The sequence below is a fragment of the Moschus berezovskii genome, chromosome 22, assembly GCF_049115385.1.
Source record: "Moschus berezovskii isolate FMDL1 chromosome 22, NW_MosBer_1.0, whole genome shotgun sequence".
Classification (NCBI taxonomy): Eukaryota; Metazoa; Chordata; class Mammalia; order Artiodactyla; family Moschidae; genus Moschus; species Moschus berezovskii.
In genome coordinates, this window is record NC_142481.1 from 1,166,915 (window position 1) to 1,235,307 (window position 68,393).

The 68,393-nt window shown below is 44.4% G+C and overlaps 3 protein-coding genes and 1 pseudogene across 3 annotated transcripts; 3 read left to right on the plus strand and 1 right to left on the minus strand.

The window, feature by feature from the left end:
* Positions 1 to 3,668: 3,668 nt before the first annotated feature.
* LOC129546389 (zinc finger protein 550-like) lies at positions 3,669 to 20,195 on the plus strand. Its single transcript, XM_055411296.2, has 4 exons — positions 3,669 to 3,888; positions 6,652 to 6,778; positions 7,549 to 7,644; positions 13,861 to 20,195. Exons 1-4 carry the CDS (start codon positions 3,862 to 3,864, stop codon positions 14,856 to 14,858), a joined length of 1,248 nt encoding a protein of 415 aa, XP_055267271.1. The 5' UTR covers positions 3,669 to 3,861; the 3' UTR covers positions 14,859 to 20,195.
* Positions 20,196 to 21,134: 939 nt separating this feature from the next.
* On the minus strand, positions 21,135 to 22,400 carry LOC129546391 (outer mitochondrial transmembrane helix translocase pseudogene; annotated as a pseudogene).
* A 7,091-nt stretch (positions 22,401 to 29,491) lies between these two features.
* LOC129546386 (uncharacterized) lies at positions 29,492 to 34,882 on the plus strand. Its single transcript, XM_055411289.2, has 3 exons — positions 29,492 to 29,635; positions 30,590 to 30,716; positions 32,989 to 34,882. Exons 1-3 carry the CDS (start codon positions 29,603 to 29,605, stop codon positions 34,206 to 34,208), a joined length of 1,380 nt encoding a protein of 459 aa, XP_055267264.2. The 5' UTR covers positions 29,492 to 29,602; the 3' UTR covers positions 34,209 to 34,882.
* Positions 34,883 to 44,908: 10,026 nt separating this feature from the next.
* On the plus strand, positions 44,909 to 51,375 carry LOC129546289 (uncharacterized). Its single transcript, XM_088830684.1, has 2 exons — positions 44,909 to 45,059; positions 50,089 to 51,375. The coding sequence occupies exons 1-2, from the start codon at positions 44,909 to 44,911 to the stop codon at positions 51,120 to 51,122; spliced, it is 1,185 nt and encodes a 394-aa protein (XP_088686810.1). The 3' UTR covers positions 51,123 to 51,375.
* Positions 51,376 to 68,393: the final 17,018 nt, after the last annotated feature.

A 68,393-nucleotide genomic window follows, 5' to 3' on the forward strand; every position in this document is an offset into this window, starting at 1 on the left:
TGAATGTTGAGCTTTAAGCCAACTTTTTCACTCTCCTCTTTCACTTCCATCAAGAGGCTCTTTACTTCTTCACTTTCTGCCATAACGGTAGTGTCATCTGCATATCTGAGGTTATTGATATTTCTCCAGGCAATCTTGATTCCAGCTTGTGCTTCATCCATCCCAGAGTTTATCATGATGTACTCTGCATAGAAGTTAAATAAGCAGGGTGACAATATACAACCTTGATGTACTCCTTTTCCTATTTGGAACCAGTCTGTTTTTTCATGTCCATTTCTACCTGTTGCTTTTAATCTCATATAAAACCTCAAGATCAACTGGCTGCCTCTGGCTCTCAAGTCATTGATGACCTTAAAGAACATGACTGGGTTGTGATGGAAGACTCTAAACTCCTAGTCTTACTTGGTAAGAACCTCTATGCCATGTGGACAACCCAAAGCTCTCTCCTCGGCTGCACCTTTTCCCTCATTCCTCGCTGATGTCAACCACAAATTGGCACTTGCCAAGAGCATTTGCCAGAGATGGAACAGCAACAACAAAAAACGCATTTACCATCTGCCTTCCCTGGTGATTCAGATAGTAAAGAATCTGCCTGCAATGCAGGATACCCAGGTTTAATCCCTGGGTGAGGAAGATCCCCTGGAGAAAATGGCAACCCAGTTCAGTATTCTTGCCTAGAGAATTCCATGGACAGAGGAGCCTGATGGGCTACAGTCTCAGTTGAGTTCAGTCACTCAGTCATATCCAACTCTTTGCAACCCCATGGACTACAGCACACCAGTCTTCCCCGTCCAGCATCAGCTCCCAGAGCTTGCTCAAACTCATATCCATCGAGTCGGTGATGCTATCCAACTGTAACAGGAGGGAAAGGGGCAGGCATGGCACAAATTTTTAAAGAATGACATAGCCCAAGGACTCTACATAAACCAATTAGAATCAAATGGGACCAAGATTTCAGACAAGACTAGACCTTGATTCTCAATCAGCAAGTGAAATGACACACCCAGAGGTGCCATGAGTGTTCCAAGTCACTGTCAAAAGACCAAGGAGTGAGTGGTGGCCCAAATCCTGGAAATCTCCACCCCTTCCCAAAAATAGTTGGAATAATCCTCCTACTCATTAGCATATGAAATTATCAAGCCTATAAAAACTAACCACGCCACATTTCAGGGCCACACTCGCTCTCTGCTATGCCCACACTCTGTCTGTGGAGTGTGCTTCTCTCTGAATCTGAATAAATCCACTTCTTCCTTATCACTTTGTCGTCACTGAATTCTTTCTGTGATGAGACATCAAGAACCTGAGCTTCACTGGGTCCTGAAACCAGGTACTGTGGGTTTTGACTGGGTTTGAGTCCCAGCCACATGGGTTTGAATCTCAAGTAAGGTTTTGGCTGGGTTTGAGTCCATGGGTTCAAGTCCCAATCTGAGGTAAACAGATTCACAACCATCTCATCCTCTGTTGTCCCCTTCTCCTGCCTTCAGTCTGTCCCAGTACCAGGATCTTTTCCAGTGAGTCAGTTCTTTGCATCAGTGGCCAAAGTATTGGTGTTTCAGCTTCAGCAGCAGTCCTTCCAATGAATATTCAGAACTGATTTCCTTTATGATGGACTGATTGGATATCCTTTCTGTCCAAGGGACTCTCAAGAGTCTTCTCCAGCACCACAGTTCAAAAGCATCAATTCTCGAGCACTTAGCCTTCTTTATGGTCCAACTCTCACATCCATACATGACTACTGGAGAAACCACAGCTTTGGCTATACCGGAGCTTTGTCAGCAAAGTAATGTCTCTGTTTTATAATATGCTGTCTAGTTTGAGCATAGCTTTTCTTCCAAGGAGCAAGTGTCTTTTAATTTCATGGCTGCAGTCACTATCTGCAGTGATTTTGGAGACCAAGAAAATAAAGTCTCTCACTGTTTCCATTGTTTCCCCATCTATTTGCCATGAAGTGATGGGACCGGATGCCATGATCTTAGCTTTTTGAATGTCGAGTTTTAAGCCAGTTTTTTCACCCTCCTCTTAGTGAAAGCACAGGTGGAGCACAGGTTCTAGGCACTTCCTTCAGTAACTGCAGCTCGAGGGCTCTAGAGCCCAGGCTCAGTAGTTGTGGTGCACGGGCTTAGTTGCCTTGCGCATGTGGAATTTTCTCAGACTAGGGATTGCACCCATATCCCCTGCATTGACAAGTGGATTCTTAAATACTGGATCACCAGGGAAGTGGGGATAAGTTGCCCCCTTTTCACACATGCTCAGACTGTGATCATGGCAGCCAATAGCATTTAGTAAGTTGCTCTTCCTTTCAGATGTCTCGTTGCTTGTTTTTAATTGTATCTGTCTCAATCCATTTGGAACTACTATAAGGAAACACCATTGATTGGGTGGCTTATAAGCACCCAATGTTTATTGGTTTAGGTGGTCTGCCCACCCCCTTGGTGGCACTTTCAGCAGGGCTCATGCATAGTGCCCTGTTTTTGCTCCAGACACCTCAGAAGTGATACCTCGGTGTTTGGTTTTTTGGCACCTTACTGTTTATAACTTGTCCTAACTTCACATGTACACAGTTATTTTTAGTCCCCTATATTTTCTTTGTGGGATTCCCTGATGGTTTAGTGGGTAAGGAATCTGCCTGCAATTCAGGAGACAACAGGAGACTCAGGTTGGAACCCTGGATGGGAAAGATCTTCTGGAGAAAAAAATGGTAACCCACTCCAGTAGTCTATCTGGAGAATTCCATGGACAGAGGCGCCTGATGGGCTACAGTCCATTGGGTCACAAGAGTCAGACATGGCCGAAGCAACTGAGCTCTCACACACATGATATCCTGGGAGCCCGCTCAACTTAGTAGGAGGGAAACCCAGAGACAAAGAGGGCCTCTAGACAACAACCATGATTGTTGTACCCAGAGGGACTACAGGCAAATGTCATGATGGGACTTCATTGGTGCACTGGAATGTCACTAGGTCACAAGGGAGGACAAGAAGGGAAGCTAGTTCTGGGAGCCACAGCCTCATCACTCTGGTGTACCCTGAATGATGATGTATCCTGAGTGGTGTACCCTGAGCTCAGTCATCACTTGAGCGGGGTGCTCACAGACTGTGGGAATGGTGAGGCAGCAGAACACAAAGTTTAAAAAATTTACGATACAGTACGTCCACTTGCTTAGAAACATGCAACGCCTCGTCTCCTTGGTTGGAGCCTCTGTAGACCCTTTGCCTGCTTCAGTCTCCAGGCCTCTGGGCCATTAGCTCCCAGAAGGAGTGGATTCCCTTTCCCAGCGGAGAAAGCAATGGCGCCCCACTCCAGTGCTCTTGCCTGGAAAATCCCATGGACGGAGGAGGCTGGTAGGCTGCAGTCCATGGGGTCGGGAAGAGTCGGACACGACGGCGCGACTTCACTTTCAATTTTCACTTTCACGCATTGGAGAAGGAAATGGCAGCCCACTCCATTGTTCTTGCCTGGAGAATCCCAGGGACTGGGGAGCCTGGTGGGCTCCCGTCTATGGGGTTGCACGGAGTCGGATACGACTCAAGAGACTTAGCAGCAGACCCTTCCAGGACGGACGCAGGACTACATTACCCAGAAGGCTATGCCCTACGGGTGCTGGGAGGGACGGGATGATAACGTCACAGAAGGGGGCGTTGCCGGTCCGCGTTTTCAGGGGCGGGACTTCCTGAGTCGCCCGGGAGGCTTGTTGATGGGGAGATTTTGTCTGTTTTTGGTGACTGTTTCCCGGGGTTTGGGGACGGAGCGGCGAGGATAGGCCCACGTACGCCTCTGTGCGTCCTGGGGGAGGGTCAGCTAAGCCGTCTGGACCCGCCGCTCGCCGGCGTCGTCGCGTGATCCTGCACTCCCGGCGGTGCGATGGCGGCGCTCTTGACCCCGGCGCGGGTGAGTGGACGATGCGCACCCGCTCCGACCCACCCACGTGGCCCGGGCGCACTGCGGTGCTGGACAGCGGTGTCCTGTGGCTCGTCGCCTTGTCCTCTACAGGACACTGTCTCGGAGCCTCAGGAGGGGGTCGCTTGTGCTCCGTGTTGGAGCCCAGGTTAGGGGCTCCGTACGGTGGATCCTATTTCTGTCAGTCACTGGGACACCGTGTAAAAAGGAGAGACGTGCCGTCTAGAATTCCTCCCCCCAAGCCCACACCAGTGTAGTGGAAGGACCCGCAGGGCGGAGCGCAGGCCGCACAGTTCCGAGACCTTTCTGCGTGTTGAGGCCGCGCCCCTTCCCGAGTCTAGGACCTTGAGTAACTTTCAGTGCTGCCCTTGACTTTTTTTTTTTTTTTTTGGCTGAGTCGTGAGGCATGTGAGATCCTAGTTTCTCGAGCAGGGATCGAACTGGTGTCCCCTGAATAGGGGATTATTAACCACTGGCCCGCCAGGATAGTTCCTGTGCTTGGCTTTTATATTACAGTTCCTCCACCTGGGTTTAGGGAACTAGAAAAGGCACATGGGTGACGTATTTCCAAGTGTCCAGCATGGTCCAGGGAGCATCACTCTGCCTCTCTTTTCACGGAATTGCCTCCTGAGCCCACGTTGATGGCAGAGGCACATCCCTGGGGGAATCTGATCCTTGGCTTCCCTGTCCTGTTTCCTCTATACGGGCTGGGGTGGGGAAGAGGCAGCAGTAACCTGCAGCAGTTTGGGGATTGCTGCTCTGCTAGGAGAGAAAAGATGTCAGGAGCAGCTGGGAGCCCAAAAGGCCAAGGAATTTACCTTTAAGTTTCCCGGGTGGCTCTAGAACCAGTCTGCTAGTGCAGGAGATGTAAGAGATGTAGGTTCAATCCCCAGGTCGGGAAGAGCCCTTGGATGAGGGCATGGCAACCCACTCCAGTATTCTGGCCTGGAGAATCCCATGGACAGAAGAGCCTGGTGGGCTACAGTCCACAGGGTCTCACAGAGTCGTGCTAAGCCTGACATAGGACACACACACTTCAGAAGTGACAGTTGGGTTTTGGTTGGTTTACAGCCAGAGTGAGTCCGTTCAAATGGTCAGGTATGATGGTGTACAGGAATGTGGGGTCCCTTTGGACACAAAAACACAAGAGGTCCTGGGTAACTGCATAGCCATTACCCTGAGTGCCCTCATCACAGTCCTGATCACTGTCAGGACTTGTCCTGTTTATTGATTTCCCATCCACTTGGTTCCCTTCTTTACTTTATTTCAGACTCACTCCCATTGGCTCTCCTGAGAGAGGCTTTCCCTGGTGCCCAATTGCAAGCAGACAGTCACCTCCTCAGCTTTCTGGCTCGTTTTTCTTGAGTTTGGAACCTTTTGGTCCCTCTGACATTGTCCTGTTCATTTATTTAGTTGTTCATTTAGCATCTGTTTCCAGCCCTAGAACTTGAGCGCCTGTAGTGCTCTCTGCCAAGACCTGGAATGGTCCGGGCTTATAAAAGGTGCTCAGGAAATGGTGGAATGAATGAGCCTCCCACTCAGGTGCTCTAAATACAGTCTCCTGCACTGTGGCCCACAGGGCTGTACTGGTTCTGCCCTGTGAGTTCCTCTGTGCTTCTCCCCCTTCCATTCTTCCCTTGCTCACTGCACTCATTTCTGCCCGGTGTGCAGCTTTTGCCCTTGCGTTTCCCTTTGTCTGGGGCCCTGATCCCAGATCTCTGCAGGGCTGTCTCTCTCCCCATCCCTGTGCCTCAGTGTCTCCTCTTAGGATAGTCTTTTCCTGACCATTTTCCTTCTGACTGAGGTACCCCTGGCTCCCACCTGCCCATCTTCTGGTAACTCTCTGCTGTCTTTTGCTGGATGGATGTTCAGTTCCCAGTTCTGTTCCTTTTTTTTACCACGCAACATGGCTTGTGGGATCTTAGTTCCGCAACCAATGATCGAACCCTGGACTTTGGCAGTGAAAGCATGGAGTCCTAACCACTGGGCCACCAGGGCATTTCCCTACTTCTGTAACTTAAATCTGAGGTTATGGGAGACTTTCTAGGGCTCCCTGGACCTAGAGCTCTGGCTGAGACAAGGGAGACGATGATGGCCTTTCCCTCGAAGGCTGTGGGGAATTAGTAAATGTCACAGAGGACATGGAGCACTTCCCTGTGCTGGTCCTCCCACATCTGCCCTGTGAATGTGTTATTTTCTCTTTAGTTCTCAGAATCATGGCACGTTGGGAATGAGCGTAGTATTGATGGTGACACTGATGCTTGAAGAAATGATGAGATGTTGTGCCTACGGTCACACTGCCACAGTGTCAGACTTCAGACTCTTCATTTGAACCCCGGATCTCTGGCCCAGAGCAAGGGATCTGCAGTCACTTGAACGTCAGCGTGTGAAGCCCTCAGCCTGGGCAGGCGCTCAGACAGGGTGAGGGCAGCTCAGGTGCTGTCGCTGCTGTGGCCGGTGTTGGAATTACATCTGGAGCATTTTTCCCAGAGCCCTTACCTCTGCCGCCCAGACCTCGTGGAACACCACTGTCTGTGTCATCTCCCGTGGCCTCCTTCACCGGAGGCTTTCCTCTCAGCCACAGTTGCTTTATGTCCCAAGGCTGCCTCTGCTTCCCCCTTGAACCCGGCACAGAACTTGGCCATCGGCAGGCCTCATGGTTCAGGCCTGGGTCTCTGCAGCTTCACCAGCAACAGAGTGACAGGCTTGATCCCACCCAAGTGCGCATCACTGCTGCTGTGCTTGACTCGCCAGGTGCTGGTGACCTTCAGGGATGTGGCCGTGACCTTTACCCGGGAGGAGTGGGGACAGCTTGACCTGGACCAGAGGACCCTGTTCCGGGAGGTGATGCTGGAGACCTGCGGGCTCCTGGTCTCCCTGGGTACGTGCTCAGCTCTTAGACCTGTGCGGCCCCCATCCTCCTCCTGGTGTCCGGCTGATCAGAAGGTCATGGGAGTCACCTTTCCTGCTCCCCACGGGCCCTGCAGTTTGCTGGCCCCTCCTCCTCCTGCCTGATCTGTGTCTGGGATGGAAACAGAACACCAGCACTCATCCCGGCGCCCAGTACCCTTGAGCATCAGTCTGAGGTCCCTGTTTTTGACTCCTCTGCCGGGACACTGACTGACCCAACCTGGTGGGGTCACACGTCCCCACAGCCAGTTAGCAGGGCTGTTCTCTGAAGAGAAGGTGAGTCAGGCAGGCCTTCCATAGCATTTGTCATCACTGTCACCAGGGACTTGAGAACTATTGATGCCTCGATGTGACCCTGAACAATTTTGTTTCTTTTGGTTTGCAGTTGGGCTTAGGCATCCTTGGGTGGTTCTGAAGCACACGGTGACTTAGAGGGATCATCAAAGACATTCCAGAAGGAGGGTCCCCTTCCTAGGGTCCTGTCCTGTGCCCCTGCACGGGGCCGGCTTCCAGTGATGACGTTCAAGGGCACAGGTGTTGTGCAGACAGACAACCCCACCCTCTACAGCAGCCCTGGAGTGGTGTGTGCGTCCTTGGTTCCAGGTCACGAATCAGCACTTACTTACCTTGGGAGTAGCTTCATTCATGGTCTTCCTCTTCCTGTCACAGAGTCCCAGACAGGGTGGAGGGTTTCATTCTTCTCATCAAACACCTGTATCCTGTTTCTTGCTCCATCCGCAGGCCATCCAATTCCCAAACCAGAGCTGATCCACCTGCTGGAGCACGGGCAGAAACTGTGGACAGGAACCAGAGGCCTCCCGCATAGCACCGGCCCAGGTAGGAACTGGTAACTGCTGGCCAGTTGGGCTCACGGCAGCCTTCAGAACGTGCGGGGACTGCACATGGCCGTGACCGCTGAGCTGCCATGTGAAGCCCTTCGTGGGGTCTGGAGGTTTCGCTCGCATTGAGCTTTAGTGTGCATCAGCTGACCAGCTCCGGACCACACCATTGTTTCGAGATCCAGATACCACCTCTTCCTTGTTGTTGTTTTTTTTAAATTTTCTCTATTAAATTGAAGTACAGTTGATTTCCAGTGTTGTGCCAGTTATGCTGTACAGCGAAGTGACTCAGTTATGCACATCTGTATATTCTTTCTTTATAGTCTTTTCCACTGTGGTTTATCCCAGAACATCTGATCTAGTTCCCGGTGCTACAGTAGGGCTGGTTGCTTATCCACCCTATATGTAATAGTTTGCGTCTGCTGATCCCAAACTCCCAGTCCTTCCGCCTCATCACTGCCCTGCTTGGCAACGACAAATCTGTTCTCCACATCTGTGAATCTGTTTCTGTTTCTTAGACAAGTTCTTTTGTGTCGTATAGTTAGATTTCACATATAAGTGATACCATATGGCATTTGGTTTTCTCTGATTTATTTCACTAAAGCATAATATCCTCTAGTTCCATCTGTGTTGCTGCAAATGGCATAACTTCATTCTTTTTATGGCTGAGTAATATTCTGTATGTAAGCACCACATCGTCATCCATTCATCTGTCGATGGACATTTAGGTTGCTTCCGTGTCTTGGCTGTTGTGAACAGTGCTGCTGTGAATCCGGGGTGCGTGTATCTGACAGCCTACAGTGAACAATGTCAGATTCATGCTCTTCAAAGATTTAGCTTTGGGACCAGGGACCAGCCTTGATCACTCAAAAGCTTTTGTGTAGCACAGTTTTATTAAAATGAAAAACGGACAGAGACAGCTTCTGACATAGACATCAGAAGAGGGACGGTGAGTGCCCCACTTGCTAGTCTTAGCAAGAGAGCTATATACTTTTTAAATTGGTTATAACAGTGAATCAAAAGAATGTCTCATTTCATTCAAAATCAGTGGAGCAATCAAAAGCTTTTCAGACAAGCAAAAGTTAGAATTCAGTGCCACCAAACCAGCTTTACAACAAATATTAAAGGGACTTATATAGTAAGAACTACAAGAGAAAAAAAAGATCTGCAAAAGAATGTCTCAACGTTGTAAAGATCTTACTAGACCCACTCCCACAATTTGCATTTTAAGATGACAGGATTAGAACTAACAATAGAAAGATGTTCAGTTCAGTTCAGTCGCTCAATCGTGTCCTACTCTTTGCGACCCCATGAATCACAGCACGCCAGGCTTCCCTGTCCATCACCAACTCCCAGAGTTCACTCAGACTCACATCCATCCAGTTGGTGATGCCATCCAGCCATCTCATTCTCTGTCGTCCCCTTCTCCTCCCGCCCCCAATCCCTCCCAGCATCAGAGTCTTTTCCCGTGGGTCAACTCTTCGCATGAGGTGACTAAAGTATTGGAGTTTCAGGTTTAGCATCAGTCCTTTCAATGAACACCCAGGACTGATCTCCTTTAGAATGGACTTGTTGGATCTCCTTGCAGTCCAAGGGACTCTCGAGAGTCTTCTCCAACACCACAGTTCAAAAGCATCAATTCTTCAGCGATCATCTTTCTTCACAGTACAACTCTCACATCCATACATGACCACTGGAAAAACCATAGCCTTGACTAGATGGACCTTGGTTGGCAAAGTAATGTCTCTGCTTTTTAATATACTATCTAGGTTGGTCATAACTTTGCTTCCAAGGAGTAAGCATCTTTTAATTTCATGGCTGCAATCAGCATCTGCAGTGATTTTGGAGCCCCCAAAAATAAAATCAGCCACTATTTCCACTGTTTCCCCATCTATTTCCCATGAAGTGATGGGACCAGATGTCATGATCTGTGTTTTCTGAATGTTGAGCTTTAAGCCAACTTTTTCACTCTCCTCTTTCACTTTCATCAAGAGGCTTTGGAGTTCCTCATCACTTTCTGCCATAAGGGTGGTGTCATCTGCATATCTGAGGTTATTGATTATTTCTCCTGGCAATCTTGATTCCAACTTGTGCTTCATCGAGCCCAGCATTCCTCCTGATGTAGTCTGCATATAAATTAAATAAGCAGGGTGACAATAGACAGCCTTGACGTACTCCTTTTCCTATTTGGAACCAGTCTGTTGTTCCATGTCCAGTTCTAACTGTTGCTTCCTGACCTGCATATAGGTTTCTCAAGAGGCAGGTCAGGTGGTCTGGTATTCCCATCTCTTTCAGAATTTTCCACAGTTTATTGTGATGCACACAGTCAAAGGCTTTGGCATAGTCAGTAAAGCAGAAATAGATGTTTTTCTGTAACTCTCTTGCTTCTTCGATGATCCAGCAGATGTTGGCAATTTGATCTCTGGTTCCTCTGCCTTTTCTAAAACAAGCTTGAACATCTGGAAGTTCACGGTTCACATATTGCTGAAGCCTGGCTTGGAGAATTTTGAGCATGACTTTACTAGCATGTGAGATGAGTGCGATTGTGAGGTAGTTTGAGCATTCTTTGGCATTGCCTTTCTTTGGGATTGGAATGAAAACTGACCTTTTCCAATCCTGTGGCGACTGTTGAGTTTTCCAAATTTGCTGGCATATTGAGTGCAGCACTTTCACAGCATCATCTTTCAGGATCTTTCAGAAGGATCTTACAACCCATAATATACATTTTAAGATAACAGGATTAGTCAGAAAGTTTTCAAGAAGGAGAAACTGTCCTCAAGCAGAATACATTGTTGTTATATAATTCTTAGTACAGAGTTGAAGCTGAGTTGTTTAGTTGTATTAAAGAAAAAAACAATTTTATGTGACTAAGACTAAGGAATGTAGGAAAAAAAAGTTTGTCCTTTTCTTCTCCTTGAGAACTCCAGACCCTATCTCCTCCTCGGGGACCCCAGAGTTCTTATCAGCCTACCTAGAAATTGACTCTCTCATGTCTTTTCAAATTAGAGTTTTGCCTGGATATATGCCCAGGAGTGGGATTTCAGCTTCACTTTTTAATATAAACCGAAGCACCCTTTACCCCACCTAAAAGGTAGACTATTCCCAGGACCGTGGCAGGTCCCCGGCCCCGTCCTTGTCAGTCGTTGCTCCTAGAACGGCCCCGCTGTCGACACTGTCATCGTGGACAGATTTTCTCTTTCTTTCTGAGGATGGGCGTGGTGCCTTGAATAGCAGTTTCAGTTCTCGAGGCTGGGTGTCACCACGGGTGGTTTCTTCTGAGGCCTCTTTCTTTGGCATGTGGAACAAGATGGCTTGTCCTGGATGGTGGAGTTGCTGTCATCCTGACTGCCCTCTAAAGCAGTGAGGATACTGACATTAGACTGCTTCAGAGAATCAGAGCCAAAAGAGATATGTGTCCATTGAGATCTATTCTATTGAGCTGGCTTCGTATGATTGTGAGAGCTAAGAGATTTTGAAATCTTCAGGGCAGGCCAGCAAGCTGGGAGAGTAGATGCTTGCTGCCTTGAGTCTAGAGGCAGAATTCCTTCCCTTCTAGGGCATCTCAGTCTTTTCTCTCTCTTTTTTTTTTTAAGTTATGTGTTTTTAATTGGAGGATAATTGCTTTACAATGTTATGTTGGTTTCCGCCATACATTAACATGTATCAGCCATTGGAATACATACGTCTCCTTCCTCTTGGCCTTCCCTCCCACCTCCCACCCCTGTCTTTGCTCTTAAGGCTACTAGTTGATTGAATTTGGCCCAGCATATGAAGGGGAACCTGCTTTTCTAAAAGTCTGAGAATTTTACTGTCATTAGTACCTAAAAAGTGCCTTCACAGCAGCATGCCGAATGGTATTTGGACAAAGAGCTCGACACAACCACCAAGCCAACTTGATGCCCAAAATTAACCGCCATAAGTGCTCACACGGCGCCGAGAACTGTGCCAGGAGCTTTGCAGGCATTTTCTCATTTAACCTTCATGACAGCTGGAGAAACAGTCTTCTCAGCTCTCGGTGAGGAAATTATGACTTAGAGAAGAGAGATAGAACTTCCCTGGCAGGCCAGTGGTGAGGCCTGCATGCTTCCACTGCAGGGGCCAGGGTTTGATCCCTGGTCAGGGAACTAAGATCCCACAAACCACGCCTGGAACTGAGGCATTCTGACTCCAGAGCCCTTCCTGCTGACACCACATTAACACCCCTCAGCAATGGAAACTTGTTTCCTAGCGTTTGGCCTGGTGTGTCCCTCTGCCCCTTCTCTTCTGAGATTTTCACTGTCTGCTTCCTGTCGCCACCCCTGTGGTATTGCCTTCACCAGGCTTCTCATGCTGTTTTCTTTTTCTAACTCTTTTTTTCCTTTTTGTCCACATCACAAAGGCTTGCAGGATCTCCAGAGATTGAACCCAGTCCTTAGCAGTGAGAACATGGAGTGGTAATCACTGGACCGCCAGGGAATTCTTTCTCTTTGTTTAGGCACTGTTTTCAGTGTTTTGTGTATCAACCACTTGTTTTAGTTTTCATTAACTCGATAAGTCATGTCTAACTCTTTGTAACCCCATGGACTGTAGCCCGCTGGGCTCCTCTGTCCATGGGATCCTCCAGGCAAGAGTACTGGAGTGGGTTTCCATTTCCTTCTCCAGGGGATCTTCCCAACCCAGGGATCGAACCCATTTCTCTTGCATTGGAAGATGGATTCTTTACCACTGAGCCACCAGGGAAGCATCAACCACTTAGATAACACTTATTACCTCCCAGGTCATCTTCTGGGCACCTTTTTTAAAAAATTGGAGTAGAGTTGATTTACACTGTTGTGTTAAGTTTCATGTGTACAGCAAAGTGATTCAGTTATACACACGTATATATATTCTTTTTCAGATTCTTTTCCTGTATCGGTTATTGCAAGATATTGAGTATAATCCCTGTGTTATACAAGAGGTCTTTTGTCGTTTATCTGTTTCATATATAATAGTGTGTATCAAGTAATCCCAAACTCCTATTTATCTTTCCCTCCTCACCCTTTCCCCTTTGGTAACCATAAGTTTGTTTTCTGTCTGTGGGTCTGTTTCTGTTTTGTAAATAAGTTGAATTTGTATCTTTTTGCATTTTTTTAGGTTCCACATATAAGTGATATGATATTTATTTTTCTCTGTCTGACTTACTTCACTTAGTATGATCATCTTTTGGTTCATCCATGTTGCTGTAAACACTTTTATTCTTTATTATGACTGAGTAACATTCCATTTTGCAAAGCGTTGACTCACTGGAAAAGACTCTGATGCTGGGAAAGGTTGGGGGCAGGAGGAGAAGGGGACAACAGAGAATGAGATGGCTGGATGGCATCACCGACTCGATGGACATGAGTTTGAGTGAACTCCGGGAGTTGGTGATGGACAGGGAGGCCTGGCATGCTATGGTTCATGGGGTCTCAAAGAGTTGGACATGACTGAGCGACTGAACTGAACTGAACGGAACATTCCATTTTCTTATAATTCTTAAGCAGTCTGCAGGGTTGAATCTACTCACGCTTACTCTTCTATTTCAGCCGAGTACCCCATCCTTCCTTCTTTCTGGCAACTCCAGTGTCTGCATTAGGACCCAGCTTATGGGCTTCCCAGGTGGCACAGTGGTAAAGAATCTGCCTGCCAATATAGGAGACACGGGAGTTGTAGGTTCGATCCCTGAGCCAGGAAGATCCCCTGGAGAAGGAAATGGCAACTCACTTCAGTATTCTTGCCTGGGAAATCCCATGGACAGAGGAGCCTGTTGCGCTATAGTCCATGGGGGTCATAAAGAGTCAGCCATGACCAAGCACACGTGCGTGCGTGTGCGCGCACACACACACACACGGCACATCTCAGGGAAGATGGGCTATTTCTTCCCAGTGTTGCAAGGTGGCACATTCCTGCACTCTCACAGAACCAAGGCATCAGTCCTCAGGGCAAATGCTCTCCAGACAGTATTACTGAAACTGTCCTCCCTCCCCTGCTCCAGGTCCTCTGTCTTCTGGCCCAGCTTGCCCTTGGATCATCCCTTTCATGCTGTCAGGGTACAAGGATCATACAAAGTAACTGGAAGTCTAGCTTATGTTGGTGTAAAGCCACAGCACGTGTCAGAGGTGCTGCTCTCATGCTCGTTTGTCCACTGAAGTGTTGCTTTGGTTCCTTCCCTTTTGCATCACTAAAAATCCCCCTTCATGTATTGGCTTCTTTCCAGGTGACGGACCAAAATGTCAGACCAGAGAGCCAAGCAATTCTCAGCCAGTTTTATCTGAGGAAGCCTTGCTCCAGGGAAGCCTGACTCTGGGATCTTCCTGGGACTCCAGGTTGGGGCGAGCTGGCGCACCACAAGGGCTCTTGGAAATGTGGAGAGGGCCAGAGATGGACGCTGGCAAGGAGGCCCATCCTGGGAAGACGAGCCTTGAGGATGACGGTTTAGAGGCAGGTGATGGTCTGCACTCAGGGGCTTTCCAGGAGAGAGTCTCTCGGGGGAATGTTCTCCACGAACGTGACCCACAGCGACCTGGAAAAGGCTTCCCCATTCATCACCTCTACAAGTGCAAGCAGTGCGGGAAGGCTTTCAGTAGGAAGTGGTACCTCGTGCGCCACCAGCGGATTCACACAGGCATGAAGCCCTACGAGTGCAACGCGTGTGGGAAAGCCTTCAGCCAGAGCTCCACGCTGATCCGCCACTACCTCATCCACACCGGGGAGAAGCCGTACAAGTGCGCCGAGTGCGGCAAGGCCTTCAAGCGCAGGTCCTACCTCCTGCAGCACCAGCCAGTGCACACCGGGGAGAAGCCGTACGAGTGCAGCCAGTGTCGCAAGGCCTTCACCCACCGCTCCACCTTCATCCGCCACCATCGGACCCACTCCGGTGAAAAACCCTTCGAATGCAAGGAGTGTGAGAAGTCGTTCAGCAACCGAGCGCACCTCATCCAGCACTACGTCATCCACACCGGGGAGAAGCCCTACGAGTGCGCCGAGTGCGCCAAGGCCTTCCGCTGCTGCTCGGAGCTGCTGCAGCACCAGCGGGTCCACACCGGCGAGAAGCCCTACGCCTGCACCCAGTGCGGGAAGGCCTTCCACCGGAGCACCTACCTCCTGCAGCACTCGGTCATCCATACCGCGGAGACGCCATTTAAGTGCTCCCAGTGCAGCAAGGCCTTCAAGCGCAGGTCCCACCTCCTGCAGCACCAGCGGGTTCACACTTGAGAAGGCAGCCTTCACCCACTGCTCGCCCTTGGTCTTCAAGGAGGAGATCCAGGCTGGAGGGGAAAAGTTCTTCCCAGCAAAGAACGCTGGAGAAGGCTTTTTTGGTCCCCTCTTCAAACCCACAGGTGGTCATATGGGAGAGACGCCTGTGAATGCAGTAAATATCCGGAGCCTTCAACCCCCCATCATGGGAGGATTCAGGCTGTAGAGAGACTCAGTGAGAAGCCTCTTCACCCGTGGGTCCACCTCTGTCAACGTCAGAGCACACACTGGGAAGAGACAGCCTGCAGATAACCTGAGCTAGAAGAGACGGGTCTTGCTGCCACCTGAGATGGTGTAGTGAAGAGGAGCCACGTGATTATCGTCTTGAGAAAACCTTTTGTGTCAGGTCATCCACCCATTGTCACGCTAGAGCCACATCAGAACCTCACGGAGCTCGGGCTTTTCCTCTGAGGAAGCATAGAGGGGACAAACTCAGGGGCGTTTTCACTTACAGCAGCCTCTGGCCCCGGGGCTCCCTTGGGTTTGCACTTAAGAGGCCATCTCAGCATTATGTTTAAAAGGAAGATAACAAGGGAAGTCCCATGTGGTCCAGGAGTTAGGATTCTGTGCTCTCACTGCTCAGGGCCTGGGTTCCATCCCTGGTCAGGGAACTAAGATCCTGCAAGCCCCACAGTGCGGCGAAAAAGAAAAATAGCAAGGAGGTGGAGGGGATGAAGAGGAAGACTATAAACATGAAAAGTGAAAGTGTTCGTCACTTAGTCATGTCAGACTCTTTGTGACCTCATGGACTGTAGCCCGCCAGGCTTCTCTGTCCATAGAATTCTCCAGACAAGAATACTGGAGTAGATAGCCATTCCCTTCTCCAGGGGATCTTCCTGACCCAGGGATTGAACCCAGATCTCCTGCACTGCAGGCAGATTCTTTCCCATCTGAGCCACTAGGGAAGCACAAACAAACAACGAAAGTGCTTTTGCAAGCTCTTTCAGACTTCCCTGCCAAGACTGCTGCTGTTTTGGATCAGTGCTATTTTTGAGGGGCAGTATTGGAAAGAGAAAAAGGTTGCAGCCCTTTATTTTTATATGTTCACTGCTGTCCCCAGCCATTAGGCACTTAATTATTTATGAGAAATATGAAGGCTTGAGTCATGAACTACTTCAACTAATAAGAAATTGGAATACTAAAAATAACATTACACAGTGTTTATATTATATATTTAAGGAGAGAATGGTCCACATAAGGATCACCACTTTAAATCTGCATCCCAAAGACTGTTGAATTTTTTTTTTAATAAGTAAACTTGTCTGGCTTTAAACGCCCAATACTCTCTCTTCTTCTGTTTTTAAGTTTAAAAAGAAGTATGTTTATTAACATATGCACACATTTTGCAAAAATAGCAACAGTTAGGATATTTAGGGAAATTCACTCCAAAATTCAACAAACCTCAGTAAAAAGAAGTTGCATGCAAATCAATTACTCAAGGCTATTAATTGACTGCATTTTCAGTCTTCAACAGGGTATTTTTAAAGATGTTTAGCAATGTGGAAGATAAATCGGTCCACATCACTTAGGGGCTTTATTTTTATTGGAATATAGTTGATTTTCAGTGTTGTATTTCAGATGTACAGCAAAGTGATTTAGTTATACATACATTCATTCTTTTTCAGATTATTTTTCCTTGCAGGTTATTACAAAATATTGAGTATAGCTCCTTGTTCTGTACAGTAGGTCGTTCTTGGTTATCTATTTTATATATAGTAGTTTGTGTATCTTAGTCCTAATCTCCCAATTTATCTTCCCTCCCCCAACTCTTTTTAAAAAAATTATTTATTTATTTATTTTTGATTGGAGGATAATTGCTTTACAATATTGTGTTTGTTTCTTCCGTGCATCAACATGAATTAGCCATAGGTATACATATGTCCCCTCCCTCTTGAACGTCTTTCCCACTCCTACCTCATTGCTCTTTCTTGATTCCATTCTTAGGTGGATTTTTTCTTAATCATTCATTTTTCACTTAGTTGCCTGAATCACTGTTCTGGGCACTTGAAAGGCATCATTGAACAAAAAAGTTGAAAAAAGAAAAAAAATCTTGCCCTGCAGAGTTAACATAAACAGCATAATAAATAAACTGTATAAAAAAACTAGATGATCATAAGTATTACTGAAGGGAAAAACTGGAGCACGGTAAGTTGAATCATACACACCAAGCTATGAGGGGATAAGGACAGGTCATAAGTGTAAATCAAATAAAGTTGGGACATCTTCAAGAAGGTAACTTATACAAAGATTTGGAAGAGAAGGCACAGGCTCTGTGGGTATCAGGAGAAATTCTCTCCACATTGAGGGAATGTCTAGTTTAAGGGCTTTATGGCTGGAGTATATCCTGGAACGTTTGAGGCATATCAAGGAGGTCATGGAGCTGAATCAAGTGATGAAGAGGGAATAACAGGAGATTATTTCAGAGAGGATTGGGGTTCTGTTTGCAGGCAAACACTGCATGATACTATGAGGGTCTTGGCTTTGACTCTAAATGAAGTGGGGAGACATTGCAGGATTTGAAACAGAAATGGCTTCATCCACAAAGTCTTTGAAGGGCCACACTCGCTGATGTATTAAATGTGGTTTGTCGGCGTGTTCATTTTCTTTATTGTCTCTTGACATCAAGGTGATCGTCCTGTACAGGTGTGGCCTTCTGAGGTGAGTACTAGTGTTTTCCTCTTTCTGCTGTTTCAAGCTCTCTTATCCTGAGGAGAGGACTGGACATTTCCAAGTCCCCCGTCTGCAGCTTTCTAGGGAAAGAGTGAAAAAGTTAGTCTCTCCGTCATGTCTGACTCTTTGCAAGCCCATGGACTGTAGTCCACCAGGCTCCTCTGTCCATGGGATTCTCCAGGCAAGAATACTGAAGTGGGTAGCCATTCCCTTCTCTGGGGGATCTTCCTGACCCAGGGATCAAATCCAGGTCTCCTGCACTGCAGTCAGATTCTATACCATCTGAGCCATTCAGTAAAAACACATCTGAGTTAAGATGACTATAAAGGGGAAGGAGTCTCCTTGTCCAGGCTTGTTTGTGTGAAGTTTTTGTTTTGTTTTTTTAATAGAATACAGTGCCAGGGATGTTAGGTGAGTCCAGATGTAAACATATAGGTATGTTTATGTGGGTTTCACAGTTGTAACTGTGGACTTACTCCTTTGCTCTGACATTGGATGTGAGTGCTTAAAATTTGTCCTGAAGTTTTTTTTTAATCAGTACTAACTTAAAAAATGAGCCGTACGAGGACTTCCCTGGTGGTCCAGTGGTTAAGGTTCTGTGCTTCCACTGCAGGGGGCACAGACAACTTCCAACATCTGTAGACTCTTCACACTAGGACTGAGCTGGATGGTAACATTCTAGTGCATGTTTCAAGGTGAGAGAAGACAGTTTATTTCTTCCTTTCTAATGCACATATGTGTATATATATATATATGTATTCTCGTATAGAATTAAGTAGTTCACATGGAGTACTGCTGAAGGACAAAAGATACCAATTATATTTCTTTAGTCTCTGATCTTAGGAGAAATATAACATCATATATATGAAGATCCCCTGGAGAAGGAAATGGTAACCCACTCCAGTATTCTTGCCTGGAGAATCCCATGGACGGAGAAGCCTGGTAGGCTACAGTCCACGGGGTCACAAAGAGTCGGATATGACTGAGCGACTGAATGGAACGGAATGGAAGGAAATCCATTCTAAACTTTGCTTTAAAAAAATGGGTGAATTAGCATCAAATTATGCTTTATGCATCTTTTGAATTGATATGATATTTTTGTGTTTTTAAATTTTTCATATAGCTTCAAACTTACAGAGAAGTTGCAGGAATAGCAAAAGACATTCTTGCATAAATTTTACCCAGGTTAAACAATTGTCTGTTTTGCACTTTTTTCTTGATCATTGTCTCCATATACATACTATTGTGTATTTCTGAGCAATTTGAGTTTAATTTGGAAGTATTTTGCCTCTGTACAAGTGAATACTTCAATGTATGTTATACCTAAGAGCACATTTTATGTTAGAGTAGTATCATAATCAGGAAGTTCAATACTGGTAAAATACTAATAAAATTTTGGGGGGCCATGTTACATGGCTTGTAGGATCCTAGTTACCCAACCAGGGCTCAAACCTGTACCCCCTGCAGTGGAGTCACAGAGTCCTAACCACTGGACCACCAGGGACTTAGAATACTATTCTGTTCTGTTCTGTTCAGTCGCACAGTCATGTCCGACTCTCTGCGACCCCGTGGACTGTAGCCTACCAGGCTTCTCCATCCATGGGATTCTCCAGGCAAGAATACTAGAGTGGGTTACCATTTCCTTCTCCAGGGGATCTTCCCGACCCAGGGATTGAACCCGGGTCTCCCACATTGGAGGCAGACGCGTTAACCTCTGAGCCACCAGGGAAGCCCTTATAGTAATAGAATACTATTATTTAATCCATAGTCCATATTCAAATGTTGTCATTCATCCCAATATTTTCCCTTGGCCTTTTTCCTGGTCTGTGCCCAAATTCAGAATTGCATGTTACGTTTAGTTATCATTTACCCTCTGCACTCCTTTAATGAAAGTTCATCAGTGTTTCATTGAGTTCCTTAGACTCGACTATCTGGACAAATATAGGTCATTTATTTTGTAAAATTTCTTTTTATTTTTCTGATATTCCCTAATGATTGTATTTCACCTCTGTATTATTTAACAGAAACCACAGGAGTGATATTTTATATTTCACAATATTTCTTATCAGGAGGCATGTGGTATCCATGCTTCTCAATGTTTATATTCATTTTAGGCACTTATTTAAGTTTGTGTTCTTGACTTTAGAATTACTATTTTCCTTTCCAATAAATATTCAGAAGATATTTTGAAACTGTGTAAATATACTGATCCATATCAATATTTCATCCCTTAGTTTTAACCACCACTGATGATTTTCAAATTCCATCAATTTTCTTATTTATTTATTTGTGGTCTTAGTTGTGGCATGCAGCATATGGAATCTAGTTCCTTGACTAGGGATTGAACCCAGACACCCTGCATTGGAAGTGCAGATTATTAGCCACTGGATCACCAGGGAAGTCTTCCTTCAATTTTCCATATTAGTTGGCATTCTACTTTGAAATTCAGCTTCCCAAGTGAGTTCTCCATTAATCAATATCAGTGGATTTTTAAATATTTAAGTCATTATTAAGCAGGTTAAAGTCCAGTACTGTCATTTGTTTTTTTTTTAAGAGGGACCTCTTTATTGTATATTTATAAAATAATAGTATAATTGTTATTAAAAATGGAGATGAAATATTTTATTTTTGGTATCTTGTGTTTTGCATCAATTTTTCAATCACCTTCACAATTTTTCAAAACTTGAACCTCTGCCCCACCCACCATTCAAAGAACAAATGATGAACAAACTATCCAATGGGTTCTTGTGAGAGACTTATTATCAAAGGAATTAATTAATAACTCATAAATAACAACAACCCACGGTTGAAAACCCACGGTTACAACAGAACTGTTACATTAAACGAAGAAAGGAAAGGTTGGCGCTGAGGTTTTTCAAAGCCATTCTTTTGCGAGGCTTTCAGCCCACCTTTACATATATCGGTAAAAAAAAGTCTTTACTCAGCATGCTTGCAGCAAGAGGTGAAACAGGTTTGATCACACAACTGCCTGACAACCATTCAGTGCTGATCACTGAACAAGCATTTTTATTTAATTATCCCGACAACCATAATTGAGCCACATCTAAGTTTCTGATGTCACTAACTTCAACTATTCAACTCCAGAGAAACACTCAACTTAGAAAAAACCTGAAATAACTGACAACTAGAAATGGCTGAATCATTGTACATTTTAGACACAACCATTAATCTTAGTCTTGCTATATGCTATTTGGTACTTTTTGATTCAGTAGTTGAGATAAAAAAAAGTTTCTATATTCAAACCTATCTACAGAATGTCAATATAAAATGTGTGAATATATACATTTAATAGACACACACACTGTCTCTCACATATCTAGAAACCAGCACTTAACCACATCTCCAATTCTCACTAATGACTCAGTAAATCATTTGTTACCTTAAGACCAGCTTAGACGCTATAAGGCTGCAACATATGGCTAAAGAGGTCAAACACAAGCACCCACAGTCAGGCTGATTAAATTGTTCCTCCTCATGATTTTTCACACGTAGTAATACCATTTATATAACAACTATGTCTCGATAACTTAGAATTCAGAGTATAAAACCAGTGTCATGAACATAAAACTCTCTCAGTGTTGAAAGAACACTCCTCCTCCAGTTATTTCCGCTAATGATAAGAGGGCACACCAAACTAGATCATGTTGAACTGTACAAACGATGTTTACTCTTAATCTAAACAAACATGTGTTAAAACATTCTGAAATGCTGCATCCTTTGACTTCATCTTTTCAATTGCCCGATGCAGGTCCTGTTGTTGCACAGGTCGAATTTCATCTTCATCATGGCTTTCTTCCGATGTAGAATTAACATATTCTCTGACACAGAGGAGGGCAGCATCTCAACACATTTCTTTTAGGTCACTGCCGGAAAATCCATCAGTTTCCTGGGCAACTTCGAGCAGGTCCACATGCCTATCCACATTTTCATTTTTCAAGATGAGTTTCAGGATTGCTTCTCTTTGTTTCAGAGCAGGCTGGTTGATAGGGAATCTCGTGGGCATTCTCCTCATTATAGCTGAATCCAGATCCTGAGGATGATTAGCTCCCATCACTATGACCTGGCAGCTATGATCAGTATCCAATCCATCCCAGAGACTCATAAACTGAGCTTTCATCATGGCTGTAGCTTCATGGTCAGAACTGGAACGGTTTCGTAGAAAGGAGTCTATTTCATCTATAAAGATGATGGAAGGCTGTAGCTTTATGGCAAGGGAGAAAACAGCAGCAGCCAGTTTCTGAGATTCTCCATACCACTTATCCGTCAGTGTTAAAGGCTGACGACAGCCTGCTTCTTTGGCTGTGGCCTTGTCAATCAACGTTTTACCACAGCCTGGAGGCCCATAGAGAAGCACACCTTTTGGAGGCTGTAGAAGCCTGAAATTTTTAAACAAATGCTTCTTTTTGATTGGTAAGATGACTGTGTCTTTCAGATCTGTAATGACATCATCCAAACCTGCTATATCACTCCAAGTAACATGCATGTTAAGAGGGTCTACTAGATGAGCAGCAATACTCATTTCATATTCTGAAAGCTTCACATTTTTCACACCAATTTGTTTAATTAATTTTTCTGCCTGTTTCTGGGCTTCTACTTTTTGCTTTCTGGTTGGATCAATTGCATCTACCATCCATTTAATTGTAAAATATGTTGCTGCACCAAATATTGTCAAAGGGAAAATTAAACCAACAACTTCATTCCGACTCAAGGGACGAGAAAAGGTTTCAGCATGTACCATCTTGATTGTTAACCTGCTGGGTTGAAACAGCGGCCGCAGGAGCCCTTCCCAGCCTCACACAGGAAGGAAACGCCACCTGGGAAAGCTGTCATTTGTTTTGAAACTCAAAATTTCCCAGATTTATGTCCATTGGGGTTTCCTTCATGCTGGCTGGTTTGTCCCATTTTCATGTCCATATCGTATTTTGTGCACTTAGCTGTGGTACAAAAGATATTAACGGTTTTATCCTGCAAATTTCCTTTCCCCGCAAGGAATCTATTTGTGTAGATTTATATGGTCTGAGTTTTGAGACTTAAGTTTTACATTCCATTCTTGAAATTTTTCCTTCTTTGCTTTTTTTATGCTTTTGAGAGGTGTAGCAATGCTACTTAGAAATATCTGACATGTTTTCTGATTGACACACGGGTTTATGCAGTGCATATATCAATAGAAGTTTTTGCACAGAGGAACAAAGGTAACTGTAGTGAAAGTCGCCTCTGACTCTTTGAGACCCCATGGACTATACAGTCCCTGAAATTCTCCAGGCCAGAATACTGGAATGGGTAGCCATTCCCTTCGCCAGGGGATCTTTCTAACCCAAAGATCGAACCCAGGTCTCCCACATTGCGGATGGATTCTTTACTAGCTGAGCCACAAGGGAAGCCTAAGAATACTGGAGTAGGTAGACTATCCCTTCTCCAGGGGATCTTCCCGACCCAGGAATCAAACCGGGGTCTCCGCATTGCAGGCGGATTCTTTACCACCTGAGCTATGTAGTACCAAATGCTTTTGCAAAATAATTTTAATAGATAACCTAATGAAGGTTTATGATATTTATTAATTTCTCTAGTGTTACTGACATTAGATAATGTCAGACTTAACTTAGGTCTCATCAGTCTGATTGGTTGCCTTTTCCTTTTCCTAATGAAAAATAAAATAACTTTTTTAAAATGTTTACGCATTTTGTAATTCTGATCTCAAGTTGCATACAAGAATTTTGCTTTTTGAAGATTTTCAGTCTTCTCCTAAATTTGTAGTACTTATTGAATTTACTTATTATTTATATATTAACTTTAAAAATTTATAGATAGCTCAGTATCCTAAGTGTTTTCTTGTTTCAAAATTTTTGTTTTTTTTAAAAGCCTGCTATTTTTGTATAGTTTGTGTATATACTGTGAAAACATTTATATTTGCTTTGAAAACTCCTGTAAGGCATGACAAATCAGTAATGTTCGGAAATGTGAAATAAAGTGGAGTCATTTATGTCAAGGGGTTTTTAACCTGGAGTTAGGAGGCTTTTTTTTTTTTTTTAAGTTCTACCAGTTTATTGCTACCAATCCATCTCCCTCCACCCTCATGCATGTGTTCTCAGTCATGTAACCCCATGAACTGCAGCCTGCCAGGCTCCTCTGTCCATGGACTTTTCCAGGCAAGAATACTGGAGTGGGTTGCCATTTCCTTCTCCATCAGTTCAGTTCAGTTCAGTCGCTCAGTCGTGTCCGACTCTCCGCGACCCCATGAATCACAGCACGCCAGGCCTCCCTGTCCATCACCAACTCCCGGAGTACACTCAAACTCATGTCCACAGAGTCGGTGATGCCATCCAGCCATCTCATTCTCCGTCGTCCCCTTCTCCTCCCGCCCCCAACCTTTCCCTGCATCAGAGTCTTTTCCAGTGAGTCAACTCGTCGCATGAGGTGGCCAAAGTATTGCAGTTTCAGCTTTAGCATCAGTCCCTCCAATGAACATCCAGGATTGATCTCCTTTAGAATGGACTGGTTGGATCTCCTTGCAGTCCAAGGGACTCTCAAGAGTCTTCTCCAACACCACAGTTCAAAAGCATCGATTCTTCGGCGATCAGCTTTCTTCACAGTCCAACTCTCACATCCATACATGACCACGGGAAAAACCATTGCCTTGACTAGACGGACCTTGGTTGGCAAAGTAATGTCTCTGCTTTTTAATATACTATCAAGGTTGGTCATAACTTTCCTTCCAAGGAGCAAGCGTCTTTTAATTTCATGGCTGCAATCAGCATCTGCAGTGATTTTGGAGCCCCCCAAAATAAAGTCTGACACTGTTTCCACTGTTTTTCCATCTATTTCCCATGAAGTGATGGGACCAGATGCCATGATCTTTGCTTTCTGAATGTTGAGCTTCAAGCCAACCTTTTCACTCTCCTCTTTCACTTTCATAGGAGGCTTTTAATTGTGGGTCTCCTGTACCTCCCCATCTTGTGAAACCACGAACTTTTGATCTGTACCAACCTGCAAATATTCCAAGGACTCTGCAAGAATGTCTGCAACTTATCACACAGGTTAGCTCCCTCTAGTGATGGCCATAGCACTCAATCCTGTTCTTCCAAGACTAGCTTTTGCCTCCAACTCCAATTAAAATCCTTTGGAATGAGGACCTCTTTTTGTCTTTAAAAGCTCCTTTTATTCCCTAGACAACATCTTTTTTTTATTGCTATTGATGCTTTAATGTGCCTGCATGCTCAGTCCCCTCCACTCTTTGGGACCCCAGGGACTGTAGCCCACCAGGCTCCTTTTTCTATGGGATTTCCCTGATGGGATTTCCCACTAGTGGGTGGCCATGTCCTCCTCCAGGGAATCTTCCCGACCCAGGGATCAAACCCGAGTCTCTTGAATCTCCTTCACTGGTAGGCAGATTCTTTATCACTGCACCACCTGGGAAGCCATGATACTTTAATGTGCACCGAGTTGCAATTCTTTGATCCCAAGTAAATGTGTTGTGGTTCGTTATTACCCCTTAGGTTTGTTTAGGCAGACAGTATCCACTGTAGAGTTCTGTTATCTAGTTTCATGTATTTTTTTTTAGACAATAATACAGAATTGCCTTTTTTATTCCAAAATCTTATTTCCTTTCTTGCAAATGCTTCCAGGATTTTCATAAAAAACAAAAACAACGACTCTGACTACTCAGTCTTTACACAACTGGAATGCATTTTTTCTAATCTTGTATCATATTTTATGTTGAGAAATGAGAGTTAGACCAGAATTTTTAAAATATTATACATACAGGATTTGCTGGGTCTATTTTGATGTGTTTTTAAGTGGTTCTTCCGGCGGACTTGGCCCATTAGTGCCCTGCAGGGAGGGGGAGGGTCTGGTCCACACAGCAATCCCTGGACGCAGGGGAACTACACTGTCCAGAAGTCTGTGCGCGGCCTTGTACTCCGCACCAATGAAGCCCCCAAACTGGGGCTTTTCCGGGAATGTGAAATAGGAGGAGGCGGGACTTCTGGCGTCTTTCTGATGGTCGTTTGACCGTTTTTGCTGCTGTCTGCAGGACCTGGGGCTCTAAATCACTGGGTAGAGCAGAGTTTAAAGACACTGGAACGATCCAGAGGGTCGCCGTCCACATTGCACAGGAGTGAGCGGGTTGCAGAACCGCTTTCGGGATTTTCGGCAAAGGTTTTCCCTGCTGCACCGAATGGGTCCTATGGCAAATGACGCGCGGCAGGACCCGGCCCAGGTGACTGTTCGTCCCCGGATCCTCAAGCCCCCTGAAGGTCACCTGCTCAGGGCACCGCGGTTCAGGCCCCTGAGTGCAGAACTTTAGACGTGCGTGTGTGGCGATCCCATTTCTGACACACTATGTGGCGTGTTAAAGGCCGTGGGCCCGTCACGTGCCGATCCTTGGAGGCGCACACGAACCAGAGCATTAGGGAAGCTTGGGGTTGGAGTCCTCTCTGCAGGGACAGGACATTAAGGAGGAGTCAACCATCGGGGTCAGCCGGGCCGACAGTCCGCATTCTGGGAAACATGGAGGGCTGTGAACTAGTCAGGAAGATGCTCTAGTTTTAAAGTATTTCAGAGGAGAACTGACTGGGGAGGGGTGATGCGGTGGAGACTGGGAGAGGCTTCTGCGTCAGACTCCTGAGAGTCCAGTGGTTTCCGGACGACACTAGTGACTTTGGAAGTTGCCGACCTGAAATAATTCGACTACCCCATTTCTTTTGTAAAGATGTCTCCCCGCTCAGGAGCATCAGGGATTTGCAGTGGGGTGTGCAGCTATTACAGCAGGCAGGTCACTAGGTATGAGCAGAGAAATGGGGTCAGGGGCGCCTGCGTCTTGTGAGTTGGTGATGGACAGGGAGGCCTGGCGTGCTGTGATTCATGGGGTCACAAAGAGTCGGACACGACTGAGCGACTGAACTGAACTGAACTGAACTGAAAGGCAGAGGAAAGCAGGAACTTCCAGACTGATAGGAAATCACAGATCTTGGATGGTACTTGTCTAGGTTGCAGACAAAGAAAAGAGGAGAAAGGTGGGAATCTCCTGTGTCCAAAGATAGCTTTTGCTCATGATGTCCTCAATACAGTAAGATTAGCAGGACAGATTAAGAAGTACCCATTAGGCACGGACGTGATAACACTTCAGATCGAAGCTAAGTAAGGACAAAAACCCCTTCTCCCCTTGGAAAATGGAGCTGGATTAAAATCAAGGAATCTGACCCCCAGACTTCTTCCTCGTGAGCATTTCACCTCTTCATTTCTATCCCTCTCATAACTGTCTTGCATGAGAAACCTGGGACGGTAGGTTTTCACCTATTTCTCCTCTCCCGCTGAGAGCATGCTGCTATTAAGTCGCTTCAGTCGTGTCCAATTCTGTGCGACCCCATAGACTGCAGCCCATCAGGCTCCCCCGTCCCTGGGATTCTCCAGGCAAGAATACTGAAGTGGTTGCCATTTCCTTCTCCAATGCATGAAAGTGAAAAGTGAAAGTGAAGTCGCTCAGTCGTGTCCGACTCTTCCCAACCCGAAGGACTGCAGCCTACCAGGCTCCTCCGTCTATGGGATTTTCCAGGCAAGAGTACATCAGTTCAGTTCAGTTCAGTTCAGTCGCTCAGTCGTGTCCTACTCTCCGTGACCCCATGAATCACAGCACGCCACTAACCTTGCTTAGACACTCACTTTACTTTCTTAACCTCTCTACTTTGTCTCCAAATTATTTCTTTGTGAAGAAAAAACTTAAAATTCAAGGGCAATACAACCGTCCTGAGCTAACACTTTATGGAGATTAAAGAAGGAAGTTAGATGGTGTAGCCACCAATGAGTCCATGACTTTTCATTGTCTGAGTCCTTTCCAGGAAAGAAGAGACTCTTCTTTCTTTTGAATACCATTATTGTCTCAGGTCAGTGAGGGCTCCCGCCTCCAGCGGGCCAACCATAATTGAGGTTTCTGTTTATTAATTTTTTTTTCAAACTTTTTATTTCATATTGAGATATAAACAATTAACAATGTTGTGTGTTTATTAATTTTAATAAATGGATTAAATAATAAAAGGAATATGAATGATATTTATTAAAATATAGACATTATTTATATATTTATAAGGAATATAAATCATTGTGTTATAAAAACTACAAGATAATTGGCAGGATTTCCTAGTGCAGTAAACGTGGCTCTGAGTAAAGGACAGTAAAGGTTTTCTTTTGGCTGAGCATCTGGAAGACCTGAGACCACACAGACATGAGAAGTCGGTTTTAGGGAGATAATAAAAGTTGAATTAGGGATGTGCTGTTTCTTAGATTTGAAAGTTGAGGTAACGTAGGGGTTGCTGAAATTTATAGTTTAGAATTGAGGGAGGAGGTCACTCGCTGAAGGATGTCCATGTAGTGACAGCCTAAGTCCTGGACTCCAGCCATGTCTGGATCTCAAATTTAGGAGGGAAAGTCTTGTCACTTTTCTATGAAAGGGGACCTGAGATGAAAGAGAGAGCTGGGGCTGGAGAGCAGAGAGAGTAGGACTTTCTGAGGCTGCCCGATGGGAGGGTCCTGTTGCTTCAGAGCTTTCTGGGGGAAGCAGGGTATAAGCAGTAAGGAATCTTGACTGGTGTGGAGATGGAGAAGGAGCAGGGTGGTTGTGTACACTGACTGCTGTGAACACTCAGCCAACTGTCTATTCCTTGTGGAGCCAGAAAAATTGAGCCATACTGACCAGTGAGTCAAGCTCAGGTTCAGTCAAAGTACAGATGCCTTAGGTCTTCCAGGAAACCACAGGTTAAAAATGTATAGATTTAACAAGTTAATCTTGTGTAAGCAAGTAATAACTCCTGAAAATGATGATCTATGTCTGTGTATAATCTTACATATATATTTAATGTAGTTTTTGTCAGGCTCTTCACATAGATCTCTGAACCCCTTGGAATTTCCTAGGAGTTTAAGACTTTTTTTGTTATTCAAAAGTAGCCTCCTTTTCACACAGGAGTTTTTATGATGAGATGACAGGGTGGGTCTCCTAGGTAGCCTCAGCATGGTACCAGTCACCAGAAAAACCAAACAGTTTAAACCCCCACCCCACCCTGGGGCCTCCCAAGGATCAGAAGGAAACTAGATTAGGTATAAAAACTGCTGAAGAATGAAATGAAGTTTCCTTCAGATTGGTGAACACATTGAGATGATGGAAATCCTAGGGTGGTGGCATATACTGACAGCACCTGGAAACTCCCTGCTGCCCTTCATCCCCCGCCTTCCCCACCTAGCCATCTCTTCCACTGGGCTGTTTCTAAGTTATATCCATTACAATGAACCAGAAGAAAGGAAAGTGATTTCTTTACTTTCGTGGGTCATTTTATCAAATTATCAAAACTGAGGAGGGGTTCATGGGAATCCCTGAATTTGTAGGCAAGTGGGACAGAAGTACTGGTAGCCTGGGAACCAGAGGTCAGAACTATCCTCTAAAAAGGGATAGTCCAGTGAGACTGAGCCCTAAACCCTTAAATTTTGTCCCTAGCCTCTGGATGCCAGAATACTATTAATGTAGGGCACCCGGTTGGTGCCATGGAATCTGATCATTGGTGGTAGAAAAGATATATAGTTGGTGTCAGATAGGAAATCATAGAAGGAATCACAGAAACTTAAAAGTGTTGATTAAATGTCATATTTACATAATGGCTTAAAAGACATGTAAGAAGTATCAAATTTTCAAAACCGTCTGTGGATGTGTTAATCCTGTGTTCTGTTACAGCTCAGTGGTAGCCCCAGACATACAGTAATAATGCATTTGGTGCCTACAGTAACATCATGAGATAGGCACCATAAATGTTGCCGTTTTACACATGAAGACACTGAAACTGAAGGAAGTTGAATCTTTGTCGAAGGCTATCTGAGTTGTCAGGTTATTGCTCTGAAACCTGAGGGTGTAGGGTCAGAGGTCAGCCTGAAGTGACTCATCTCCAGGAAAGGGAAGGGAGGACACAACTCCGCCTTTCCATCCTCACCAAGATAACCTTGATCTCAGATCCTCCCTCTTTTCACAGGTTCCCATGGTAGCAGCAATGTTTATGGTCCCCGGACAGGTAAGTGGAAGAAGTCGCAGTACCTCCCCAGACATCATCCCACCCCTGGTCCTGACACACAGATACAGGACACCCCAGTTGTCCTGGGGTTGTTGGGCCTTAGTTCTGGCCCCGGGTCACCTCAGGCACAGGACCCTCTTTAGAGAGGCCAGTTCTGATCTCTGGTTCCCAGGGCTACCAGTACTTCTGTCCCACTTGCCTACAAATTCAGGGATTCCCATGAACCCCCTCCTCAGTTTTGATAGTTGTACTGAGGTGGTCTCCTGTGTCCAGTGGAGAAGGTGAGGTAGTGAGATGTTCCTGGGACAGGAACCAGCCTGTCCATGTGCCTGGAGGTGAGACCAAGTGGGGCGTGTCCAGGAAACTGCAGGACCCAGAACATGGGTGGATAAAGACAGAGCAGAGCCTTTCCTGGGGTGGCAGCCTGAGGAGCTGGATGATTTTCTGCTATGCAGGGTGAGAGACAGTCGTCTGACATGACACCATGACGTTTGCCTTTAGGTGAGAGTAGGGACACTGTGTCTGAGATGGGAAGTGAGAAGTAGGAGTGATGGAACTTCCTTGGTGGCTTAGGGGCTAAGACTCTGCGCTCCCAATGTAGGGGGCCCAGGGTTCGATCCCTGGTCAGGGAACTAGATCCCACATGCCACAAATAAGAGCTGGTGCAGCCAACAAAAAGTAGGAGTGATGAGCAAGACTGTCCAGAATTACGTATCCTCATGCTGAGTCTGAAATGTGGCAGGGGTGTCTCACGGGAGGTGTCAGGTGTACAACTAGACACACATCTGGAGATCAAGTGGGGGCGGGGTCCAGGTGTGAAGATACTCCTCAGCAGGTGGACCATGTCAGATTCAGGCCCTCAGGTCACGGTGTTGGTGCCATGAAGGCCGGAGGGTGGGAAGGGTGTTTTGCTTACAGAGGCCGCTGCAAACTTATGTGTCCCCCTTCTGACAGGGCCATGTGACCTTTGAGGACGTGGCGGTGTCCTTCTCCCAGGAGGAGTTGGGGCTCCTCGGCGAGGCTCAGAGACTCCTGTACTATGACGTCATGCTGGAGAACCTGTCCCTGATAGCCTCCCTGGGTAAGAACTGTATCTACACACACTGCTGGTGCTGGGCTCGGCCCTTCTCTCTGCATGGCTCACTGAAGCCTTCCTAGCCTGGGCCATGGACACTGCTTCCTTCCCTGGTTTCTTGGCATTTGAGCTGTGTCCACCCACTCATAGGTGTTCAGTCTGTGTCATATGCCCTGAAGCCTTTCACAGAACGGTTTGGTCTCGGAGGCTTGTTGCCTGCTTGTCCACTTCTCCTTTGCTTTGCCAATACTTGGTGTATTGACTGTTCCTCTGGGTAGAAGATCTGTATCACAGGTTCTAACCTTCTTTTGGGCAGCACCTGCCTCAGTGATAACAGACACTTAGGTGGTCAGCATTTGTGGTCAACAATAGGTTATTTTTTCAAGACTCCTCAAGGTTCTCCTAATAATAAATATTTTTCCTGTCATTGTTTGGGTCACTCTGGGCTGGTGTCTTTGACTGCCCAGTTTGATCTGGTAGGTTCATCAGGCCTTTGATCTGGTAGGTTCCACCCTCACCCATCCTGAGCTGAGGGGCAGAGGCAGCCCTGGGTGCCTGATGAGGTAGACACCTGTCTGGTCATAGGAAGAGGGTTGACAGGATCCAGGGCCTGGTGAGCAGGAGCTGTAGGAAGGCGTGATGTCACTGATGAGTTCTAATCCTGCAGGGATAGGTCTTTCCTCCATAACTGTGTTAGTCTTTAGCTTATCCTGGCTGTACCTCATTTCTATCTTCTTCCCCATTTTGACACTTCCCCCTTTTGTCTATTTCTACTGTGAGTTCATACCCCTGTCCTTTTCTACCTCAGTGTTACCTACATCTCTCCTTTCCCTCTCTCTCTGCAATCTTCTCCAATAGCAATCTGTTCTTTTCTGCTAGTTTTTTTGTTTGTTTGCTTGTTTTTGCCACACTGGTGGCATGTGGGATCTTAGTTCCCCAACCAAGGATAGAAGCCCCCCAACCCCAGCATTGGATGGTGGATTCTTTACCACTGGATCCTTAGGGAAGTCCCAGTAGTTGATTCTTTTTAAATTTTAATTGGAAGATATTACTTTACAATATTGTGATGGCCTCTGCCATACATCAACATGAATTGGCAATAGGCATGCACATGTCCCCTCCTTCTTGAACCCGTCTCCCACCTTCCTCCCCACCTCATCCCTTCAGGTTGTTGCAGAGCACTGGCTTTGGGTTCCCTGTGTCATACAGCAAACTTCCATTGGCTATCTGTTTTACATATGGTAATGTATATGCTTCAGTGCTATTCTCTCAATTCATCCCGCTCTCTCCTTCTTCCACTGTTTCCAAATGTCTGCTATTTATGTCTCTGTCTCTTTTGATACCCTGCACTGTTTACAATAGCTAGCATGTGGAACAACCTAGATGTCCATTGGCAGATGAATGGATGAGGAAGTTGTGGTACATACATACAATGGAATACTCAGTTCAGTTCAGTTCAGTCGCTCAGTCGTGTCCAACTCTCCACGACCCCATGAATCACAGCACGCCAGGCCTCCCTGTCCATCACCAACTCCCGGAGTTCATGTCCACAGAGTCGGTGATGCCATCCAGCCATCTCATTCTCCGTCGTCCCCTTCTCCTCCCACCCCCAACCTTTCCCAGCATCAGAGTCTTTTCCAGTGAGTCAACTTGTTGCATGAGGTGGCCAGAGTATTGCAGTTTCAGCTTTAGCATCAGTCCTTCCAATGAACACTATAAAAAGGAACATATTTGAATTAGTTCTAATGAGGTGGGTGAACCCGGAGCCTATTACACAGAGTGAAATAAGTCAGAAAGAGGAAAACACAAATATCATATTAATGTGTATGTGTATATATATATATATATATATATTTGAACTCTAGAAAGAGAGTACCAGTAGTCCATTCTTAATATATCTTGGGAGGTGCACGTTCTTATATATCCTCGAACACTGAGTAGTCAGGTGTGCATGCATTTTCCTGAAGTGGGACACATTCTACCTACAACACTTGTCATCACCCCAAAATCCTGCTGAACACCACTAGCCAAAGAGTGGGTAGTTCCAGGCCTCTCCTCTTAGCACGGCACCATATCCCAGCATCCTGTCTTTTTCCCTATTCTCTGATCACAGAGGCCTGGTATTCACAGTAGCCCCTTCTGCCACCTGTCCGCCTCCCTTGTTTGAATCGTTTGCCACGGACTTACTCTCTGATGTGTCATACAGAAATCTGTAATGGGTTTCCATCCCACAAAAGTCTCCACACACTTTTTTCAGTACTTTTTGTTTTCCTTTCAGGTTGTTGGCAGGGAGGAGAAACTGAGAAGGCCATTTCTAAACAGTGTGTTTCTGTAGAGCAAGTGGCACGAGACAGGAATCCACAGCCAGACCCTTCTATCTTGAAGACGCTCTCTTCCAGTATGTGTGCCCTGGTAGAGAAAGATGTTCTGTACCTGGCTGACCCTGTGTTCAGGTGTGGAGAGATTGAGAAGACTTTCCTTGGCAGCCTGGGCTTTCTCCAGCACCATTCTTCCCACAATGGAGAGCATCCATGCAGAAGCAGGCAGAGGAGAAAGGTCTCTCACTCTGGGCAAGGACATTACAAGTGCAGTGAATGTGGCAAAGCCTTCAGTAAGAAGTACAAATTCACAGAGCACTGGAAAGTTCACACTGGAGAAAAACCTTATTTGTGCAGTGACTGCGGGAAGTTCTTTAGACAGAGCTCCAGTCTTATTCACCATCAGAAAGTTCACACAGGAGAAAGGCCTTATGAGTGCTGTAACTGTGGGAAAGTCTTTGTCCACAAATATAAACTTTTTGAACACCAGAGAACCCACACTGGAAAAAGACCCTATGAGTGTAATGAATGTGGGAAAGCCTTCTCCCGCAAGGATTCACTTGTTCAGCATCAAAAAATCCACACTGGAGAGAATCCTCATAAGTGCAATGAGTGTGAGAAGTGCTTCCTGTACAGAAATAACCTTCTTGCTCATCAAAGTATCCATACTGGAGAAAAGCCTTATGGGTGTAGCAAATGTGGTAAGTCTTTCATCTTCAAAATAAGGCTGCTTTATCACCAGCGAGTCCACATTGGAGAAGAACCTTTTATCTGCAGTGAATGTGGGAAAGCCTATGTCTACAAAGGAAGCCTTGTTGTGCATAAGATAATTCATACTTTGGAGAAGGCTTATGGGTGTAACAAATGTGGGAAATTGTTTACAACCAGTTTCGCCCTCAACAGACATGAGAATATTCACACTGCACGAAGGCATTACCAGTGCACTGAATGTGGGAAAGCTCTCAATGGCAAAGTGAAACTCGATGAGCACCAGAGAATCCACACTGGAGAAAGACCATATAAGTGTAACAAATGTGAGAAAGCCTTCATGCTCAAGGCTACACTTGTTCAGCACCAAAAAGTCCACACTGGAGTAAAGCCTTTTAAATACAGTGAATGTGGGAATCCCTTCACTTACAGAACAAGTCTTGTTGTCCACCAGAGAATTCACACTAGATGAAAGCCTCATGAGCATAGTTCTTTGTAGGTAGCTCCAAGTTCCTAAAAAACAGGAAAGTTCACACTTGGGAAGCGCCCTTCTGAACTTAGGCTTGACTTCATTCAAGTTAACATCTGGTAGCACAACTCCTGTGTTATAGGTGGATGTGCGTGCAGCTTTTGTAAAGTAGGTGGATGTGCGTGCAGCTTCTGTGGTGTCACTCAACCTTTTCTAAAGTGGTTAAATCTTTTTATAGTCTCACTGGAAGCTCTAAAATCCAAGTTTCTGTTATTTCCATTCTTGCCAATACTTGGTGTGTTTGGGCTGTCTCATTTCTGTGATGTCATAGCTGTATCCAGTGATTTGAAGTAGCATTTCCCTAATGACATGATGCTGAGTCATTTTCCATGTGTTAATTTCCACCCATATATCATTATTGAAATTGCTGTTCAAATGATTTGCCCTCTTAATTACTGACTTGATGTTTCTTCTTGGATTATTGACTAAGGTACTCTGCTGGAAATATTTACCAGTATTCCCCCAGACTTGGTCATCTCTGTTCAGTCACATTTCCAGAGAAAGAGTTTTGTTTTGGTTTTTGGGGGGCCATGCTGCTGGGCATAAGGGATCTTAGTTCCCCAACCAAGGATCAAACCTGTGCCTCCAGCAGTTGGAGCACAGAGTGCTAACCACTGTACCACCTGAGAATTCCCAAGATGCTTTTAGTGTAATTTGTCAATTTATTCTTTTACTGATTATTCTTTTATATTGTAAATAAGAAATGCTTCCCAAATTTAAAGACAGAATTTTTCTTTATTTCCTTCTGTAACTTTTCAATTTAGGTTTCTTAATGATATTAATAAGCCATCTTCAGTTGATTTGGAAAGTTTTTTTTTAAAATATGGATACCCAGTTGCTGCAGTGATGTTGATTTAAAATAGTATAGCTTATTTCTTGAATTGCTTTAGTATCTTCATGGAAGGTCAATCATGTATGTATATGTCTATTTCTGTACTTTCTCTTCAGTTGCATTTATCCACTTTATTTATGCCAGTACTTTCATGTGTTGAATAACTTATTTTTAACAATAATATGTCTTGACCTCAAGGTTGTATACTCCTTGGACTTTCTTTATACAAGTTATTATGGCCATTCTTGGTCCTTTGCCTTTCCATATGAAGTTTCTTTGGCCGCTCAGCATATGGGATCTTAGTTCCCTGAGCAGGAATTGAACCTGTACCCTTGGCAGTGGAAGTGTAGAGTTCTAACCACTGCATTACCAGGGAATTCCCCCATATGAAGTTTAGAATCCACTTTTCAATTTGTGCATAACAAAAATTCCCGCTAGAATTTTGATTGGGATTGCATTTAATCTTCAGTATGGTGGTGCAGTGGTGAAGAATCTGCCTGCCAATGCAGGGGACCTAAGAGACTTGGGTTCCATCCCTGGGTTAGGAATATCCCCTGGAGTAGGAAATTGCAACCCTCTCCACTATGCTTGCCTGGGAAATCCCATGGACAGAGGAGCATTTTGGGCTACAGTCCATGCGGTCACAAAGAGTCAAACATGACTGAGCAACTGAGCACACACACACATAGAAGAAAGACTGTGTCCCAATCTATAAACACAATATATCTTTTTATTTAGATCTTTAATTTTGTTAGCAGTGTTTTTTAGTTTTCCCGTTGTAGATCTTAAACATTTCCAGGTATTTTCTACATGTGATGATATTGAATGGAAAAATCTTCAATTTGTGGATTGTTCATATCTATTATACTTAGATATCAAAGTAAGGATAGAAGTGATCCTTCTTGATTTGTGTTTTGTTTTTTTCCTTGGTTTTTCTCTTTTTTTGTTGGACGGCTTGTGAAATCTCAGTTCCTCAACCAGGGATTGAACCCAGGCCACAGCAGTGAAAGTCCTAACCACTAGGCCACCAAGGAACTCCCTAGTAGTGATCTTTCTTAATCTTATAAATAAATAACATCTACATATAGCTATTAGAAAGACTACCTTTGAACCATTGTTAAAATATCCCCATTAGAATAAAAGGAGGACAGTGGGTTCTAGTGTCCTCCTGGAGTTCCAGTTTCATTCAATAAGGCAAAATAATGACTGCAGCAATTGGAAAGGGTGAAATAAACCACCTAAAATATGCCCTCGGTTTCCATCTTCACTAGAAGTCCAAATACAGACACTTAGTTTAGTGCCTCAACCCATCATAAACTCCTAATTTTTTCATCATCCATTTGCTCCCCTTCTTAACTTCCTTAGGACCATCACCATTCATTATATTATGCAACTTAATGTCGTAGATGAGCTGCTTATTGTATTTTCTAACAAATACAGAGTAAGTTCCAGTAGGAAAATATGTTTTTACATGTTGTACACTAATACATTCCATATTCCTAGATACATGTCTGAAACACCAACATATATCGATGTCTTGAAATAGATAATAAGATGAAAACACATTTCATGTTCATTTGCACAACTGTGGATATACTTGCTAACTCTCACTCTGCTTTTTCCTGTATGTTTCTAGAAACTTGTCCATTTCTTCTAGGTCGTTGAATTTATTGGCTTATGACTGTTCATAGTATTTTCTTAGGATTTTTTGTTTGTTTTTCTATAATAGCAGTTGTTACTTTTCCTCTTTGATTTCTTATTTTGTTTATCTGGGTTGTCTCTCTTTTCTTTTTGGTGAGCCTGACTAGAGGTTTTTTATTTTGTTTATCCCTTCAAAAACTTATTTCCTGGTCTTATGAATCTTGTCTTTTTAAAAAAATCACCTGTTTTATTTATTTCTTTTACATTTATAATTTTCTTCCTTCTGCTGACCTTAGGTTTTGCTGTTTTTTTTTCTCCCCTAATTGTTTTAGGTGGTTGGTTAGGTTGATCTTTTGAGATTTTGTTTGTTTCTGGAGGAAGGCCTATAGCACTATGAACTTCCCTCTTAGAACTGCTTTTGCTGCATCCAATAGATTTTTATAAGGCTGTGTTTTCATTGTCATTTTTTTTGAGGTATTTTCTGATTCCCTGCCTGATTTCATCATTGACCCATAGGTTTTTTAGTAGCATTTGCTTAGTCTCCATGTAATTGGTTTTTTTTTTTTCCTCATTTTTATTTCTGTGATTGATTTTCTGAGTTTATACTATCATGCTCAGAAAAGATGTTTTAAATTTCTGTCCTCTCAAATTTATCAAGGCTTGTTTTGTGAGGTAGTGTGTAGTCTATGCTAGAGAATGTTCCATGCATACTTGAAAAGAATATATATTCTGGTTCTTTAAAAAAAAAAAAATCCCAGGAAATGAAAGTCCAGGACTGGACTGTTTCACAGAGTTTAACTAAACATATAAAGAAGAGCTAAAATGACTTCTCAAACTGTTCCAAAAAACTAAAGAGGATGAAACACACTTAAATTTATTCTACAGTGTCATTCATTATTGCCTTGATACCAAAACCAGTCAAAGACACTATAAAAAAGAAAAAAATAATTAAAAGTAGGGATGGGGGACAAATTTTGATCCTGAGTGTTGTTTGAGGTTGAAATCTTAGTGCATGGTTTGACTGCATGACTTGTGGTTTTGTTCTGTCTTTGAAAAACAACTCAGTATCTTGTTAGAAACAGGGTAGGGCCAGATTTAGTCTGATTCTGCAGTTATACATTTCAGGCAGTTTTCCTGGCCTTTGCTTATTTTCTTATGGAAGAGAAACCTAATATCACTGACATGATTCACATGATCGATATCTTAGGTTTTGACCAAACGTATTCTGCCTAAGGTTGGGTTTTGCAGAAGCAGAACCTGACACAGAGTTCAACAACATATTATTTATCTAGGGGAAATTAATATGAGAAGTTTAATGACTGAGTACAAGGAAAGGAAAAGAGCTAGCAAGGGTGCAGCCTGATTTGAAATCTCTTATCTGAAATCTACCTTTTGGAGATCAGGAATGTGAATAGTAGGTACCACATATTTATTCCACCTTAAGAAAAAGGAGCATCTTTTTGCAGCTCCAGACAATCCTTTAATATTTCCCAGAAATCCTGCTTTCTGTTTATTTTTTTGAAAACATTAGACTTACCTGTAGCTGCAAGAATCCAGGTATGAGACATTTTACTTGGCATTATTTCTGTACATTAATTTTTTCTCTTGGGGAGTCTGGATTGCATAGCTCTGATCATTCTTTAAAAATCAGCCCATCAAAGAATAAAACATCTCACTTGTTTTGCCAAAAAAAAGTCAGGGCTTCCCTGGAGGTTCTGGAGTGGTAAAAATTCGCCTGCCAAAAAAAAAAAAAAAAAAAAAATCCACCTGCCAGTGAAGGAGACATGGGTTTGATCCCTAACCTGGGAATATTCCACATGCCCATGGAGCAACTAAGCCTGTACACAACAACTGTTGGGCCTATGTTCCCCAACAAGAGAAGCCACTGCAATGATAAGCCTGCACACCTCAACTAGAGAGTAGCTCCTACTCATCAAAACTAGAGAAAAGCCCACACAGCAGTGAAGACCCAGCACAGCCAAAAATAAGTAAATAAATAAAGTAATTAAAAATCAGAGTATCAGAGTCCTACATTCAAATACCTAGTCTGCCTCACTTGGGTGTTTGATGGATTCTATGATAAAATATGTTCAAAAGCAAATTTTAAATATTTCCTTCTAACCTCCTTCCCCACCCTTCCCATCTCAATGACTGATAAATCTATCCTTCCAGCTTAGATAGAAACCTTGAGTCATCTTTTTTATTGCAGTGTGAGGCTGACTAGGAGATGGAGAAGATATGTTTTGATCTGATGACATGAAGCTGTGTAAGCACAACCATGTGAAAATCTTCAGTAATAACGACACTATATAATGAAAACATGTGGCATCTTAGAGTGAATTTTCATTGTAAAAGACGAATGTACAGAACGAAGTGATTGTGCATAATCTTGCTATCAGATTGAAACTGGTGGGAAATCACCTTTGACAACTTTCTCAGAGGTAATTTCAAATCCTTTGGCAGATAGTATTGCCATTACACCAGACTGACATTTTAAAAAACCATTATGTTTATCTGAGTTCAGAAGGCCACTTTGTACATATTTCTACCATTGCAGGAAATGTCTGGAGAAAATGAAATTTGGTAAAGCTCCTTTTCAAATAGGTGTCACACCACTAAAAGAAATAAAACATGCCTTGTAATGTGCAGTGAGAAAATACTATATTGATATAACAGGTGGGTTGGATAGGAATACAATCGGTGAGTACAGAGGCAGGGAAAATGTGTTTTCTGAGGGAAAGAGAGACAGCATCTTGGCCACATGCTTCAAGGCTGCCTAATATCTCTGTCTTCCTGTCTATGAAGTCTTTCCACTGTGGTCCATCACCGGTGTTGGAGTTCACAGAATGACCCTCAGGCTTCTGTCTCCCTGGGATTGAAAAGCAGCAAGATAATGTTTATCAAGTCCAATCTTTGAGTGGATGCACCTTTTTTTTTTTTTTCTTTTCTTTTCTGCTGCACCACACGTGGGATCTAAGTTCCCTGATAGTGATACACCCAAGTCCTTTGCATTGGGAGCACGGTGGCTCAGTATTTTGGACCACCAGGGAAATCCCTGAATTTGCTTTCACTCTGCATATCCTGGTCCAGTGTATCCCTCTGAGATTTTAGCCTTATGGCACATGAAATAACACGTTTAAGAATTTTCCTTAGCTGCGTAAGATACTACATGGAAACGGGGTGGTGACCATTTAAGAAGTCGCCGAGAGCTGCTTCTTCCTCCCCTGCCACCCTCCCCCCGCCCCCTGGAGCCTGAGGATGTCATTTTCCAGAGCCCTTTACGCGGGTATTTAGAATCCTCGGCAGAAATTCCCAGATTCGCGTCCTTCGAAGTACCAGGCTCTCTTGCAGTAGCCATATTTCCCAGGAGGCTCTGCGGCAAGAGGCGGTAGCTCTGGGCCAATGATTGTGCAGGACCGGGATCCCGCGTTGCACGAGACTTCCGGCGGCGTCCTCGTTGGGGTCTTGGCTCCGCCTGAGTTGTGTTTAGCTTCGCAGGCACCTCGGAGCCTGTCAGCGTACTCGAGGCTGGAGCAGAGCGAGTGGGGAAGAGGCTTCCTCCCCGCGCTGCCCAGAAGGAGGGTCGAGGGTGGGGCGGAGCGCAGTTAAGCCCTCGGAACCCTCCGTGGTTCCCCACCTTGCATGGCCGGGGACCCTGCGCAGGGCACCATGGCAGCCCTGGCGGCTCAGACTTACCCGGTGCCGGTGAGTGGATGGCCCCTCAGGCCCTTTGAACCCCCTGCCATGTCGTCCTAGCGCCTCCACTGAGAGGAAAGTGTTGTCTAGGGTCTCTTCGCTTCCCCTAACTCTGGGGACTGTGGAGGCTGGTCAGTCTCAGCCAAGTGCCCTAAATCCAGGCCGGCGTTGATATGGACAGGTTCCCAGTGCAGTTGATCTGTGCAGGGGTGTCCCAAGCACATGAACCACTAGATGGAAATGCTGGCGGTGAGGCTGAGTGCCTTGAAGTTGTGAATCTCATAGCCTGTTGAAAACCGCGGAGAAAGGTCTGGAATGGCGGACTGAAGAAAGGGTCCACTTATTAGGTTGGTGGGCACCATGGAGGATTTGGGGGCGAGGAGGGAAGGAAGCTGATCCAGATTTTAATAGGTTTCCTCTACATGTCGAGTGGAGTCGCCAGCGAAGGAAAGGGCTCCATGTAGCCTCGACACATACGTGGAACCCTCTGTGCCATCATCCATATGTGTGTTGCAGGTGTGCAGAACAAACTTTAGAGCCCGCATCCTGGGTTCAGCTCCAGGGTCTGTCCCTGCCCAGTAATGGGAAAGGTTGCTAGGTCCTGACTCTCCACAGTTTCCTGTGCTGTGAAATGGGGTTAATCCCAGCATCTTCTTTCTGGGGTTCTGGTGAGAGATGAGTAGGGCAGGGTGTGAAAACCCCTGAATGCAGCACAGTGCACCCAGAGACAGCTCAGGAAATGCTAGTTGTGGCTCTTCCGTTACTCTGATTTCTACTGTCGAAGGGGTCTTTTCCCCTAGGCTTGTCCTGACGATAGTGCCAGAGAAATGAGCTGTCGCAGACCCTCTCTGTCCCTGGCCCGCCTGAATGGAGCGCTTTGAGGAAAGCGCTCAAACAACAGTATGGAGATGTCAGTATGTGTTGTGTCCGTGCCCTTCCCAGGGCTGTGACCTTGAGCAGGTCTCATTGCTGCCCTTTTCTCCCATCCCTTGGGGTTAATGAGGATATTAACATTTCCTTCTCCTGGCTTAAGGTGATCAGAGAGGGTGTTCCCCAGGATCCAGCCAGGTAGCATCGCTCCAGACACTTCAGGAACAGAGCCCCTTGTCCTGAGATGATCTTAGGGACACCCCCCACCAGGGAATCAGGTCTTGGGGTTCCCCTGGTCTCAGGCCTGTGTCCAGCTGAGGCCTGCAGGAAGAAGGAGAGCCCGGGGACAGATGCAGTGTGTGCAGCATTTTTAGAATCAGGATGCTCAGTCGTGTCAGACCTCGTTCACTCCTGTGTCCCCATGGACTGCAGGCCGCCAGGCACCTCTGTCCATGGCATTCTCCAGGCAAGAATACTGGGATGGGGGTGCCATTTCCTACCCCAGGGGAACTTCTTGACCAAGGGTTCGACCTCACGTCTTACGTCTCCTGCATTGGCAGGCAGGTTCTTTACCACTAGCGCCACCTCGTTGCTCCTCTGCTAGGAGGACCCTGGGGAGGGCTGGGAGCCAGGAAGGTCACTGGATTCATCTTGGCAGTTGCCATCTGGTTATGCAAAACTAGCTTCCCATTTTCAGCAGCAAGTTCATCCTTGTATTAAAGACATTTTCTTTTATGTGAAAAGTGAGCTGATTAAAGATATGGTGATGGTGCCTTGTGGGAGCCTTTGAATGTCAAGACATAGCAGGCCCCAGGATTCTCTCCAGCATGTGACACAGTTTGCTCTTGTCACAGCCCCAGTCACCGCCAGGAATTGTCTTGTGTATTTTCTTTTTGTTTGTGTGGCCCCCTCATCAGAAAGGGCTTCTTACATTTGTCCCCAACCTATGTGCTTCCCTGATCCCTGATAGCTCAGTTGGTAAAGAATCCTCCTACGATGCAGGAGACCCCGGGTTGATTCCTGGGTTGGGAAGATCCCCTAGAGAAGGGATAAGCTACCGACTCCAGTATTCTTGGGCTTCCCTTGTGACTCAGCTGGTAAAGAATCCATCTGCAGTGCGGGAGACCTGGGTTCGATCCCTGGGTTGGGAAGATCCCCTGGAGAAGGGAAAGGCTACCCATGTCAGTATTCTGGCCTGGAGAATTCCATGGACTGTATAGTCCAGAGGGTTGCAAAGAATCAGACATGACTGAGCGACTTTTGCCAGGGTTTAGCCTCGGCAGAGTCCAGGGATACCCTCAGGATGAGCGGCATCAGCGAAGAAAAGAAGCGAGTCGAGTCTTGGTTGAGTGTAAAATCAAGACTGCTTTATTGTTCTACATCAGTGCTTATATACCCTAAAACCAACAATTTTAAAAAGGGAGGAGGGATTGTCTTGATAAAATTGTGCCAGGAATGCAGTCATAAACCATCTTCCAGAACAGTCAGTACCTTCATGCATAACTCTTAAACAATGGGCTCTTAAGAAATCCAGGCCACAAGTCATGAAAAATGGCTATAATTGTGTAGCAGTTAGTCAACTGTAAAAACTATTAACAAGCTTTATCTTGGGAGCCTCAGTTCTGGGCAGACTTTGTGACTCCCTAGGTATCATGGTATCTGGTTTTGGGCTCTACCCCCGTACATCTGCAGAGACAATTTTCTACACTAACACTATATGCTTATTCATTTTGTTATCAACCTTTATCTCTATGTTTACTTCCAGTGTACTCCCAGGCACACCATAGACGGGGCAGGGAGACATATCAGCAAGCACTGGTATGTGACCTTGAGGGCCAAGAGTCTCATGAGCTCCTTCCAGATCTCACCCTAAGGGGCCCTTCTAAACTCATGAAAGGCTCTGCATCTATTTTGCTTGTGGAGTGTTCAGGCCTATTGTTAGCAGATTTAGTTTTATGCCAGGGGCGCTTTGTGCAGCCGTGAGCATTCCAGATTCTAAATTGACATTTATAACCCCAACAGGGACAGAAGGGTTAGGATGTTCTGTGTAAAAATATTTTCTTCATTCCTGGCCTGTTTATAGGGCCCATACACCCTCAGGGACTGTATTGCTGCCATGCAAAGGCTTCAGGGGGGATATTTGAGCAGGAGTCAGAATTCTTAGAAAGCACAGAGGACTACCAAGCATCAGAAGAAGAAAAGACGGAGGCCCAGGAGTAGATGATGGGGCGGCCCCGAGAAATCCCCGGAGGTCTGGACGGCCTTGCGTGCCAGCTCCTCGAACCAAGACCTTGTCTGGGCGGGGTCTCTCTTGCCAGCTCCCGACAGATTTTCACTTTCTCTAATCTTCCCACTCTGTTTTCTTTTATAAAAATAATTTTATTTATTCATTTATTTTTGGCTGTTCCGGGTCTTTGTTCCTGCACAGGCTTTTTCTGCTTATGGTGAGCCGGGGCTACTCCTTTTTTGGTGTGCAGGCTTCTCATTGCAAAGGCTTCTCTTGTGGCGGAGCCTGGGCTCCAGGGCTGGGACTTCTGTAGTTTAAGCACATGAGCTCAGTAGTTGCAGCTCCCGGGCTCTAGAGCACAGACTGAGTGTGACGCATAGGCTTAGTTGTTCTGAGGCATGTGGGATCCTCTTGGACCAGGGATCAAACGGGTGTCTCCCGCATTGGCAGGCAGAGTTTTGCCACTGAGCCATGAGGGAAGCCACCCCTCTGTCCCCCCACCCCATTTTCTCATCACCAGGGTCCCTAGAGCCAGCTGATGGTGTCTTGCTCAGTTATTCAGTTGCTTATTGAGGATCCGTGAATCCCTGTCTGCTGCTTTATCCCTGGGCCTAGAACAGGGCCGGCCCTATATGTAATGGGCTCACTAGCTGCTTGTGAGCTGGCAGGCGCTCATGACACCTGGAATTGGTTCAGACCCCAGCACGGCCCCCTGCAGCTGCCCTTTGACTCCCTCTGTGTGGACTGTGTGTCCCCTTCCCCTCCCATCCTTCCCCAGCTCACTGCCCTCCAGCTGCACCATTCTCCACTTGCCAAGTTCTTACCGACTTCCCAGCCTTTGCCCTTGCAGTCCTCCCCACTCAAGATGGTCTCCAGTTCATCCCTGTGCATTGTTCAGATCTTTGCTCAAACACCACCTCTTCTTTGAAACAGTTCCTGATCTTTCTCGTCCCAGCTAAAGTACCGCCTGCACCCATTTGCTTGGGATCTGGCTATTTTGTGCAGAGCTCTGTGCTGGTTGAGATTTTCCAGGGCCTTAGAGGGACAAAACGGAGAAATAATCATAAAAAAACAATGGTCATAGCGGGCTTTCATGGGCCCTTGATTTGCTCTGAGGTCCTTTTTTACCTTTCATCTCCTTCAATCCCCACCTCCTCAAAGTTATGTTCTGTTATTTTACAGAATGTTTTATAGAAGAGAAACTTGAGGCTCAGAAATGTTACCTGCACCAGGTTACACAGCTCTCAAGTTGAAACTCACACCTTGTCCATCCGCCACCAGAACCTGTGTTCCCAACTACAGCAGGCTGGAAAGGCCTGAGGGCGAACACCTGAAATAAGCAGGCTCTGATCCCATCTGACAGCCCCAAAGCGCATGATGCTACTCTGTTTGACTTGCCAGGCACCAGTGACCCTCAAGGATGTGGTTGTGACCTTCACCCGGCAGGAGTGGAAATTACTGGACCCTACTCAGAGGACCCTGTACCAGGAGGTAGTGCTGGAGACCTCCAGGCTCCTGGTCTCACTGGGTAAGTTTCTCCTCACCTCCGTGGTGGCAGGGCTGGGAATTCTGCAGCCTCCTTCTGGGTTCCGTCCTCTCGAGGCCTGGATGGTGGAGCCGCCCACCCGCCCGCCCTCCCGCAACCCTTCTTCCCCACCATGTTCTGGGCTCGCCTCCCCTCACCTGCTCTCCCTTTGTCTCCAACACGGATGGCTGAGCAAGAAGCCTGGCAGGAGGAAGTGGGGCTCCTGGGAGCAGGGTGTCCTGAGGACCTGTCCCCAGGACCTGGGAGAATCCGCAGGCGGATTCGCACCCTGGCTCTGGGTCTCACCCTGGCTTCTCTCTGTGAGTCGGCTCAGGTCACTGTCTTTTCACAACAGCTTTGGGTAGAAGTGGGCACCTCAGTCCTTCCCTGAGACCCTCAGATTTATTGTCTCTACTTTTTTCTGTGTGTCTGTGTCATGCCCTTTCTGTGAAGGTGTTTTTGTGACAGGAAGTGACCTCTTGCCCCAGCACTCAGCAGGGGCTCAGCCTGGGGCCCCTGTAAAAGATTCCCATGACAGGGATCTGACTATCCCAACCTGGCTGGGTCAGGTGGCCCCAGCCTGACCCCAGAGACCTGATTTGAATGGACCTGTGGTGAGAATCTGGCATCACCTGGTGAGATGCATGGACTTAGATTAGTCAGAAAACATCTGAAGGGAAGAGTGCGTATCTTTTCCAGGGGTCCTGTGGCTACACGTGAGCAGGTTTTGGATTCTATAGGATGGAGGCTGTTGTGTAGACATTGCCCAAGGCTGGTGTTTGTGCCTTGGTTTCAGGACCCAGGGCAGCATTTTTTGTGTGTGTGCATGGGAGCGCCATTATTCCGAAATTTTCCCTATCCTAAAAACCACACTCTGTAGAGAGAGTCTTCGTAGTCTTTGAAAACACCTTTGTTCTGTATCTCCATAAACAGGGTATCCCGTTTCCAAACCAGAACTGACCTGCCTGTTGCATCCTGGACGAGAGCTATGGATGGTGAAGAGAGGACTTTCCCCAAGTACTTCCTCAGGTGGATTGCCAAGATCCAGGCAGTGGAGGTCACTGCAGACTGGGAGGGACTGTTGCCTCTGAAATTCTGGGGAAGCTTCTTATTGAGACCTCTCTGGGGACTCAAGTTACACCCAAGAAGTTGAAAAGGCCAGAACCAGCTTTGAACAATCATTAGATCCCTTGTGCAGCAATGCCCGGGTCGTAATCATTAAATGTGAACAATCATTAGATCCCTCACCCAGTTCTGCCTAGTTCCTATCCATTATATACCCCACATCATTCCTGACTCCATCCGTTCCTGAACTTCACCCCGGTCCACCTCTCTCATCATCTCTTGTCTGCATGATACTGCACACCCCATGATCTCTGCACTTCTGCTCTGTCTCCTACACCAACTCTCCCAGCCACTCACCTCACTTCAAACCCTCACCACTCTCCACCTGCTGAGACCTCAGCCTATGAGAAAATTCATGTTGGAAATATAGACTGCTTGCTTCTCTTTCCCTTCACTCAATCCTTTCAGACTCATCTGCATCTGATTGCCACTTGAAGCCTTTCTTCTCACCTCCCTCTGTCCCTCCCGTGACAAATTCCTGCATTAGAAACATCTCCCACCTTCTTGGGAGTTCTTATCATCTCTTAGTTCCCCGCCCCCCAACTCACTGAGCTCTAGAATGGCCTCTGATCAGTGTGACTATCTGTACAACCAGCTTCTCAGAGGCTGTTTATAGAAGAAAGGTCTACACTAGACTTCCATTCATCCCCCTTATTCTTTTTGTTTTTTTTAAACTGAAGTGTAATTTACACATATCAGTGTTCATGACTCTTAAGCGCTTACTCAGCTTGATGAATTTTGACACATAAATAAATGCAAATAACTACCATCAGGTCAAGATCCTGACCTTAGGAGGCTCCTTGCAAGCCTTCTTAGTCCATACAACCTCTTACAAACATAACCACCAGTACAACAAGGAATTTTCACTATTCACGAGTGGGTAAAACAGAACTTCATAGTGTGTTTTCCGCTTATCTCCTATTGATCATCAGGATGTCTGTGAGATTCATTCAGTTCAGTTCAGTTGCTTAGTCGTGTCCGACTCTTTGCAACCCCATGGACTGCAGTATGCCAGGCCTCCCTGTCCATCACCAGTGCCCAGAGTTTACTCAAACTTATGTCTATCGAGTCGGTGATGCCATCCAACCATCTCATCCTCTGTCGTCCCCTTCTCCCGTCTTCAATCTTTCCCAGCATCAGGGTCTTGTCAAATGAATCAATTCTTCACATCAGGTGGCCAAAGTATTAGAGTTTCCACTTCAGCGTCAGTCCTTCCAATGAATATTCAGGACTGATTTCCTTTAAGATGGACTGGTTGGGTCTCCTTGAAGTCCAAGGGACTCTCGAGAGTCTTCTCCAACACCACAATTCAAAAGCGTCAATTCTTCAGCGCTCAGCTTTCTTTATAGTCCAGCTCTCACATGCATACATGACCATTGGAAAACCATACCCTTGACTAGACAGACCTTTGTTGGCAAAGTAATGTCTCTGCTTTTTTAATATGCTGTCTAGGTTGGTCATAACTTTTCTTCCAAGGAGCAAGTGTCTTTTAATTTCATGGCTGCAGTCACTGTCTGCAATGGTTTTGGAGCCGAAAAAATAAAGTCTGTCACTGTTTCCACTGTTTCCCCATCTACTTGCCAGAAAGTGATGGGACCAGATGCCATGATCTTAGTTTTCTGAATGTTGAGCTTTAAGCCAACTTTTTCACTCTCCTCTTTCACTTTTATCAAGAGGCTCTTTAATTATTTTTCACTTTCTGCCATAAGGGTGGTGTCATCTGCATATCTGAGGTTATTGATATTTCTCCCAGAAATCTTGATTCCAGCTTGTGCTTCATCCATCTCAGTGTTTCTCATGATGTACTCTGCACATAAGTTAAATAAGTTAAATATACAGCCTTGACGTACTCCTTTCCCAATTTCTAACCAGTCTGTTGTTCCATGTCCAATTCTAACTGTTGCTTCCTGTCCTGCATACAGATTTCTCAAGAGCCCTGTAGATGGTCTGGTATTCCCATCCCTTTAGGAATTTTCCAGAGTTTGTTGTGATCCACACAGTCAAAGTCTTTAGCATAGTCAATAAAGCAGAAATAGATGTTTTTTTGGAACTCTCTTGCTCTTTCAATGATCCAGTAGATGTTGGCAGTTTGACCTCTGGTTCCTCTGCCTTTTCTAAATCCAGCTTGAACACCTGGAAGTTCAGGGTTCATGTACTGTTGAAGCCTGGCTTGGAGAATTTTGAGCATGACTTTACTAGTGTGTGAGATGAGTACATTTGTGCAGTAGTTTGAGCATTCTTTGACATTGCCTTTCTTTGGGACTGGAATGAAAACTGACCTTTTCCAGTCCTGTGGCCACTGCTGAGCTTTCCAAATTTGCTGGCATATTGAGTGCAGCACTTTCACAGCATCATCTTTTAGGATTTGAAATAGCTCAACTGGAATTCCATCACCTCCACTAGCTTTGTTCATAGTGATGCTTCCTAAGGCCCACTTGACTTCAAGTTTCAGGATGTCTGGCTCTAGGTGAGTGATTACACCAACGTGATTATCTGGGTTGTGAAGATCTTTTTTATATAGTTCTTCTGTGTATTCTTGCCACCTCTTAATATCTTCTGCTTCTGTTAGGTCCATACCATTTCTGTCCTTTATTGTGCCCATCTGCCCGGGTGGCTCAGACGGTAAAAGTGTCTGCCTGCAATGTGGGAGACCTGGGTTCAGTCCCTGGGTTGGGGAAATCCCCTGGAAAAGGAAATGACAACCCACTCCAGTATTGTTGCCTGGAGAATCCCATGGATGGAGGAGCCTGATGGGTTACAGTCCATGGGGTTGCAAAGAGTCGGACACGACTGAGCGACTTCACTTTCTTTCTTTCTTTCTTTGCATGAAATGTTCCTCAGTATCTCTAATTTTCTTGAAAAGATCTCTAGTCTTTCCCATTCTATTGTTTTCATCTGTTTCTTTGCACTGATCACTGAGGAATGCTTTCTTATCTCTCCTTGCTGTTCTTTGGAACTCTGCATTCAAATGGGTATATTTTTCCTTTTATCCTTTGCCTTTAGCTTCTCTTCTTTTCACAGCTATTTTGCTTTTTTGCATTTCTTTTTCTTGGGGATGATCTTGATCCCTGTCTCCTGTACAATGTCACAAACCTCCGTCCGTAGTTCATCAGGCACTCTGTCTATCAGATCTAATATCTTGAATCTATTTGTCACTTCCACTGTATAATTGTAAGGGATTTGATTTAGGTCAAATCAAATTCATTCATGTGGTTGTAGTTGCTTGGAGTGTGATGCTTTCATACTGTATAATATCTCATTATTGTAATATGTTGCAGTTTATGTTATCTATTCTCCTGTTGATGAACATCAGTAGTTGTCATTCAGTCGCTTAGTCATGTCTGACCCTTTGCAACCCCATGGACTGCAGCACACCAGGCTCCTCTGTCCTTCAGTGTCTCCTGGAGTTTGTTCAGATTCATGTCCATTGAGTCGGTGGTGCTATCTAACCATCTCATCCTCTGCTGCCCCATTCTCCCATTGCCTTCAATCTTTCCCAATAGCAGGGTCTTTTTCGATGAGTTGGCGCTTCACATCAGGTGACCAAAGCATTTTTTTGGACATTATAAGCATAACCATTATGAGCAGTTATGTTGGGTGTATACCCAGAATTGGATTGACTCAGACATGGGATAGGTGTATATTTAACTTGAAGAGAAAGCACCCAACAACTTCCAGTGTGGTTGACCTTCTGGCACTCCCACCAGCCATGTGTGAGTTCCCATTTCTCTCATTACTCTTTGTGGCACTTTAGATGAGGTTCTCAGGACCACATATCTCCAGCCAAACCACAGCAGGGTATCAGGGGTTAACATTTCCATCTTCCTTTTCCTGCTTGCTTGGTGATTTTGTTTCTTCTCTGTTGGTGTTACTAATAGGCCTCATTTGTGTTTTGGATTCCCTTCAGGTGACAAAGTGAAAACCAAGACTGCAGAGACCACTGCTTCTCAGCAAGCCTTGTTCAAGGGCCGCTTACTTCAGAGGTCACTGACTCAGGAAGGCTGCCGTGTTTCTCCATCGGGCCAAGCTCGGGAACCGGAAGGAGCGTCAGAAAAGCAGAGAGGGCGTTTGAAGACAGGAACAGTCCTTCTCAAGGAAACCCTCCCTGGAAAGAGGATCCCTGAATGTGGTGATCTGGGGAGAGGCGACAGTCTGGGCTCAAAAGATTTACAAGATCAAGTCTTCTCAGGAGATGCTCCTCACGCATGTAAGTCACGTGAATCAAGGGCAGACCCACTGTTTCACGGAGGGAAGAATTCCTACAAATGCAAGGAATGTGGGAAAGGGTTTGTCAAGAATCGCTTTCTTCTTCAACATCAGCGGATTCACACTAGAGTAAAACTCTATAAATGCAGAAAATGTAGGAAGACGTTTCTCAAGAAAGCAGACCTCACTCTACACTACAGCGTTCACGCTAGGGAGAAACTCCATGAGTGCAGTGAGTGTAGGAGAACCTTCAGCCGCAAGTCTCACCTCATGGAGCACCAGCGGATTCACACTGGAGAGAAGCCTTTCGTGTGCGCTGAGTGTGGCAAAGCCTTCAGCCGCAGGTCACACCTCACGGAGCACCAGCGGACTCACACTGGAGAGAAGCCCTATGTGTGCAGTGAGTGTGAAAAGGCCTTCGCCCACCAGTCTGACTTCATTCGGCATAATAGAACCCACACGGGGGAGAAACCCTTTGAGTGCAAAGAGTGTGGGAAAGCCTTTAGTGGCAGGTCTTCTGTCACTCGCCACATGACGTGTCACTCTGGGGAGAAGCCCTATGAGTGCAGTGAGTGTGGAAAAACCTACAGCTACAGCTCAACCCTCACCACCCATCAGAAGATTCATAGTGGAGTGAAATCCTACACATGTATGAGATGTGGCAAAGCCTTTTACAAGAAGACTGGGCTCAGTCAGCATCAGAGAACTCATATCAGGAAGACTTCTTTAAAGTAACTGTTGTGGTGAGTAGTTTGGCCAGAGGAAAAATGTTCTTTGGCATCTGAGACTATGTACCCAAGTAACGCCCTGTGTCCTCTCATGTGCTCAGTTTTGCTGTGATTGTGTGTTATCTTTAGCTGTAGCTGAGCCCTTTCACTGTGGAGATCATGTCCCAAGACATGACTTGGTTCTCAGCAGAAGGATTTTCTTTCTACACCTCAAAGCTGCTTCTTGTTACATGGCCCACGAAGAGACCCGGAACTCAGTTTGTCCCATCACAGGAGTTACGTGCATCCCCATGGATGAAGGACTCCTTTCCCTAATGGCCTGTGTCACCCCGTCGAATTATCTATGTATAGAGGGGTCCACTGTGTTCTTGCTGGTTTGATGGGCAGGAGTCGTGAGAACCCCATCTTTCATCCCTGTTGCTCCACGCAGTGTCCTGGGTTATGGAGATACGTGGGTGACTAGGACATGCTCTAGAATGGAAAACAGACATGATAACACACAGGTGAGGTATGCCAGTGTTTTTGCTGTGATAGTAACATGCCTGCAGTCCCCATTAAGCATAATGAAGAACAAAGTAAAACCTCTGGCATGGAGGCCAGATGTGATCAGGAAGAGTGGTCCAGTGGCTGCGAGCTTGGACTCTGGGGACAGTTGGGATGCCAACATTCCTGAGCTGTGCCTATCACCATCTGGATGACCTTAGTCATGTCACTTCCCCACAAGTCTGTCTGCATATCTGTGAAAGTAGAAAGATGTCTGTTATACTGTAATGCATGGGAAGAGGAACAGAAGGTATACAGGGATGATATGCAGACTGTGAGGAACGGAAGAGCCCCAGCCATGTTTGAAGATGGAGAAGAGCGCTCCTTGCAAAGGGAACAGCGTGTGCCAAGATCCTGAGGCAGGCCAGAGCTGGGACTGTCAGAGGAAACAGCTAAAGACCAGTGGGTCCAGAGGAAACAGGTGGTGGGTAGTGAGATAGAGGGACAGGGCATCATGAGAAATGTGGATTGTACTGCAACTGCTCTGGGAACTGAGGAAGGGACTCACAGGACAGTGGGATGATGTCATTTGTCTCTAAGCCTCCCTTTGGCTGATGTGTGGAGCACAGACTGAGGAGGATCAAGAACTGATGTTGGAGGGAGGGAGGAGGCCACTACAGTCCAGGAGGACATTGACAGTGGACTGGCCCAGCATGGTGGCTTTGGAGATGACCTGGGACACGTTAGGAGGCAGAGTTGGATGTTGCATAGTTTGGATGTTGGGGTGAGTCTCTGGGAATGACTTTGCCCCTTCAGTCCTTGGCAGAGACCTCTGCATCCATAGGAAACGTGACCCATGGCTTGACAGTGTGTTCCAGTTTCTTAGTCACAAGTTTCACAGTTCCCAGTTTCACAAGTGTGGTGAGTGAGGCTGAAGGTCCTTTTCTGGGACACACAAAAGTCAGAAAGACTTCTTGTAGTTCTTCCTGGTAGTTTGGGCAGTTGAATTTTCCATGACCTTATTTCTCTGACCTGGGAAGGGTCCTGGCCCTGCCTAGATTATATGACTTTAGGCAGGAGGGTGAGTAGAGCAGTGATGAGATTTCCGTCACTTGGGCCACCATTCTCAGCTGTGCTACTCAGTGGTGCCCATAACTCAGACCAACTCAGGGAACTTTTGGGTTCTTGGTTTTCTCCCTTGTAAACTTGGAGTTGGATTAACCATTGGAACCTTCATAATTTATGAAACAAGTGTGTTGACCAACATGCCTCACCAGGTTGTTGTGCAGGTGAAAGGATAATGTAAAGAGCCTGTCATATGGCTGGGTATGTGGATGCGCTTAAAACTTGGCTGTTGTTACAAGTTACCCCTCCATGCCATTCTCTTCTTTCCTCACCAGGAGATGTGCTGCTGGTAATTTCCTGATGGCTTCTCAGCAGATTTTTGTTCTTAAGAAGCTTGCTCATGGGCTCTACGGACATTCAGCATAAGGTCTTGGTTCTCCATCAGCCAAATTTCTATTTCTCTGAATAGAAATTCGAAACCTCCCTTTAAAAATCTCTTGTGAAGGGAATTTTGAGCTGTCCAAAAGTATTGACTGCTAATTTAATTTATCCCATATTTATTTAATGTTATAGTTGATATACATAATTTGAGTTTAAATATGCACTCTTTATTTTTTGGATTTCTTTGTATCACTTGTTCTTTTTCTGCCCTCCTCCCCTTTAAATTTTCTATTAATTACTTATAGGTTTTCTTTATTCTAGTTTGGAAAGCATATTCTCTAATTGTGTTTGTTATTGTTTAAGATTTATAAGCACTTATTAAAAACAGTAGAGCACAGAATTATAAGTACTTTTTCTTCTTTGCTACTATGTAAGACACTTACCAGTATATCTGTATCTCAGTCTATGTGTTGAGACCTTGTATGTTAATTCCATCATTGTAACTCCACAAAGAAGCATCATCCATGTTTAATACAAATTATGAGCAGTTGTATCCATCTACACAGGCATTTACCCTCTTGGATCCTCATTGTTTCTATCATTGCAGGTCTTCCATCTGAGATCAGTTTCCAAATCCTTAAACTTTAGGATTTCATTTTGTGTGTGTTAATTTTCTATTAAATTTCCCATATGGAGTTCAAAACAGTCATACTCTTCTTTTTTGGCTACATCCTGTGGCATGTGGGATCTTAGTTCCTCGACCAGCATTCAAACCCATGCTCCCTGCAGTGGGAGCAAGGACTCAAGCACTGGAGCACCAGGGAAGTGCTTATTCATACTTTTTCTTAAAAGGCAAATTTGCTGTGTATATAGAAATCTAGATTGGCAGATTTTCTTCGTCAGGTCCTTCATTGGTTCCTGCCACTGTATTCCAGAACCATAATAATACTGGGAATGAATGCCAACTTATTTTGTTTATTGCCTTGTTGTCTTAGTTTAGGTTAAGAACAGAGGAATGGGGTTTGAGGTTTTCAACCCAAAAGTAATAAATAGTGCTGAATGTGTAGGAGGGATAATAAAATCCATTATCCCAGTGACTGAACTGATGAATTGTACTAGAAACTGGGTAGATGGTCTCCTATCCAATTGTCTCTTTATCAATGCACAGCTTCTCTTCCATGGACCATGTCGATGAGTTTCAAACAATGGCATATGGGCAGAAGCGATTGTGAAATTGTGTCTTCATGGCATCATCTCATTTTTGCTTCTCTGCTGGGATGTCCCTGTGGGTGTGTGATTGCTGTTCTCACACATCCCAGAATTTAGTGCTGTCTTGGGAGCTGCAGGTTCAGGCTATCCATGACTGACCATGAACAGGCAGTTTTAGCAAATTCCTTGGTGATGCTGATGTTACCGGCTTGGGAACCACTGAGTAAAATAATTATTTAATGTTAGCTTGCAAAGACAGTGTAAGCAACTGATCTTTCTAGTACCATATTTAGGTTTGTAGTTTTTTGCTCTGTTGGATACTCTTCAGTCGTGAACCAACCGTTCACTCTCAGAAACAGACATGGACAGAATACCAAATTATCAGCTGTTGCCTTACCTCATACACTAGGCATTGTGTGTGACTGCTCAGTCATGTCCAACTTTTTGAAACCCCGTGGACTGTAGCCTACCAAACTCCTCTGATCATGGGATTTTCCAAATGAGAATTGGATTGGGTTGCCATTTCCTCCTTCAGGGGATCTTCCCAAGCCAAGGATCAAACCTGTGTCTCCTTCACTGAAAGCAGATTCTTCACTGCTGTGCCATAGTCTAGTACATACATTTATTTTTTTTTTTAATTTTTATATCTAAAAAAGAATTTTATTAAAAAAGCACAAATGCAAAGAAATGAACAGAGGAAAATTTATGCGTCGAACCTGGACTGGTCACTTATGATAATATACATGCTACAATTCCATTGTCTCCAATCATTCCACCTTCACCCTCTCCCACAGAGTCCCAAAGACTGTTCTAAATGCCTATGTCTCTTTTGCAGTCTCTTATACAGGGTTCAGGTTACCATTTTTCTAAATTCCATATATATGCGTTAATATACGGTATTGATGTTCTTCTTTCTGGCTTACTTCACTCTGTATAATTGGCTCCAATTTCATCCACCTCATTAAAACTGATTCAAATGCATTCTTTTTGATGGCTGAGAAATACTCCATTGTGTATATGCACCAAAGCTTTCTTATCCATTCATCTGCAGATGGACATCTAGGTTGCTTCCATGTCCTGGCTATTATAAACAGTGCTGCAGTGAACATTGGAGTACATGTGTCTCTTTCAATTCTGGTTTCCTCGGTGTGTATGCCCAGGAGTGCGATCGCTGGATCATATGGCAGTTCTATTTCCAGTTTTCTGAGGAATCTCCACACTGTTCTCCATAGTGGCTGTACTAGTTTGCATTCCCACCAACAGTGTAAGAGGGTTCCCTTCTCTCCACACCCTCTCCAGCACTTATTGCATGTAGACTTTTGGATAGCAGCCATTCTGACTGGTGTGAAATGGTATCTCATTGTGGTTTTGATTTGCATTTCTCTGATGATGAGGGATGTTGAGCATTTTTTCATGTGTTTATTAGCCATCTTTATGTCTTCTTTGGAGAAATGTCTGTTTAGTTCTTTGGCCCATTTTTTGATTGGGTCACTTAGTTTTCTGGAATTAAGCTGCAGGAGCTGCTTGTATAATTTGGAGATTAATCCTTTATCAGTTGCTTCATTTGCTATTATTGTCTCCCATTCTGAAGGTTGTCTTCTCACCTTGCTTAGAGTTTCCTTTGCTGTGCAGAAGCTTTTGATTTTAATTAGGTCCCATTTGTTTATTTTTGCTTTTATTTCCAATATTCTGGGAGGTGGGTCTTGGAGGATCCTGCTGTGATTTATGTCGGAGAGTGTTTTGCCTACGTTCTCCTCTAGGAGTTTTATAGTTTCTGGTCTTACATTTAGATCTTTAATCCATTTTGAGTTTATTTTGGTGTATGGTGTTAGGAAGTGTTCTAGTTTCATTCTTTTACAAGTGGCTGACCAGTTTTCCCAGCACCACTTGTTAAAGGGACTGTCTTTTCTCCATTTTATATTCTTGCCTCCTTTGTCGAAGATAAGGTGTCCATAGGAGCGTGGGTTTATCTCTGGGCTTTCTATTTTGTTCCATTGATCTATATTTCTGTCTTTATGCCAGTACCATACTGTCTTGATGACTGTGGCTTTGTAATAGAGCCTGAAGTCCGGCAGGTTAATTCCCCCAGTTCCATTCTTCTTCCTCAAGATTGCTTTGGCTATTCGAGGTTTTTTGTATTTCCATACAAATTGTGAGATTATTTGTTCTAGTTCTGTGAAAAATATTGTTGGTAGCTTGATGGGGATTGCATTGAATGTATAAATTACTTTGGGTAGTATACTCATTTTTACAATATTTATTCTTCCAATCCACGAACACGGTATATTTCTCCATCTATTCATGTCCTCTTTGATTACTTTCACTAGTGTTTTATAGTTTTATATGTACAAGTCTTTTGTTTCCTTAGGTAGATATATTCCTAAGTATTTAATTGTTTTCATTGCAACAGTGAATGGAATAGTTTCCTTAATTTCTCTTTCTATTTTCTCATTATTAGTGTATAGGAATGCAAGGGATTTCTGTGTGTTGATTTTATATCCTGCAACTTTGCTGTAATCATTGATTAGCTCTAGTAGTTTTCTGGTAGAGTCTTTAGGGTTTTCTGTGTAGAGGATCATGTCATCAGCGAACAGTGAAAGCTTTACTTCTTCTTTTCCAATTTGTATTCCTTTTATGTCTTTTTCTGCTCTGATTGCTGTGGCCAAAACTTCCAGAACTATGTTGAATAGTAGTGGTGAGAGTGGGCACCCTTGTCTTGTTCCTGACTTTAGGGGAAATGCTTTCAGTTTTTCACCATTGAGGATAATGTTTGCTGTGGGTTTGTCATATATAGCTTTTATTATGTTGAGGTATGTCCCTTCAATTCCCACTTTCTGGAGAGTTTTTATCAAAAATGGATGTTGAATTTTGTCGAAGGCTTTCTCTGCATCTATTGAGATAATCATATGATTTTTATTTTTCAGTTTGTTAATGTGGTGTATTACGTTGATTGATTTGCGTATATTGAAGAATCCTTGCATTCCTGGGATAAAGCCCTCTTGGTCATGATGTATGATCTTCTTAATGTGTTGTTGGATTCTGATTGCTAGAATTTTGTTAAGGATTTTTGCATCTATGTTCATCAGTGATATTGGCCTATAGTTTTCTTTTTTTGTGGGGTCTTTACCAGGTTTTGGGATTAGGGTGATGGTGGCCTCATAGAATGAGTTTGGAAGTTTCCCTTCCTCAGCTATTTTCTGGAAGAGTTTGAGTAGAATAGGTGTTAGCTCTTCTCTAAATTTTTGGTAGAATTCAGCTGTGAAGCCGTCTGGACCTGGGCTTTTGTTTGCTGGGAGATTTTTGATTACAGTTTCAATTTCCGTGCTTGTGATGGGTTTGTTCAGATTTTCTATTTCTTCCTGGTTCAGTTTTGGAAAGTTGTACTTTTCTAGGAATTTGTCCATTTCTTCCAGGTTATTCATTTTATTGCCATATAATTGCTGATAGTATTCTCTAATAATCCTTTGTATTTCTGTGTTGTCAGTTGTGATCTCTCCATTTTCATTTCTAATTTTATTGATTTGGTTCTTCTCCCTTTGTTTCTTGATGAGTCTGGCTAGTGGTTTGTCAATTTTATTCACCTTCTCAAAGAACCAGCTTTTGGCTTTGTTGATTTTTGCTATGGTCTCTTTTGTTTCTTTTGCATTTATCTCTGCCCTAATTTTTATGATTTCTTTCCTTCTACTGACCCTGGGGTTCTTCATTTCTTCCTTTTCTAGTTGCTTTAGATGTAGAGTTAGGTTATTTAGTTGACTTTTTTCTTGTTTCTTGAGGTATGCCTGTATTGTTATGAACTTCCCCCTTAGCACTGCTTTTACAGTGTCCCAGAGGTTTTGGGTTGTTGTGTTTTCATTTTCATTCATTTCTATGCATATTTTGATGTCTCTTTTGATTTCTTCTATGATTAGTTCATTATTCAGCAGCGTGTTGTTCAGTCTCCATATGTTGGCACTTTTAACAGTTATTCTCCTGTAATTGAGATCTAATTTTACTGCATTGTGGTCAGAAAAGATGCTTGGAATGATTTCAATTTTTTTGAATTTACCAAGGCTAGATTTATGTCCCAGGATGTGATCTATCCTGGAAAAGGTTCCGTGTGCGCTTGAGAAAAAGGTGAAATTCATTGTTTTGGGGTGAAATGTCCTATAGATATCTATTAGGTCTAACTCTTCTATTATATCATTTAAAGATTGTGTTTCCATGTTAATTTTCTGTTTAGTTGATCTATCCATAGATGTAAGTGGGGTGTTAAAATCTCCCACTATTATTGTGTTATTGTTAATTTCCCCTTTCATACTTGTTAGTAATTGTCTTACATATTGCGGTGCTCCTATGTTAGGTGCATAAATATTTATAATTGTTATATCTTCTTCTTGGATTGATCCTTTGATCATTATGTAGTTTCCTTCTTTGTCTCGTTTCACAGCCTTTGTTTTAAAGTCTATTTTATCTGATATGAGTATTGCTACTCCTGCTTTCTTTTGGTTTCTATTTGCATGGACTATCTTTTTCCAGCCCTTCACTTTCAGTCTGTATGCGTCCCTCGTTTTGAGGTGGGTCTCTTGTAGACAACATATATGGGGGTTTTGTTTTTGTATCCATTCAGCCAGCCTTTGTCTTTTGGTTGGGGCATTCAACCCATTTACATTTAAGGTAATTATTGAAAAGTAGGATCCCGTAGCCATTTTCTTTATTGCTTTGGGTTCAAGTTTATACACTCTTTCTGTGATTCCTGTCTATAGAAGATCCTTTAGCATTTGTTGGAGAGCTGGTTTGGTGATGCTGAATTCCCTCAGCTTTTGCTTGTCTGTAAAGCTTTTGATTTCTCCTTCATATTTGAATGAGATCCTTGCTGGGTATAGTAATCTGGGCTGTAGGTTATTTTCTTTCATCACTTTAAGTATATCTTGCCACTCCCTTCTGGCCTGAAGAGTCTCTGTTGAAAGATCAGCTGTTATCCTTATGGGAATCCCCTTGAGTGTTATTTGCTGCTTTTCCCTTGCTGCTTTTAATATTTGTTCTTTGTGTTTGATCTTTGTTAATTTGATTAATATTTGTCTTGGAGTATTTCGCCTTGGGTTTATCCTGTTGGGGACTCTCTGGATTTCTTGGACTTGGGTGATTATTTCTTTCCCTATTTTAGGGAAGTTTTCAACTATTATCTCCTCAAGTATTCTCTCATGGTCTTTCTTTTTGTCTTCTTCTTCTGGGACTCCTATGATTCGAATGTTGGAGCGTTTAACATTGTCCCAGAGGTCTCTAATATTGTCCTCATTTCTTTTAATTCGTTTTTCTTTTTTCCTCTCTGTTTCATTTATTTCTACAATTCTATCTTCTAGTTCGCTTATCCTGTCTTCTGCCTCTGTTATTCTACTGTTTGTTCCCTCCAGAGTGTTTCTGATCTCATCTATTGCATTATTCATTGTATATTGACTCTTTTTTATTTCCTCTAAGTCCTTATTAAATCTTTCTTCCATCTTCTCAATCCTTTTCTCCAGGTTATTTATCTGTAACTCCATTTTACTTTCAAGATTTTGAATCATTTTCACCATCAAAATTCGAAATTCTTTATCAGGTAGATTCCCTATATCTTCTTTTGTTTGTGTTGGTGGGCAATTATCTTGTTCCTTTACTTGCTGGGTATTTCTCTGCCTCTTCATCTTGCTTATATTGCTTTGCTTGGGGTGTCCTTTCCCTCTTCTTGCAGTTTGTGGAGTTCTCTTTATTATGTAGTTTCTTCGCTGTGTGTGGGTTTGGACAGGTGACTTGTCCGGGTTCCCTGGTTAGGGAAGCATGTGTCAGTGTTCTGGTGGGTGGAGCTGGATTTCTTCTCTTTCCTTTAGAAGACAATGGGCTACTTTTATGGGAGCCTGATGTCCTCTGCCAGTATTCAGAAGTTGTTTTGTGGACTTTACTCCACGTTCAAATGTTCTTCTGATGAATTTGTGGGGAAGAAAGTGGTCTCACCGTCTTGTTCCTTCCTCCCCAGAACACTGGATTCTTATATTCCACTTGGTCGTGGAGTATCTCTTCCCAGCTGCTCCAGCAAGGTGCAGCCGCTGCAGCTTACCTTGGACGGGGGGTATCTCCTCAAGGCCACCCCTCCTGCTTTGAATGTGGATCAGCTCCTCCCGGCCCTCCGGTGCCCAAGCAGCCACCGCCTCCTGGACGTGGTACAGCTCCTCTCGGCCACCGCCCTAACTCTGGGCGAGGGGCAGCTCCTCTCAGCCACGATTCTGCACGTGGTCGGTTGCGCCGGGAGCCGGGCGTCTCTCGCGTCTGCGCCGCCGGGAGCCGCTAGTACATACATTTAAATCCCCAACTGGGGATGGAACCTGGGCCCTAAGCAGTGAAAGCACCAAGTCTTAAACACAAGACCACAGAGGAGTACCCTTCCTCATGTTTTTTAGTGACATATTTTTCCTGAGAATGTGACAGACTTAAGAAGCTTGCCGAGGGTTTCAGAGGCAGGGGTCTGCAATTCGATATCTCTTGTGGATGGCTTTGCCCAACATGGCCAGAGAAATCTAGCATGCTCATCTTTGGAACCGCACAGCATTGTTTTCCAGGGTCTCTCGCAGGGTTGTTCAGCCTGCGCTGTGGAGAATGGGAAGCGTGGGATGCAAGACAGAAACTACATTACCCAACGGGCTGTGCTTGTGCACTGGCGGCGGACACTAGTCCAATGATGACCCAGGACAGAGCCGGTACCTCCCGCGGAGGTGGAGGCTGGACTTCCGATGACGTGACAGAGGCTGATGGGAGTCAGTGCCTCTCCTTGGTGTAGACCCGAGTCCAGACCTGGGGTTGTTTTCCGGGTAGCTATTAGGGATCGAATAAGGAAGGAAGGGAAAGAGCACTGGACGCTGCTCTGCGCATTTGTGCAAGCCCTCCGCCTGGCTGTGCGTTCTTCGCGCTCTGCACCAGTCCTCCTTCCTCTGGCTCCTGGAGTCCGTGTCCTTATTCTTGTGTGCCTTTTACACGTGGGGAGCTCAGCCAAGGTCACGCCTGATCAGGACCGGATGACTAGGGAATCCACTAAGCTTGAAGGACCCGCCGGGCTCCCCGCTCATTTCACGGGGTCCGCTGGCGATGGTCAGCTGGGCCGGACGCAGGTGAGTGGGTGGCCTTTAGGTCGCCAGCCCCTGGAACCGTGGTCCTGTATTAGCCTCAGGACATGACATAGAGGATGCTGTTGTCCTAGACTTTCCCCCTTCCGCTCTCTCTGCCGTGGAGTTTGGGGTACCTAGAGGTGAGTCATTCTTGGCCTATTGTTCTTAATTGAGTCGGCGATAGTGTGAAACACTTCTTCCATTTGGGGAACCCAGTAGGATGAGATAAGGGTTTCAAGAACTAGCATGTGCGTATGCCTCGATGTGGCACTGGACTGGGGATGTTCTTGAAACCTTAAGTGTACTGTATGTCTTTTGGGACCTAAGACCAGGTAGGCAGAAATCAGCCACGGAATGGCAAATGAGGAGCTGGGCCTTGTGAGGGCTGTGGGAGCCATAGAAGGTTAGAGCTGAGAGAGATGCCCTAACTCAGCTGTTATTAGTGATGCCTAAAGCTCAGCTTTTCTGTTCACCTGTGTGAATCGAATGGCAGAGAAAGACTTTTGGATGAAGTAGAAGGAGGACACAGCATGTTCCTTCTAAACAGTGTGTCCCCACTCAGAGAAGATATTTGAAAGTTTTGTAGTAATTGTTCAAAGAGGGTGGGATCAGCATCAAACATTCTTCTGAATGGTTGATGGTGAGGTAAGTAGGAGTCCTCATCATCAACCTTCAGATCCAGCTAGTCTGGGGCCTACATGCTTGTGGGCAGTTCTTAATCATTAATTTCTCCCACATGGAGGGGGTTTCAGTATCTATAAAATAGCTCAAAGATGTTGTTGTATGTATCCCTTGGTGGGGAAACTGGACCTTCTCCCAAGGCTGTTCTTGACTGCTTGTTTCTCCTTGGTCTCACATCCCCTCCCTTCCCTAATTAACAGCTGCTTGGAATTGTTCTGCCCCTTGGAGCTCAGATAAGGTCATGGAGGCTGAAGGAAGGCCGTTTCCTGTAACCAAAGAAATGAGGGACACTGAAAGGCTCAGTGCCCAGGAGCCCCACAGGGCCCTGCTGGTATCAACAGGCTCGTTCTGGTCACTGAACTGGCTGGGGGTGAGGGCCGATTGTTTCCCTAGTGTTCAGTCAGCCATATTTTTCTCTGATAAAATCCAGTGATGCATATTTTATTATTTTTACTTTCTTATGGATTTAATTTGCTGTATATATTTTCACCTCTGGACTGTGGTCGTGGTGGTGGTTTAATCACTAAGTCGTGTCCGACTCTTTGTGACCCCATGGACTGTAGCCCACTGGGCTCCTCTGTCCATGGGATTTCCCAGGCAAGAATACTGGAGTGGGTTGCCATACCCTTCTCCAGGGAATCTTCCCGAACTGGAGACCGAACCCAGGTCTCCTTCATTGCAGGCAGTCTCTTTACTGACTGAGCCACCAGGGAATAGTTATGTAATTATTTTGTGTGCCTGTTACATTTTTATATCAGTTAGGCTCATCTCCTAAAATGAGTTGAGAAGCATTCGTTCCTCTTATTTTCTGAAAAGACATGTATTTAGGTCCTTAATATTTCTCAGTTGTGTATGATGATTTTTTAAATAGTTTTTGAACATGTTTTTATTCAGTTTATTTCTAAATAAATCATATATTGATGCTATTATAAAAGATTTCATTTTTTTTCAATTTCCAAACAGTCATTGCTAGTATCAGAAACAAGTCATTTTTGTGTATTGGCCTTTTATCCTGTGACCTCGCTAAACTCAATCATTCTCAATCATTTGATCTAGTAGCTTTTTAGTGAATGAGTTGTAATTTTCAACGTAATCGTGTCTTACTTGAATAGAAGTTTTGGTTCTACCTATACAATCTTTTTTTAAAAAATATTTTTTATTTGGCTCCTCCGGTTCTTAGTTGCAGCATGTGAACTATTAGTTGCAGCATGTAGGATCTAGTTCTCTGACCAGGGATTGAACCCTGGCCCCCTGCTTTGGGAGCACCGAGTCTTAGCCACTGGACCACAAGGGAAGTCCCTACCTTTACAATCTTTAGACCTTTTTTTTTCCCCTTATGTTACTAACACAAATCTCTAGTACCAATACAATGTTAAGTAGAAGTGATGAGCATAGACACATTTGCATTATTCCCAATATCAGGGCAAAAGCATTAGGCTTTTAGCATTAAATGTGTTAGCTGTGTTTTGTTTTGTTTTTTCATAGATGGACTATATCAGGAAGTTCCCATCTAATCCTAATTTGCTGAGAATTTTTATCATTTACTGGTTTTGAATTCTGTGAAATGCTTCCACTACATCTTTGAGATGATTGTTTTTTAGTCTATTAATATAAATAACAGGTTCAATTGTTAAATCATCTTTGCATTCTTGATAAACAGCACTAGGTTATTATTTATGTGTTCACATATGTTTATAGCTGGATTCAGTTTGCTATGTTCATGTGGGTGCTAGTCCCCCTTTTTTTTTAAACTTTTTATTTTCTATTGAAGTATTAGTTGATTATTGATGTATTGGTTTCCCAGGTGGCACTAATGGTAAAGAACCTGCCTGCCAATGCAAGAGACATAAGAGAAATGGGTTTGATCCCTGAGTTGGGAAGATCCCCTGAAGGAGGAAATGGCAACCCATTCCAGTATCTTTGCCTGGAGAATCTCATGGACAGAGACACCTAGAGAGCCACAGTTCATGAGATAGCACTGAGTTGGACATGACTGAAGCCACACATTAGCTGATTAACAGTTATAACATTCACTTAACTATTAATAGTTGGGAAGTGTTTGAATCTTCTTTTAGAAGAGTTTCTATACAATTGGTACTGTTTTATCTTTAAGAAAACAAGAATATCAGTCCCACAACCACAAATGTGTTCCACTGAAGAAGGGAATGGCAAGCCACTTCAGTATTCTTGCTTTGAGAACCCATGAACAGTATGAAAAGGCAAAAAGATAGGACACTGAAAGATGAACTCCCCAGGTTGGTAGGTGCCAATTATGCTACTGGAGATCACTGGAGAAATAACTCCAGAAAGAATGAAGAGATGGAGCCAAAGCAAAACAACACCCAGTTGTGGATGTGATTGATGATAGATGCAAAGTCCGCTGCTATGAAGAGCAATATTACATCAGTTCAGTTCAGTCGCTCAGTAGTGTCCAACTCTCCGCGACCCCATGAATCACAGCATGCCAGGCCTCCCTGTCCATCACCAACTCCCGGAGTTCACTCAAACTCATGTCCACAGAGTTGGTGATGCCATCCAGCCATCTCATTCTCGGTCGTCCCCTTCTCCTCCCGCCCCCAACCTTTCCCAGCATCAGAGTCTTTTCCAGTGAGTCAACTCGAAGCATGAGGTGGCCAAAGTATTGCAGTTTCAGCTTTAGCATCAGTCCTTCCAGTGAACACCCAGGATCGATCTCCCTTAGAATGGACTGGTTGGATCTCCTTGCAGTCCAAGGGACTCTCAAGAGTCTTCTCCAACACCACAGTTCAAAAGCATCAATTCTTCGGCGATCAACTTTCTTCACAGTCCAACTCTCACATCCATACATGACCACGGGAAAAACCATACCCTTGACTAGACGGACCTTTGTTAGCAAAGTAATGTCTCTGCTTTTTAATATGTTATCAAGGTTGGTCATAACTTTCCTTCCAAGGAGTAAGTGTCTTTTAATTTCATGGCTGCAATCAGCATCCGCAGTGATTTTGGAACCCAATAAAACAAAGTCTGACACGGTTTCCACTGTTTTTCCATCGATTTCCCATGAAGTGATGGGACCAGATGCCATGATCTTTGTTTTCTGAATGTTGAGCTTCAAGCCAACCTTTTCACTCTCCTCTTTCACTTTCAACAAGAGGCTTTTGAGTTCCTCATCACTTTCTGCCGTAAGGGTAATGTCATCTGCATATCTGAGGTTAGTGATATTTCTCCCAGCAATCTTGATTCCAGCTTGTGCTTCTTCCAGCCCAGCGTTCCTCATGATGTACTCTGCATACAAGTTAAATAAGCAAGGTGACAATATACAGCCTTGACGTACTCCTTTTCCTATTTGGAACCAGTCTGTTGTTCCATGTACAGTTCTGACTGTTGCTTCCTGACCTGCATACAGGTTTCTCAAGAGGCAAGTCAGGTGGTCTGGTATTCCCATCTCTTTAAGAATTTTCTACAGTTTATTGTGATCCACACAGTCAAAGGCTTTGGCATAGTCAATGAAGCAAAAATAGATGTTTTTCTGGAACTCTCTTGCTTTCTCCATGATCCAGTGGATGTTGGCAATTTGATCTCTGGTGCCTCTGCCTTTTCTAAAACCTGCTTGAACATCTGGGAGTTCACGGTTCACATATTGCTGAAGCCTGGCTTGGAGAATTTTGAGCATGACTTTACTAGCGTGGGAGATGAGTGCAATTGTGCAGTAGTTTGAGCATTCTTTGGCATTGCCTTTCTTTGGGGTTGGAATGAAGACTGACCTTTTCCAGTCCTGTGGCCACTGCTGAGTTTTCCAAATTTGCTGGCATATTGAGGGAACCTGAAATGTTAGGTTCATAAATCAAGGCAAATTGGAAGTGGTCAAACAGGAGATGGCAAGAGTGAACGTCGATGTTTTAGGAATCAGCAAACAAAAATGGACTGAAATGGGTAAATTTAACTCAGCTGATCATTATATATGCTACCGTGGGCAAGAATCCCTTAGAAGAAATGGAGTAGCCATCATAGTCAACAAGAGTCTGAAATGTAGTACTTGGATGCAATCTCAAAAGCGACAAAGTTATCTCTGTTTTCATTTCCAAGGCAAGCCACTCAATAGCACAGTAATTCAAGTCTATGCCCTGACCAGTAATGCTGAAGAAGCTGAAGTTGACCGGTTCTATGAAGACCTACAAGAGCTTCTATAACTAACACCCATAAAAGATGTCCTTTTCATTATAGGGGACTGGATTGCAAAAGTAGGAAGTCAAGAAACACCTGGAGTAACAGGCAAATTTGGCCTTGGAGTACAGAATGAAGCAGGGCAAAAGCTAATAGAGTTTTGCCAAGAGAATGCACTGGTCATAGCAAATACCATCTTCCAATATCACAAGCAAAAACTCTATACATGGACATCACCAGATGGTCAATACCAAAATCAGATTGATTATATTCTTTGCAGCCAAAGATGGAGAAGCTCTATACAGTTAGCAAAAACAAGACTGGAAGCTGACTGTGGCTCAGATCAACAACTCCTTATTGCCAAATTCAGACTTAGATTGAAGAAAGTAGGGAAAACCACAAGGCCATTCAGGTATAATCTAAATCAAATCCCTTATGATTAAACAGTGGAAGTGACAAATAGATTCAAGGGATAAGATCTGATAGACAAAGTGCCTGAAGAGCTATGGACAGAAGTTCGTGACATTGTACGGGAGACAGGAATCAAGAACATCCCCAAGAAATGCAAGAAAGCAAAATTATTGTCTGAGGATGCCTTACAAATAGCTGTGAGAAGAAGAGAAGTGAAAAGCAAAGGAGAAAAGGAAAGATATACCCATTTGAATGCAGAGTTCCAAAGAATAGCAAGGAGAGATAAAGCTTTCTCAGTGGTAAGTGCAAAGAAATAGAGGAAAACAATACAATGGGAAAGACTAGAGATCTCTTCAAGAAAATTAGAGATACCAAGGGAACATTTCATGCAAAGATGGCCTTAATAAAGGACAGAAATTGTATGGACAGAAGATATTAATAGAAGCAGAAGATATTAAGAAAGAGATGGCAAGAATACACAGAAGAACTATACAAAAAAGATCTTCATGACCCAGAGAATTACGATGGTATGATCACTCACCTAGAGCAAGACATCCTAGAATGTGAAGTCAAGTGGGCCTTAGGCAGCATCAGTACAAACAAAGCTAGTGGAGGTGATGGAATTCCAGTTGAGCTATTTCAAATCCTAAAAGATGATGCTGTGAAAGTGCTGCACTCAATATATCAGCAAATTTGGAAAACTCAGCAGTGGCCACAGGACTGGAAAAGGTCAGTTTTCATTCCAGTCCCAAAGAAAGGCAATGCCAAAGAATGCTCAAACTACCGCACAATTGCACTCATCTCACACGCTAGTAAATTCATGCTCAAAATTCTCCAAGCCACGCTTCAACAGTATGTGAACCGTGAACTTCCAGATGTTCAAGCTGGATTTAGAAAAGGCAGAGGAACCAGAGATCAAATGGCCAACATCTGTTGGATCATTGAAAAAGCAAGAGAGTTCCAGAAAAACATCTACTTCTTTATTGACTATGCCAAAGCCTTTAACTGTGTGGACCACAATAAACTCTGGGAAATTCTGAGAGATGATACCAGACCACCTGACCTGCCTCTCGAGAAATCTGTATGTGGTCAGGAAGCAACAGTTAGAACTGGACATGGAACAACAGACTGGTTTCAAATAGGAAAAGGAGTATGTCAAGGCTGTATATTGTCACCCTGCTTATTTAACTTATATGCAGAGTACATCATGAGAAATACTGGGCTTGATGAAGCACAAACTGGAATCAAGATTGCTGGGAGAAATATGAAAAACTTCAGATATGCAGATGACACTACCCTTATGGCAGAAAGCAAAGAAGAACTAAAGAGCCTCTTGATGAAAGAGGAGAGTGAAAAAGTTGGCTTAAAACTCAACATTCAGAAACTAAGATCATGACATTTGGTCCCAGCGCTTCATGGCAAATAGGTGGGAAAACAGTCAAAACAAAGTTTATTTTTGGGGGCTCCAAAATTACTTCAGATGGTGACTGCAGTCATGAAATTAAAAGACGCTTGCTCTTTGGAAGGAAAGTTATGACCAACCTAGACAGCATATTAAAGAGCAGAGGCATTACTTTGCCAACAAAGGTCCGTCTAGTCAAAGCTATGGTTTTTCCAGTAGTTATGTATGGATGTGAGAGTCGGACTATAAAGAAAGCTGAGTGCCAAAGAATTGATGCTTTTGAACTGTGGTGTTGGAGACTTTTGAGAGTCCCTTGGACTGCAAGGAGATCCAACCAGTCCATCCTAAAGGAAATCAGTCCTGAATATTCACTGGAACGACTGATGCTGAA

What these genes read in the sequence shown, in the direction of transcription:
- LOC129546389 (XM_055411296.2), top strand. Translation starts at nt 3,862, where the DNA reads ATGGCGGCGCTCTTGACCCCGGCGCGG. An exon ending in CGGGCTCCTGGTCTCCCTGG is followed by an intron (nt 6,779 to 7,548) that starts GTACGTGCTCAG and finishes CTCCATCCGCAG; the next exon opens with GCCATCCAATTCCCAAACCA. An exon ending in CCCGCATAGCACCGGCCCAG is followed by an intron (nt 7,645 to 13,860) that starts GTAGGAACTGGT and finishes GCTTCTTTCCAG; the next exon opens with GTGACGGACCAAAATGTCAG.
- LOC129546386 (XM_055411289.2), top strand. Translation starts at nt 29,603, where the DNA reads ATGGTAGCAGCAATGTTTATGGTCCCCGGACAG. An exon ending in TGTTTATGGTCCCCGGACAG is followed by an intron (nt 29,636 to 30,589) that starts GTAAGTGGAAGA and finishes CCCTTCTGACAG; the next exon opens with GGCCATGTGACCTTTGAGGA. An exon ending in GTCCCTGATAGCCTCCCTGG is followed by an intron (nt 30,717 to 32,988) that starts GTAAGAACTGTA and finishes TTTTCCTTTCAG; the next exon opens with GTTGTTGGCAGGGAGGAGAA.
- LOC129546289 (XM_088830684.1), top strand. Translation starts at nt 44,909, where the DNA reads ATGCTACTCTGTTTGACTTGCCAGGCACCAGTGACCCTCAAGGATGTG. An exon ending in CAGGCTCCTGGTCTCACTGG is followed by an intron (nt 45,060 to 50,088) that starts GTAAGTTTCTCC and finishes GATTCCCTTCAG; the next exon opens with GTGACAAAGTGAAAACCAAG.